The following is a 69,088-nucleotide window of genomic DNA, read 5'->3' as shown; positions in this document are numbered from 1 at the left end:
AGGCCCCAGATGTCAAAGCATCAGAAATACAGAAAATGAAAAGGCATGATGAATTCAACCTCCAAAACATGATATGCTGAGCAAAAGAAGCCGGCCACACAACAGGCGTGTTTTATAGGATCCCACCCGTAGGAAATGTCCAAAGTAGGTAGACCCATAGAGATAGAAAGTGGTTACCAGGAGTGGGGGCGGGGGAAGGAAGGGGGAACGACCGCCAGTGGGTACAGGGCAATGAAGATGTTTTGGAGCCACACGGAGTAATGCCCAACACTGTGAGTGTATGAAAAGCCACTGAATCTTACACTTTAAGACGGTTAACTTCATGTGCTATAAAGTTCCCTTCAATGAAAAAGAATTAGAACTCAGGTCTTCGATCCACATCGGGTCCCTTCAAGGCTGTGTGTGTCAACGCAACGATCTGCTCCCAAGGCAAGGAAGGTGGGCACATCCGGGCATTTTGCCCCCTGGGCAGTGAGGGGGAGAGAGGTGGCCACAGTCCAGGCCTTGGGAGATTCAAACCAGGGCGCCTGGCGCCTTGCAGCCCTGGGCACACGGACCCGTCCCCGCGGGGCCCCTGACTCCCCGATTCTCTGTCCTCCCAGGGAAGCGACAGTGAGTACGAGGCCGACCCGACCCACCAGAAGGCCCACTCTTTCGTCAACCACTACATCAGCGACCCCACCTACTACAACTCATGGCGGAGGCAGCAGAAGGGGATCTCGCGGGCCCAGGCGTACAGCTACACGGAGAGCGACTCGGGCGAGCCGGACCACACCACCATCGCCAACAGCAGCAGCGCCCAGCAGGGCGGCCTCTTCCGGCCCAAGGCCAGTCGGACCCCAACGCCCCAAAACCCCCCGAACCCCCCGAGTCAGCAGAGCACCCTCTACCGCCCCCCCAGCAGCCTCACCCCCGGCCCCCGGGCTCCTATAGCAGGATTTTCATCGTTTGTTTGACATCGGAAGGGGGAAAAGAAAGAAAGAAAAACAAAACAAAACAAAACAGCACCAAACTCCCCATCCGCCCCTCCCCGCACTGCCTGCCAGAAAACAAAAACACCGAGAAACCAAGTCAACTTTTCACCTCCTGAGTTTATTTTTCCAGAGATTCCAGGGCCAGCAAAGACGGTGTTGAGAAGGAGGAGAAGAAAACCACTGGAGGAGGACGTGTGTGGGTGTGGGTGTGTGTGTGTGTGTGTGTGTGCGTGTGTGTGTGTGCGTGTGTGTGTGGCCCACAGTTGGTCAGCTCCAGATTGTAGGGTTCCCTGGGCCTTTACAGACTTCGCAGAGTCGGGCTGCAGGGGCCCAGCCTGGGCTGAGGCGGGACAGAGGGAGAGAGAGAAAGCTAAGGCCCAGAGAGCTGTAAGGCAGTGTGCTCAGGGGGCGAGAAGCTTCTGGAAGTCCTGACAGCTGCCTCTTCCGCCAGTGCGGGGGCCCTGGGCCCACTGCTAGATGATGATGTGCAAGGCTGGGCGCCCCTGAGGGCAAAGCTCACCTTCTCTCCCCCTACCACACACACACCCCTCCCAGCCCTCCCCCTGCATCGCTGACAGGCCTCTGGGGGTTCAATCCGTCCCCCTGGCCTGCTCCTCACGCTCCCCTCCCTTGTTCAACTTCTCCACCAAGCGTTTGGTTTATTTAGAAAAAGGAAAACAACTGAGGGGTGAGAGTCTGCCTAGCTAGTTCCTTGTTTCTTACATACGCTTTTTACTGTGACTCCAAGGAAGAGGGCCCCAGGGGTGGGGAGAGGCCCCCACACCACCACTGAACCCGGCCGTTGCTTGACTTGAATTCACTTTCCTGAGCATAGACCAGGAGAGCTGAACCCGGGGAACAGAGTACAGGGCACTGACCGGGCATCACTGGGATAATTGGGCATAACGCCGGAAGTCAAGAATGTAAGAAGGAGGCTTAACTTCCCTCTTCCTTCCAATTTAGGTACCACCAGCACCCTCCTTAAAGCAAGAGGGAAAGGAAGGCGCTTAGATAAGGAAGTTCAGCATGCACCAGCTGGGGAGCTAGGCAGGGGTGAGGGATGGCCATCTAGGCAGACACACCCCTGTCCCTGGACACACCCCTTCCTCCTGAGACGGGCACATACACACAAGTCCCCCATGCACTTGCAAGGAGAAGGGTCTAAGGATCTTCTCCCAAGAGAAATCCCTTTGGGTCCTAGCCAGTCGGGACACTCACTTCCAGAGGTGTGTCCCTGTCGCTCTCGACCCAGAGTGATCCCCATCTAAAGCACCCCCAGTCCCAAGCACAGGGGCACAGAAGCCCAGAGGAGTGGGCCAAGCCCCTGGTCTAGAGGCCAGAGCTCCCAGAATGTACCCTGTCTGCCCAGCACCTGGTTTACAAAGAGTCAAAGACCCAACCCCTGGGTATGTGTTCCAGGCCGGCCTCGGCCTAGCCGGGGCTTGGAGCAAGGAGGGGCCCCATCCAAACTTCACACAGCTCCCAAGATGCACAGCCAGGCCGGCCAGGAGGAGCAGGTCAGATGGGACCAAGGACAAGAATAGCTGACAGGAAGCAAAGCTTTTACACACACACAATCTGCTCTAAGGAATGTTCTTTTAAAAAGCCACTTCTAGTGGCCTGAATCTTCCTTTCAGCCCCAGGATGAAGGGATTGAGGGAGGAACCATTCTGTCGAATTCCCCGAGTGCCCCCAGCTGGCCCAGCCGCGTGCTTTTGGGTGGGCAGCAGCCTCTGGGAGAGGAGGTGGTCCGGCAGGAAGACACCGGGTGCGGCGTGGGGCCCCTTAGTGGGGCAGGGCTCGCTGGGAGTGCCGAATGCAGGCCCCATCTTGGGGGTGAGGAAAACAGAGGAGGTCTGAAAGGAGGATTTGGGAAGCAAGCCAAGGAAAGCGAGGCTCTCCACCTGGCCCCACGGGCCCCCCACTCAGGTGAGGGGGATGGGAGCAGGGCCAGGGGCCTGAGGGAAGGACATACCTCCCAGACCCTCGGGAGCGCTGGCAGGTGTCTCCGCAGACGGGGCCCAGACGCCGGCTTCTCCACCGGGGTGTCTTGGGAGGGAAGCACCCCCACGAGGACACAGGCCTGTGGTCTGCCCTGTACACATCTGGTGTCTCCATGGCAACGCATCCGCAGCCACCCGCCTGTGATCTCCCCGCGCTGCCTCCTTTTCATCTCATCTTTTTTTAACAACCTCATCCCTTTCCTTATCTGCTGTGCGTTTAGCCATTTGCGGAAGTTCCCAGTTTGCAGTAGGGAATTCATGTAGCCCAGCCCAGTGAGGAATCTGGGAGTGGGGTAGGGTGGGGGGGGAAGCAGGACGCGTGAAGCCGTGTGTGTGTGTGTGCGTGTGTGCGCGTGCATGTGGGTGCGTGTACTGTGCACGAGGCCAGATTTCCTTTGCCTTTCACAGACTGCCTAGTGCACCGAGATGTGCGCCCTCCCCCTCCCCACGCGCTCACTCACCCCCACGCCAACACACCCACGCACACTTAGCACAGGGCGGTGCACGCCTGGGCTCACGCACATGCACACACAGATATGCACGGATGTGTGTTCGCAAACAGGCTTGCGATTCCTTCTGGTGGCTCGTCTGTCCTTTGTGAGGCACAGGCAGCCGGGGTGACTCCCGCTCGAACGTGGGAGTCTGAGAGGGCACTGGCGAGGACGCTGTGTGAGCCGGAAGGCAGGCTGTGCCCAACGTGAAAATCCAGCCCTGAGTTCATATCCACCCACCCAAAATGTTGCCCCACTGCCCCATCCACATCTGGAAGCCCAGGTCTCCACGACAGAGCTCTAGATTTCTAAGAGGACACCTCTGCCCTCATTTACATATCTGCCGGGGCAGTGGAGGCTCCCGACCCCTGACCAGACACCCGGTCGCATTAGGATGTGCCGGGCACTGCCCGTAGGTAACAGGGAACCTCCCCGACCTCTGGGCACCTGGGCCGACGATGCCAGGGCCCCTCTGTGACCACCTGAAGCAGGTTGACACAAGGACACCTCTGTGTCCTCTGGCTCTGCCTCGTCATGCCCTCGGGAAATCTGGTGTTGCACCCAGCAGCCCACGCTGGGCACACCAGCACTGCCCTTCCCCCTCGTGGCCACGCCCCCTGCGTGCACACCAGCTCCTCGCCCAGACTGCCAAGATGAACCAAAAAGCTGCTCGGCTTCCAGAGCGCCTTTCTCCCAGGGCCCCAGGGGGTTTGCAAACCCAGGCCGCCCGTCTTGTCCCCTCACCTGACACTGCCCCAATTCAGAGGAAGCACGGACACTTCCAGCTGCCCCGCCCAGAGCACGCTGTCTCGAGGCCTTCTGTCTCTGCCCACACCTCCCTGGGCAGAGCGTTCAAAGGTGCCAGAGCCTCCCAGAGCCCACTCTGGGCAGGGGCTTCCTTCCCCTCCCCGTGGTGCACATGGTGTGAGGGGCTGGAGGACAGGAGCGGGGAGGGGGACCCGCCCCCAGCAGCAGCCACCTGATCTGAGTGCCTCTGTATGGTCCTGCCCAGTGGCAACCTTGGCCGCCACCCGGAGCACAGATGCCCTCCTGGGACCACCCCCCTTCTCTTTGTTTCCGTAAGAATAACCAAAAGCATTTAAACGTGTTACCTTTCTTTACACATACAGACTCCAAAAACAAAAACCAACACAAATCTTTATTTTTTTGATTTAAAAGATATAATGAAGAATTGTGGGGAGAATATTCATCGTGGCAGGTGTCTATCTGTAAGAAAAAATATATATCTATATGTCATATAGCTTGTTAGCAGGTTTATTTTTTAAATGAAAGGTAAAAAAAGAAATTGATTTGAAATATATACCACAAGATGTCCCATGGCCTGTCAAACTTGTCGGTATTTTATAAATAAACTTTTTTTTTTGGAGTTCTGAAGCAACATTTATTCTTCTCCTTCTGGGAAAGTAACTGGGGACCCCTACCTTCATATCATGCTCAAATAATAGTGCGGGATCTTGTTTCTTTTACACCTTTAGGATAATAGCCACTCGGATTACACCGGATTAGAGGCCAAATGATAATGATTGATAATACTGGCAATGACAATAGCTAACATTTGTGTGGCGTTTGCGCCCTGCCAGACACTGCTGTTACCACTTTCCACTGATGAACTCAGGGAATGCTCATGACAACACCTTCAGCAGAGAAGCCGGATCAGGGAGAATTTAAGGGGCTTGCTTGCCCTTGAGAATTGGAAACGCCAGAGTTTGTACGAAAGCAGTCTGGCTCTAGAGACACGTGCTGCCTCTGTGTTATTTTAAGGCAAGTTCCTTACCCGTGTTCATTTATTTTTATTTATGTGTTTTTTACTGTCTATTTAGAGCGAGAGTGTGTGTGTGAGACGGGGGAGGGACGGAGAGAGAGGGAGGCAGAGGATCCGAAGTGGGCTCCATACGGACAGGCAGAGAGCCCCATGCAGGGCTCGAACTCATGAACCTCAAGATCATGATGATCGTGACCTGAGTGGAAGTCAGACGCTTAACCACCGGAGCCACCCAGGTGCCTGCCCCCCACGCCCACCCCGTGTTCATTTTAATTCCTACCCAGCCACACCCCAGACGCTAAGGTTGGTATAGTAAGAACCACTGTGGTGCTTGTTGTAACTAACCTAGTCAATGCACCCAGGTCTTAAGTGAGGGCTTGAATCGATGCATTTATGCGTGTGGTGGTATTGACATGATACCACATTTCTCTCACATCCATTGAGTCAAACAGGAGAAAGAGAACGAAGGAAAAATGATTTTAATTGTGTAATGCCACCAGATGAATACACTTACTTAAATAGTCTACGTTGCTGTATAACGTACATCAGACATTTGTACAAGAGGCTGCTCAGCACAATTAAAGCAGGGAACTTAAAATATACAAAAATATACTCTTAGACACTTCATTTTTACTTAAAATACAAATGCAAATTCATTCACCAATCTGTTAATGTTGGGCCATAGCGTTTTGCTTTTTCTCAGCATGGTCTCCGTGTATACAGCTCCCTGTTGTCTTTCTTACATGAATCACAGCCATCGTGCATGGGCAGCAAATTCTAGTCTGTTTCTTTAAAATAAAGCAAAAGGGGGCACCTGGGTGGCTCAGTCGATTAAGCGTCCAACCCTTGATTTCAGCTTGGGTCAAGATCTTGCGGTTGGTGAGTTTGAGCCCCACACGGGGCTCTGCACTGACAGTGTGGAGCCTGCCTGAGATTCTCATTCTCTGTCTCTCTCTCTCTCTCTCTCTCTCTCTCTCTCTCTCTCTCTGCTGTAACACACCCTTTTATTTTTGCCACTTTTCTTTTATCAAAGCATTCGGTACAATTTTCAAAGAAATAACTGTTCTTTTGCACTCTTAGCCATTGCATCATATTTAATTAAATTGTGGAATTACGGGGCGCCTGGATGGCTCAGCTGGTTAAGCGTCCGACTTCGGCTCAGGTCATGATCTTACGGTTCGTGAGTTTGAGCCCCACATCGGGCTTGTGCTGACAGCTCAGAGTCTGGAGCCTCCTTCGGATTCTGTGTCTCCCTCTCTTTCTGTCCCTCCCCTACTCACACCCTGTCTCTCTCTGTCTCTCAAAAATTAATAAATGAAAAAAAAATTGAATTAAAAAAAAATTTTAAATAGATTATGGAATGACTATAAAAAGTACAACTAGCACAAACAAGTCTGGGAACAGTGACAACTGATTCGTTATACAACTTGATTCGGTAGCAGCAGAAACATATGGGCATCACAGAGAGCAGCCCCTTATTAGCCTTCAGAACCCTGGGGACTGTGGGCACCTTCATGTTTTGCAGAGAAAATATATGGAATCCATTAACATGGCTAGTTGGTTAAGTGGAAGTCAAGTGAGAGCTTCCGTGTATAGGACAGCACAAACCATGCACACTGAACCTTATGACCAATTTTCAGGGTGATTAAGGGATTTTCAAAGGTAATTTGGACTACGTATAACCTTTACCTTAATAAATGTGGACCCCCGCCCCCACATTAGATACAACTCCACTAATGAGGATGTTTGGGTAGAGGGTGATAATATGGAAGGCAGTCTACAAACTGGAGTCAGATTTGAAAGGAAGGGCTTTGAACCACAAAAGTCATGTCCTTCCTGGTGGCATGTTTATTCTAGACCCAGGAGATGTCTCATTGTAATCTTTAATTCCAAAATTCTTCCTCATTCATTTCTTTTTTTTTATGATTTTTTTCCTTTTTTTTTTTAATGTTTATTTTTGAGAGAGACAGAGTGTGAGTGGGGAAGGGGCAGAGAGAGAGAGGGAGACACAGTATCTGAAGCAGGCTCCAGGCTCCGAGCTGTGAGCTGTCAGCACAGACATGGGGCTTGAACCCATGAGCCGGGAAATCATGACCTGACCCAAAGTCGGCCACTTAACCAACTGAGTCACCCAGGTGCCCCATTCCTCATTCATTTCTAATCCCAGACTAGCTTCTCCCCAGCCGTAGCTGGTGAGTGAGGAATTTGGCTGTCTCCAGCCCCTTTATCAAAAACAATGCCTCCCCCCCTACCCCCACTCAAAAAATGAGAGAGGCAAATCTGGTAAGAAGAAAGGAAGGAGGGGAAGGGAAGGTGTTTTCCAAAGCCAAGGAGACATGGTGTGAGGCCACATACTGGCTCAGATTATACATAGTTCTCCTTTCTCCTGAGAAAAGATCATCTCACCTGGAAAACGTCAGAACTCAGTGGAGTTTCTTTTCTTGAAGCTCCCAGAGTGACTAAATGGGAAAAGCACTTGGGTTGGGGAGGTTAGCTAAAGAGAGCACGGGGTTGGCAGACCTGGGTTCCCAGAAATTTCAGCTTAAACTTGAACTTGAGCTCAACATTTACCAGCTTCCACGACCTCATCCATGGACTTCTGCCTCTTCCAACATCAGACTCCTCGAATGAAGTGTAGGGAAATGACCCTTCGGACAGAGGTGCTCTCCGGAGATGTCCCCCACCCCCAGCCAGCCCCCTATCCCAACTTCTCTCTCCGGAACTCTCAGAGCTACAAGTTTTTCTTTCTTTCTTTTTTTTTTTTTTTAATGTTTATTTATTTTTGAGAGACACAGAGACAGAATGAGAGTGGGTTAGGGGCAGAGAGAGAGGGAGACAGAATGGGAAGCAGGCTCCAGGCTCTGAGCTGTCAGCACAGAGCCTGACACGAGGCTTGAACCCACGAGCTGTGAGATCATGACCTGAGCCGAAGTCGGACGCTCAACCGACTGAGCCACCCAGGTGCCCCAGAGCTACAAGTTTTTCGACTTCCTGACCTGACTGACGACGAACTTTGGCAATGGGGCTTGGCTGCAGTCAACAGGTGCAGAATGCAGCTGATCTCTTTCTTCTCGGCACCCTAGTTTCTGGAAGGGAAGAAGGCACTGAAGCAGCAGGCTCCGGAGGCTATGGGTTGTGAAGGGTGTTCTGTTAAGGTGCGGTGCAGGAAGTTAAGGGGGAGATGAGACTCGGGTGGCCTGGGGAATCCGCTCTGGGTCGACTCCAGCACACCCAAGACGGGCTGCCCCCACCAGTACCTCGTGGTTCCCAGCACCTACTGCACCCACCCTTCTCGAATGCCGGCCCCGATGGGCTCAAGGAAATCCAGGAGACCCTGTCACTTCCCACTAAGGGGCTGTTGGGGCTCAGAAGCCAAAAGTGACACAGGGATGGAAACAGAAATAGCTGGTGTTTGGCTCCCTCCCCTCCCAACATTGACCATCCAAGCCAACCAGGCTCTTTGGGTTGGGGTTTTATTGCCACTCAGGCAGAGCTTCAGCCAGGGCGGGGTGACCCCAGATGACACTGGGGTCAAAGCCCAAAGAACACCAGCCGTTGCCCTGGAGGGATGCAGTGACGCCCCCAGCTTGATCCCTCTGGAATCTGCTGCCCCGGAGCTGGGCTGCGTGGATATGGGCCCTGTCTAGTGCCAGCCCGACTCTGCACTGAACAGGAAGGTTCCTCCTCTTGACCTTCGTTACACATGGGGCTGCAGGGCTCTGGGGGAGGGCTGGCTGCACCTCCCCTCTGCTCCAACTGCCCTCAGCAGCATGGCTTTGAGGGGTTGGGAGCAGCTCCTATGGGGCCCAGATGCAGTGGCTGATGAACAGGGTCCTGCTTTACACCTATCGTCCCTGATGTGATTATTAGCAATGCTCCCTCTCGTTTTGTTTCTTTTTTTTTAATGTTTCTTTATTTTGACAGAGAGAGAGAGAGCAAGAATCCGAAGCAGGCTCCTCACTGTCAGTGCAGAGCCCCACGAACGGTGAGATCGTGACCTGAGCCAAAATCAAGAGTCAGACACTTAACCGACTTCCCTCTCACTTTGTTTCCTAATCATCTGGTCCCCGCACTCCTACTGATGAGTCATAACCTGACAGCCAGGCAGGGCCCAGCCTTCAGTCCCTCCTACACTTGGGGCCTTAGACCGCCGTGCTGAAGGTCTGGGAGAATGGAAGGGACCATCTCCTGGACACGAGCTGTGATTGGGGACTAGGGGGTTGGCATGGAAGAACCAGCGAGTCCGGTTCCGTGACCACAGATTCAGAGGGAAGCTCTCCCCGAGTCTGTCTCAGACTCGGTGTCCTGACACTTGAGGGTCTGTGCTGTCTTCAGTCCGGTCCTCCCTACCATGGGCTCTGGGACACACACATTAATGTCTGCAGGACACTGCTCTGCCTGGACTGTTCTGATGGAGCAGTTGCCTGAAAGAACAAGAAACACATACTCCTCGTATAGGGCCTTCCTTATACAAGGGAAGATCCTATACAGAGGATCTTCCCCTATACGGAGATCCTACCCCATCTCAACTCTTACTCCCCCAGACTGACCGATAGTTCGTGACACTGGGTAGAAACTTGGGGGAAATCCGTGCCGGTTCTAGGCTGTCTTCAGGAATCTTGCCGGTCAGCATAGTTGATGTAGCAGAAAACCCAGGCCTTGGACATGGGAACAAAGGAAACCGGGTTCAAGTTAGGGTCGCCGGATAAAGCACAAACCAAAATTTGCACGGGATATGTTTATCCCACACCACATAATTTGTTGTGATCTGAACTTCAAAGTGAACTGGGCATCCTCTATTTTTATTTGCTGCCGCAAATCCTAACTCCACACCAGATGTGGGTGCTCCTCCAAAACTTCTGGAACCTGGGTGTCCTTTTTGAGAAAATGGGGGATGCCGAAAGCGGCTCTGTACGCCTCCCCCCACCCCCACCGAAAGGTGTGTGGGTGTCAGAAGGGAGATTACATGAGGACTGAATTTGTAAACCGTAACACCGCTCGACACATGCAAGGGATTAGTCCTGCTATTGTCCAAGGATAAAGTGACACTTCGGTGGGATCCACTAAGAGCTTCTGGGTTCAGGCACAGTTCGGGCTCAATCCGTCCCGATTTCCAATCCCTTGATAAAAACGTGCTCTACCTGCCTCAGGACTCATCCTAGCTGGAAATCGCATCAGTAGAAAACTTCTGAATCGTAGAGATTTGGTGGGGGTGGAGGGGTCATCCCGGGCCCTTCAGAGCCTGTCATTCACCCTGGAAAACACTCAGATTAGGACCCGTTGAGCAAAGTTTTGTAGGGTTGTGGTAAAGTGCTGAAGAGCTACAAGGAACACCACAGGACCCAAAGCGAAGAGCAGCCATGACCACCCGAGGCCTGAACGGGCAAGAGGAGAGGAGGAAGTTACTGGAACCCGCAGAGAAGGCTGGATGGAGAGGGAGATGTCACACGGGGCCAGTCGGGAGTCGGAGAAGCACCATCTCCCACACCGGGCCTGGCTCGCCTTCCGTCCTCGGGTCCCCTGTCTGGGCTCCTGATGGTCCAGATTCAGCGGGAAGTCAGAGGGCACCGGGGTGCAGCCCATGAGGGCCAACCTCCCCCGGGGGCCAGGAAGGTCACGTGGGTGCCGGCAGGCCCACAGCAGTGCTTACGTGTGTGTCTTCTGATGTTGACGTCCCCATAGAGTTCCACTCTTACTCTCTTCTGGATGTTGAGAGTGAAATTAGGCCCCGAGAGGCTCGCTGGGAGCCTCCACCAGAATAGGTGGGATTTTCTGGTGTATTCGAGAATTTGAAAGGTCTTTGACTTTCTGTTGCCTGCAATCTCCTGTGCCATCTAGAGCCGCAGGACAATGACAGCAGCTGACCTTTGTTGTCGACCACATACCACACCCAGCGCTGTGCGGAAGGCCTTTGCTGCACCTAGTTAATCCTCAGGGCGGCCCCGTGATCAGGAATTTCACCTCCTCCCATTTACCAGAGAAGGACTCATAGACACAGAAAGGTGAGAGGACCTGCCGGGTAAGTGCCAGAGCCAGAAGTGGACCCCAGGCCTGCCTGGCCTCACTGCCCCCCCTTCCCTTTTAACCACCAAGCAACCTGCTGGAGTTCAGATAATGCTGGGTGTCTGGGGAGGCCTCCACATTCTGGGCGGGCGCAGGCCAGGCGGGAAACATTGTTTCCGGATAACGATGGTCGCAGGGGTGGATGAACGTTTTCCCTAAAGGGCCAGATGGTAAATATTTCGGGCTTTTCGGGGTACATGGAGCCTGTTCTAGTAAGGAAGCGGCCCAAGATGATACATGAATGAATGTGAGGCTGTGTTCCAATCAAGTTTTCTTTATGGACACTGAAATTTGAATTTTATAAATTTTTTAAATTTATTTTTGAGAGAGAGAGACAGCGAGACAGAGTGCGAGTTGGGGGAGGATAATAGAGAGAGAGGGAGACACAGAATCCGAAGCGGGATCGAGGCTCTGAGCTGTCAGCACAGAGCCCAACGTGGGGCTTGAATGCACGAACTGCGAGATCATGACCTGAGACGAAGTCGGATGGCCAATCGACTGAGCCACCCAGGCGCCCCTGAAATTCAAATTTTATATAATTTTCACATGTAATGCGATATCATTCTGGTTTTTAGTCTTTCTGAATCATTTAAATATGTAAAAATCCGGGGCGCCTGGGTGGCTCAGTCTAACTTCCTGAGTTTGAGCCCCGCGTCGGGCTCTTGGCTTCTGTGTCTCCCTCTCTCTCTCTGCCCCTCCCCCTCCCTCTCAAAAATAAATAAACACACCTGGAGCCTCAGAATGTAACCTTATTTGGAAGTAGGGTCTTTGCAGATATAATTAGTTAAGATGAGGTCATACTGGAATAGGGCGGGCCCTAAACCCAATGACTGATGTCCTTTAAGAAGAGGAGAGGACACGGGGAGACACAGAGAGAAGACCATGTGAACACAGACGCAGAGTTCAGAGTGGTGCATCTGTTAGCCAAGGGACACCACGGACTACAGGGGCCACCAGAAGCTGAAAGAGGGAAGGAACGAGCCTCCCCTAGAGCCTTCAGAGGGAGTGTGGTCCTGCGACACGTTGATTTTGGACTTCCAGCCACCAGAACGGGAGAGAATTAAATTTTGTTGGTCTCTGCCACCCAGTCTGCTGCAGTCTGTTATGACAGCCCTGGGGAACGAATAATAAGCCCTCCTGGGAGCTCCAGTGTGTGTGTGTGTGTGTGTGTGTGTGTGTGTTAATTTTTTTAAGGTTTATTTATTATTGAGAGAGAGAGAGACAGAGCATGAGCATGGGACGGGCAGAGACAGGAGGAGATGCAGAATCCAAAGCAGGCTCCAGGCTCTGAGCTGTCAGCACACAGCCCGACGCAAGGCTCGAACTCACCAACTGCAAGATCATGACCTGAGCTGAGTTTGGACGCTCCACCGACTGAACCGCCCAGGCGCCCTCCAGTGTGTGTGTTTTATCTTGGAGGGTTTAGATTGAGTAGACTCGCACAGGCTGACAGTGTCCCAGGACCAGGCACCTCCCGGACCTCGGGCCTCCCTTCTGCTGCCGCCCCCAGCTGCCTTAGCTTTCTGCAGAAAAGTGCCAGCCAGCCCCGAATTAAATTGGCAACCCTGGGATGCTCGTTTTCCTGTTTCTCCCCAACCTCCCCACTTCTTAAATTGTTTCCACCTCTCAGTAAGAGCCAAATAACAGTCATTCCCTGAGGTCAGGAAAAACCCTCACCCACCACCAACCTGAAAGATATTAATCACGGATGCCGATGACCAGTACTCCGGGGGCCTCTTACCCTCTGGCCATTGCTGGGTAAGGGCAGAGGGAGCGGCAGGACCTGCCTGCTTTTTGGGGCCTGGCACGGTGCCTGGTATGTAGGGAGACCGCACACCCTCACAAGGCAAGGCGCCACTGTCCCCAACTTCTGCTGGGACACAGCAGTACATCCCTAGATGGAAGAAACCCACACGCAGTCTGGGACACGGGTACATATGAAAGACAGTTCACACTTAGCCCAACACTTTCCCAGGCGCTTTGCATAAATTAACAAATTCTTACAAAGGCAGGAGCTGAAACACAGAGAGGCCAGGTAACCTGCCCAAAGTGACAGGGCCGGGGCCCCCAGTGGTATCCCCAATGCCTAGGACTGCACCAGCCAAAACACCATGTGCTCCAGCATGAAGAGAGCTCCTCGGGGTGAAAGGAGCTGCCCACACTCCTGCATGAGACCCAGAGCTGGAGTCTGTTCCCCGACTCCCAGGCCTGGACGACTTCCATTCCACTGGCTCTTCCTCAGAGAAAATGATTGCTCTGGTTCAAGGCTCCTGGGATGACACTGAAATACAGCTGGCAAACTTGTCATTGTTTACTCTAGTGGCATGTATTGTAAAGGGATTTGGTCAATAGCAGGGAAGATCCGGAAGGCTCTAGAAAAAGGATGGAAATGGTAGGAAGTCAGAGAAGCCACCTCAGAAGTAGCCCCTGGTTGTCATTTCTTGGAAGGAAACCGGTGGGGGCGGGGCCGACGGAAAGTGACCACATCTGTTTGTGGTTTTCCAGCTCGCCTCTCTCCACCTCTCCTCACCCAGCCCTCTGTAATCAGCCAGCTGTCTGTGCTTGTTCGACCTCATCCTCCTGCCTAGACCCGTCCTGCAGACACCGGGCCCTGAATCACAGGCGGGCTCCTTTCTGTGGCCTCTTGTCAGCTCTTGGGGTGAGGAGTGAGTGGAGTTATTTCTCTCATGACACCATGACTTCACCTGGGGGTAGGGGGAGTTGCTGGGGTCCTGCCCCAGGGAGCTTCCTCTGCACTGCCTGGACTTGGGGGAGGGGGAGGGAACACCCTCGGCGGCCCCTGGAGCGGGTAGCAAGGACATACAGGAGAGAAGCAGGCTGAGTGTTAAGGGACACACAACTATGCACAGTGACAAGATGACAACCGACACTCGACCTCTCAGGAGAGAGACTCAGGAAGTGGGTCAGCTCAGAGTCTGCTGCCTCCCAAAAGGGGCAGCTCTCCCTGACTGCTACGACTGGACTGGAAAGGGGTGAGGTGGGGAGAGAGACCTGTACTCCAGGCTCTTTGGATTCTTCAAGAACCAGAAATCCCAATTTTATGTGAATCTCCTTATGCTTAAATACTCTAGATATAGTAAGCATCGTTGTGGTGTTGTGGCCAGTCATACCTTCCCAAAATGATTGCAACAGAGCTCCCATCTCACGCACTCCCCTTATAATGTAACTTCGGCATCCCTCCACCAACGGTGGAGCCAGTGTTCCCTCCCCTTAATCCTGGGTGGGAAGGAAATGTGATTCTAGCAGAAGGGAGGCGAAGTGACTTTCAAGATCATTGTTACAGGATGAACCGCGCCACCCCAAAAGGTATCCCCAGGGCCTACCCTCCAGGACCTGTGGATATGACCTTTAAAAAATAGAGTCTTCACAGATGATCAGGTTAAGATGACGTGGGTTCTAATCCAAGATGATCGGCATCCTTATAAAAGGGGGAAACGGACAGATGTGCATGGAAGGAACATGGCGTAGAGATGTAGGAAGAGGGCCAGGGAAAGACAGAGGATTAGGGTGATGGATCTACAAGCCGAGGGATGCCCGAGTCCACCAGAAGCTAAGAGACAACATGGAACAGCTTCTCCCTTACAGCCTCAGAAGGAACCAGCCCTGCTGATGGCTTGATTTTGAACTTCTAGCCTCCAGAAATATGAGAGTGAATTTCTATTGTCATCACTCTGCAGTAGTTTGTTATGACAGCCCTCGGAGACCAATACAGTCATAAAAGATCATATGGTTTCTGTCTGGTTCTCTTGGGATACATGATCTTGGCACTTGGCCGCCATCTTGTGAGGAAGCCCAAACCATCCCACGTGGAGAAGCCATACATAGGTGCTCTCGCTGATAGCCAGCATTAACCACCAGGGTGAAGGTGGTCCAGTCTGATGCCAGCCCCCAGCCACTGAGTCACACCGCCCATACCCCCTTCCTACCCTGCCTTCAATCTTCCCAGCTTCGACCTCTTACATCATGAAACAGAAACTAGCCATTCCTTCTGTGCTGGTTCTAAATTCTCGAGACCCACAGAATCCAGAAGCATAACGAATGGCTGCTTACAAGGACTCTGTTTTGCAGTAGAAGGAACTGGAACAGCTGTGCATGCCAAACAGAATATATCTTCAGGCTGCATCCAACCCACAGGCCACCAGGTTGCCTTTGGATAAGATCACAAGGCTGCCTGTGGGCTCTACGAGGCTAACAAGCTGCCTAACCTGGAGCCATGCCTTCTCCACACCCTTGGGGAAAGGGGCAGTGACATGACATGAAAAGGGTAGGAAAGAATGGGGATGAGCTGGGCTGCTGGGACAGTACCACTCAGGCAGGGATGGGGTATGTGTGCAAGAAGTCACCCTCCACTAGCAAAGATCCCGCATCAAGATCCCAGGTTCCAAGAGACACTGCTTGTCAGAATGTGTAGACAAGAGATCTCTGGGAAATGCCTGCAGCCCCCCAGATGTATAGTCTTATAGGGCTTTCTGGAGATCCAACGAGTTAATATATGCAAACCCCCCAGAAGGAGTGCCTGGAATCTTACAGAAACTGACCCGTCCTGAGGTCTACCTGTCGTTATGATTGCTGGTGTAATTTTTCAGTATCCTGAAGCCTCAAGCAGTAGAGCAGGTGGGGCGCTGGGAGGCTCATCCCACTTCAAGTTCAGTAGGACCACCCTGATCTGCTTTGTATCTTGCCCGGTTTCACTTGAGGGGTAGAGAGGAGACTTCCTGCTTACAAAAAATAACATCGTTGAAAACCACCCAAGCAGCAAAACCAGCGCTGGCCCGGTTCTGGTAGTAGCAAGCTGTGTGACCTTGGAAAATCACTCCACCTCTCTGGATTTTATTTCCCGCCCTGTAAAGTGAGTGGCCTGGGTGACGGCCAACATCCTGTCATCCGCCCTAAAGCAGCCAAACCACGTGCTCAGGCAGAAAGGGAAAATACTCTCTTGTGCAAATTTCCACGCGATTAATTTATTTAATTACAAGGCCCGTATGCCTTCTCACGCAGCTCTTTCTTTTACCCTCTGATGGCCTTGCCGGAGCGAAGTTTGCTTGGCCGGAGGAATCCCTGGATGTCGCTCAGCCAGGATTTCATTTGCTACCCAGAAACGCCTCTGGTCCAGGCCTGGGGCAGCCTGCTGCCTGAAGCCGAGTCCCCACTGCTGGCTTACCCTAACAGGTTCCACTGTCTTCAACCACAACTGGCTTGTGAAGGTGACAGAGGGCTTGGGGAGAGGAGAAAGCTAGCGTCCTGCATCATCAAGCCATCAAGCTGGGAAGTGTAAATTAGCCTTGACATCAGGCTGGGACGAATTATTGTTATGACTCGAAGGCTTTGCCGACCTGAGGAAGGACACACATGGACGCCCACATGGACACACGTGCACGCAGACACGACAACACTTACGGGAAACAATACTCTGGAGAAAACCAACGCTGTGGCCACAGCGAGGGGCTTTGATAATTACGGTGTGCCATAAACACGTTTTCTGGCACCTCTGCCTCGTTCTCCCCACAAGGAGAAGAGACGCAGTGATTCCAGACCCTTTTCCACTCTTGCCAGCTCCTTGGCAGCCATTGGCCCAAGACACAATCACACTGGCTTGAATGTGGGGACAGATTCAAGAGGGCAAGACAGAGGTCCCTTAAAGCCTGTTTCTTCCAGAGGATCTTCCTTCTGTGTGTCCTGGGCCGGTGGGCGCGGGAGTGGGGGGAGGGCGGCTAGGAGAGTGTAGGGAAAGCCTGGAGTCAGACAGAAGTACACAAACATCAGGTCAACCCAGGGACCTGGGATCTGGGGGGCTCAGTGCAGAGGGAGGGAAGGAAGTAGAGTGCTCCAATGAAAGGTACAGGCACAAGGACCTCCTGCTTTGAGGGAGCTGTCCCTTTAAGGGCTTCGAACATGTGGGGTGATGTGTCACATCACATTGGGTCAGTGAGGATCTAAGTGATGCCTCTGGCTCTCCTCATCTTTTCTTCAGCCCTGGGCCAGGCACTGAGCTCCAGGAAGGGATTTAATTGGGGTCTTTGGTGTGGATGTGGGCTGGTGGTGACAGAAAAGGCGGATACAGCAGGGGCCTCCCAAGAACTGTCTTGAGTCAGTCCTTGAGACAAGGAAGAACCTTCCGGGGGGGGGGGGGGGAAAGGAGCGTGCCTCCTTGGTGAACATGGCACCCATTCCCCTTCCCTTGCCTGCTGTGGCCGAGTACAGTCGGTGAGCTCACTCACACTTCGGCTGGAATCTGCTTCCTTTCCTGCTGTCTTGTGGTTTTGCGGCTGGAACCGTGGGTTTCAGAGCTCGACTGCTTGGGGTCCTTTTCAGTCTAGGATCTGGACTCACTAGCAATGGAATCTCGGGCCGGTTACTTAGCCTTCTCTGATTTTAATCTCGAAAATGGAAGTACGGGCAGCCACTTCTTGGACCGAGATCTAGAATTCTTAACTCAAAGTGCTCAACAGGTGACAGCGACCTTGCCTTTTCTAAGGGCCTCTTTTAGGCCACATTTGCCTCTGATTTGGGCTGTTGGGGAGCAGACAAGCCTTTTCTGAGCGCAGACGAAAGCTCTTTTCTCACCCCAGTTGCTTTTCTTTCCATCTTTTCAGGGGCCCAGGAGGGTTTCTGGTTATCAGGGGCTGCCCTCCAGCAGAGCTGGGTCTCTGTCCACCCCTCCCCAGAGAGGATGACAGAGAGCCCTGGGCGAACCCCTCCGCCCCCACCCAAGCCTGAGAGACTCCTTTATCAGAAGTCTAGGACTGCCTCTTGCAGATAATGCTAATTCTTTTTTTTTTTTTCTTTCTTTCTTTTTTTTCTGTTAGCTCAATTCTGGGAAACACTAACAAGAATGGGCCCACTCTGTGCCCAAGGGGGGGGACGCTCAGGAACAGACTTGTTCCACAAAGTCTAACTCGAGCCCTTTATTTTGAGACCGGCCAGCGTCCACATCATGGGCCCTTGTGTGGCCCCAGCCTGACGGTGAACTCTGGCTTGAAGTTTCTACCAGCCTCACGTTAACTCCTTGAGGTGGGTCACCACGTGCCTCCACTTACAGATGAGCAAACTGAGCCCAAGTGACTTCTTTCCGGTCATACAGTGACAGTGGGGATCTGAACCCAGATAGTCTGGCCTCAGGGATCTGCGTTCCCAATCCGGACCTGCAGGGCCTTACAGCACCAAGAGGAGGCCTCTGCGGACAGGCAAGGCTGGGCTTTCTTGACCATCCTGGGGGTCACTGGTAGTCGAGGCTCTGGACTTCAGAAATCTGGGGACCACACAAAACATTCTTTCCAGGGTCCCCGTTTCTGAGACTCGCTATCTTTAGCTGAAGTCTATGCTGATTTTCTGAGGAACCCAGAACCCTGACTGTATCTTTCTTGCCCATCCTTTTCTCCCTCCCAGATAAACAAGATATTCAGTATCATCAACCCCCTTCATGGAAATGTTCCAGCTCAGTGGTCAGGGGAAGTGTGTTAATAACACGATGATGCACAGTGACAGACAGGACCCCTAAGTGGGGTGGGGCAGGGGGGCCTGTGCTGTCTTTTTCCCTGGCAGAAGGATAGAGGAGGGGACCACGGTGCCCAGAAGCCTAAAGTCTGATTTAGCAACAATAATAGAAACCAGGGTCCCTTACGTTGGACTTGACAGTTCACAAAGCAAGGTCACATGTTTGTCTCCTGATTGTTACCGTGCCCTCCCTACAGATGGGACTCAAAGAGACTAAGTGACCCCTCCGAGGTCACACAACCCAGATGTTCTGACCCCACATCTGGACTCATTTCCAGTAAATTCCATGGCCCCTCTGCTCTGTCTCCACCCCTTGACCCACCTCATCACCTTCTTCAGGTCCAGCTCAACCCTGCTGTCGCCTCCTGCTTCTGGGCTCACCTAGCCTGGTGAGCAGTACATCTCCCTCGCCAAGGAAGGCCAGGGCACCTCTGAGACACAGCGTCTCCCTCAGCCCCTGAGCCCTGGGAACTACTGTCCTGGGAGGACGCCTGACCCTGTGGATGGCCCAGCAAGGGCCCACTGAGGGGCTCACCGAACAGAGCTCGGTTTGAGGCTGGGGTTGCAAGCGGGGGAAGGGAGGGGTACAGGGCTCTGGACTCTCTTCATTCATTTATGGCCAATGTACTGCATGCCAACCCACGTGGGAGATCCACCACCAGTCGGACACCAGCCCGCCCCCAGGAGCCTGTGGGAATGAACTGCTGTTTTACTCTCTGGGATTCCTGGCTGCTCCAAAGCCCTGATGTGGGTTAAATCCCTCAGAAGGGGGTTCATGCACCTGGAGCGTGGGGCAAAAGAGCCCCCACCCCAAAGGCAGACTCTTCCCCACAGTGGTAGAGGGCCTGACCCTGACTGCAGGCTCTCTGCCAATAGCCTGGTATCCTGGGGATTTTCCCAGGCTGCACAGCAGAGGTTCCCCGGGGCCCTGTGAAAGGGCTCCAGGTGGTTCCCTAGAGCAGGGAACCAAGGCAAGAAAGAGCCCCTGCCTAGCAGGGTGGGCATGAATAGCCAAGGGTGGGCAGGGCCTCAGATCACCAAGGCTCCATCCCAAGCTGTACTGACATCAGGTCCTGGTGACACCCAGAGGTGCCCACCCGGACCATCTTGGCTAACCTCAGTGGGGGGAAAATGGTGAGGGGACTCAGGATAGAGCTGGGAAACCATCAATCATTCTGGAAAGTTAAATGACCGGCCCAGAGTCATACTTTATGGCAAAGCTGACTAGGTGACCTCTCTACAAGGAACTAGGATTAACCCACCTAATGTAACGAAGCCTCAAGGCCGGGGCAAAATAATATGAACTAAGATGCCCAGAGCCCAGCGTCAACAAAGCAGGGAGATGTGAGTTTGGGATGGGTAGGCACACTGGGGAGCAGGGGTAGGGCAGGCCCACGCAGCTTAAGGATCACATATGCCCAACCCCCAGGGCAGGCCCCAGCAGTTCCCACAGGCAGAAACACGCGCCCGGGGCCTAAAGGCTTATAGGTCAAGTTATAGCAAAGGTGCAGTTAAGACCTCAAATCCCTCTCCAAAGTCAGGGGCTTAGAGCTCGCCAGAAATGTCAAGGTAGATGTTCAAGCTTCAAGTTTCTCATTTTGCTAATTTCCTCTGGTTATCCATAGGCCGCCATAGTCTGAAAGGTTAGAGCAAAATTTAGCCTCAGTAGATACTTAGGAGGTAAAGGTCCCTAGAAATTCACAGGGAAAATTAACACGGTCTTTCAATCAAGCCTCCCGACCAGGTAGGGTTCTAGCAAGGCAATTGAGATCACAGTCTAGAAGCACTCAGCTTCTTCCAGGGACCGCCTACATCCGCTGTGGGCATCCTGAAGGCAGGGTTGGGTTTTACATATCTTTGCCCCCAAGGCAAACCGCTGGATTGTTCAAAGTTCGAGGAAGGAGCCTCCCTTGCAGAGCACTGAATTTGGATAAGGAGGGGCAGAATTACAAAAGGGTGAGGACTTTGTCCTAGAGGTATGCTTAATTGATGTGTAATCTAACTGGGAAGGCCAAACCCCCAGACACCTGTAAAAAGGAGAACGAATTACTAAACAGCTAGCCCTAAAAGACAAAATAATGTGTTAAAATTGCAGGGAAGAAGGGGGCAGGGTGCCGGGACTCAGCGAACCAGGTTAAGTTTTCTCTGGACAGATAAGGTTAAGCTGTGGTTTACATCACCTTTGCCTGACTCGCTTTAATTTTTCTATCTTTACTTTTTTTTTTTTTTTTTTTGAGATTTTTATTTGTAAGTAATCTCTTCACCCACCTTGGGTCTCAAACTTACAACCCCGAGATCAAGAGTGGCAGGTTCCACCGAATGAGCCAGCCAGGCGCCCCTCGCCTGACTTCCTTTAAAACCCAGGGAGCTGCTAACAGCAAGGGAATTCTCAGTTTGTGCCCCGTCCCCTTTCCTGTGGAATATCTCACCATTGGCGTTTATTACTTTGGTAAGGATCATTTACAAACGGGAGCCGTTTCTCAAAGAAGGAGCCCAAGGCCTGCTTCTCTGGGACTCTGGTCGTCCTCGAGGTCCATCTGCAGCAGAACTTAGCCTCCGCGGATACCCAGGAGGCAAAGGGCACAAACCTTGGGAAAGCGAGCCGATCGAAGCCAGGTCACCCCGCCCAAACCCCTCTGACACCCTCTACGGGGCTGGCGGGCCGGCTCCTTCCCGCCCCTCTCGTTTCCAGTTAGGGTCGGGGACGAATCCACGGCCCGGGGGACGCAGACCCCGGGTTCCCTTCTCCCGTCGGGGCCGGGCCCGGGAGGTTGGGGGCGGGGTGGGGGTGGGTACTGGTTCCTGGTCACCGCTGGGGCCCTCGGGACCCCACCGGCCCGGGCCGCCCCACCTGGAGGAGCCCCGACAGCCTCAGACTCGCAGATTTGAACCGAGGAGGCCGAGCGGCCGGGCGAGAGTTCCCAGCCGCCATTGGTTGAGGCGGCGCCGTGACTTCAGCGCCGAGGGCGCGGGAGGGAGGGCGCGGGAGGAGCCTGGAAGGGGAGTGTCCGAGCGGCTCACCGCCCAGCGAGCCCGAGGGCCGGAGGGAAACGGACGCCGGCGCTGACATGGGCCTCCAGCCCCGGCGCCGCGCAGAGCCCACGGAGGGGACAGCGCAGCCGCGCCGGTCCGGCGCTCGCGTCTCTGGGGACCCAGGTAGGCGACCAGCAGCCCGCGCCCTGCGAGGCCTGGGTGGGTTCGGTCTGGGGGCGGGGGGTGGCTCGAGGCCCCCGGTGGGGGCGGGAGAGCGTGGAAGACGCCACGACAGGGGGCCGAGGGGCGGGGAGGAGGGCTCAGAGACCCCCACTCCTGCGCCCGGCCCCGGGTGGAAGGGCCGGGCCGGGGCGCGCGCGGGGCGGCCCGGGTGCTTGGGACCCGGAGCCGCGCACCCCGTGTCCGAGCCGAGCGGGCTTTGGGGAGGAGGGGGTGGCCGAGAGCCGGGAAAACCGCGTTCTGCCTCGATTTTCTCTCTCCAGACCGGGATTCGGCGTCCGGCCCAGGGCGCTGCTGGGGCGGGTGGGACCGGGGCGGGTGGGACCGGGGCGGGGGTCGTCCCCGGCTTTAAAGGTCCGCCCGCTGGCCCGGGAATGGGGCGTGCGCCGGGATGGGCAGGGGCACAACAATCGCGGCGAGCCGCCCGGCGTCTCCGCGAGGGGGGCGTGTGTGCTCACGGAGTTCTCCGTGAATAGAAACCGAATTCTTCGCGTGTAGTGGCGGAGGCGTGCACACACGCGCTCGCTCTCGTACACACGCTGCAGCACACGCCACCCAGTGTCACCCGGCGAGGGAGGAAAGAAGGAAGGAGCTGCCTGGAAGGGAACGGCCGAGGAAACAAATACAACCTCCTTCCAGCCGCCGCCGCCCCCGCCCCCCCAAGCCGGGCTCCGGCCCCGCCCGCCTCCTCGGGAGACCTGGAGGCAGAGGCGGGAGAGGCCGAGGCGGGAGCGGACGCGGTGCCTCCCGGCGGGGTGGGGCGCAGCAGCCGAGCTGGCGGCCCTGGGAGGGGGCCACGCGCGGGATCGGCGCGCCGGGTGCGCCTGGGGCAGAGCGCTCCTGGCGTGGCCGCCGGCCGCGAGCGGTCGGTTAATGATTTAATCGCCCGCTTGGGGCGGTGGAGCTGCGGTCGGCCGTCTCTGGCTCCGCCCCCTCCCTGGAGCGCCCCCAGCCGGGGGTACAAAACTGCCCCTGCCCCGGGTGCGTCCTCCACCAGCTGCCCTGCGGGCCGGGCCGTCGCCGGTGAGTGTCCGACGGGGAGAGCCGGATGGGAACCGGGAGCCGGGGCTGGAGGGCTGCGGCTGGGCGGGCTTCCTGGGAGAGGACTGAGCCGTGTGTGTGTGTGTGTGTGTGTGTGTGTGTGTGTGTGTGTGTCTGTCTGTCTGGGGGAGGGGTGCTCTCTGTTAACTCAAACCAGATTCCTGGTGTTTCCCGTAGAGATACTGCAGCCTGGGCTTTGGAAGTTTTCTTTCTCTCCCTGAGAGAATGGAGGGGAAATACAATGCTTTTTCTTTTCTGTTCACCCTTTGCAATCTGACTGGCTCCCACGCCCTCAGCTGCATCCTCGGCGCCTATTCTTTGCTCGTGTGTATCCGAGCAGTTGAATGGGGACAGGGTCCCCTAGCTGCTGAAGCCTGCTGGCTCTTCTCTAGAGGGTGCGTGGTGCTGGAGGGATGATCTCCGTCTTCCTTACCCCAGCAGCCATCTGGACCAGAGAAAGCTTTCCCCGTGCAGCCGGCGTAAACAATGAGGGGCCCAGTTACAGGAGGGCCTCCTGCAATGCAACTTCTTCGAACAGTCTGGGTTTCTAATAACTCCCCGCCGCCTCCGCCCCCTTTCTGAGGCTGGGGTGGAGGAGGGGACCACCAGCAGGATGGACTGAATTTTAAGAGAACAAAGGGCACAAAGGAAGGGGGAACTGAGCTGTGGATTTTCCCCAGGAATGGGGAGTTTTCTGGACCCAGGCTGGGCCCATCCAGGCCTCTAGGTGGCTCCAAGGCTCCCAGAGCAATAATGGGGTGTCCTGGGGAGTGTGGTGAGGCTCCGGCCCTGTGTGGTAGCTAGGAGCCTGCCAGGAGTGGGGGGGTGCCATGTGGGCTCCACCTTTTATCAGCTGCCCTGTGTGAGCTGCCCATGTGACTACTGGTTAGTGTGGTTCATCTCCTCCAAATGTGGACTTTGGCCCACCACTCCTGGAGGACAGCTGCTCCTTCCCACAATTGGGGCTTCAGTGAACCTTGGGAGATATCCCAGTGGGTTCTGGTCTTCCCAGGGGTTCTGGTGACCCACACAGGGACAGGGAGAGGGCTGGTGTGATCAAGGGAGTCTGCACCCAAGACGTGATGGTTTGGGGTGAATCTCAACCCCTCTGATGTCCCCCTGAGCTCACAGACCCCCGTTAAACTGCTTCGCTCAGGCCTCTACTTGGAACATTCCGTCCTTTATTGGGGTCCTTTATCTGCCTTTTCCTCTCTCGACCCTTCTTTTTTTCCCTTCCTTTCTCCCTTACACATGCCCACCCACTGATGCTTATCCCAAGTGGATGTGCAAACCCGGATCTACTTCTGTCCTCCTGCCTCTTGGAGGCTGAATGTCCAGCCCTCACAAGACGGGAGCCCAGGGAGCCCCAAGCAAATGAGAGCCTTATCTACAAAGTGGGGTGGGAGGATTTCTCCGCCCCAACAGATGTCCTGGGAGAGGAATCTTAGACCCTTCTTGACAAGTCAGGCGCTTTCCCAGCAGGGCCTCAGATTGGCTCTGGTTCAGGGATTCCAACCCCCTCCGCCTTTGGAGTGGTTGATTGATTTCTGTGGCCAGGACAGGCCGTGCCCAGGTGTGGCCAGCAAGGTGTTTGATATTGGCCAGGCTTGCTTGTTTTCTGTCTCCTCTCTTTCCCTCTCTCTCCCTCTCACCCCCTCTCTCGCAGTCACTCTCCCCTTCTCTGGGGTGGGAATAGAGAGCTGAGAATTTCTGCCTGTCTCCAGCTTCCTTTGCCCTAGGTGGGGAGGGTGGAGTCTGTCCCTTGGAGGAACAGGATCCGGGTTGATGCCAGAGATAAGGCTTGGGGGCGGAGGAACAGGGGTTGTGCAATCTTGCCCTGGAAGCTGAGAGAGGGCTGACCCCAGCTTAGGTCTTCTGACCTAAGTACTGAAGGCTTTTCCTCAACCTTGGGAAAAGGAACCAAACCTTGGAGCCAGCTGGCAGAGGGTCCTGCAGGGCTTGCTCTGGGGAGACTTCTGGAATGTTCCGGAGGAGACAGACCCATGCCAGCCCTCTCTGGAGGAACTGGATGGTCACACCTGGAGGGACGTGTGGGTGTGTGTGGGTGCGGGTGTGTGGCTGGATGTGGTCCTTCCTCGCTCGCTCGCAGAGTATCGCGAAGGAAGTCTAAGCTATTAGTTTCCCACATTCCCACTCAGTGTGTCCTCGAAGCTCCGGCTGAAAATACGCCTCTTGTGGAGCCTTGGGCTTCCTTCCAGAAACGTACATCAGAGTCTCCCCCAGGCACTGCCGGCTTGCAGCTCGGGGCTCCATGCCAGGGTGGCAAGCGCTGGCATCCAGACCCCTCCTTTTCCAGGAACAGGGCCACCGGAAGTCTCCACTCCGCCTCCCGAGCTGGGGAAGGGTCTCCCTTCGGGGTCAGGCAAGGGCAGTGTGGGGCACATTCGTGAAGGAAGGCTTCCACAGAGACTGAGCTGCCCTGCTGGCATTTCCCCCTCTTTCCTTCAGCCCAGGAGCGGGGGCCTCTGAAAGGCAGCAGTTCCAGGGCAAGAAACACCCCTGAGTGTATACTCAGGGACAGCGGCTCGCCCGGCCAGGTCTGCTCAGAACCATGCCATTTTTGCAGTGGCCAAATGTGGGCTGCAGACCCCAGCTTCCAGATCTTCCCAGGGTGACCACGGAAGCTCTGTGTCCCGGCTTCTGTTCCCTGCCCCTCCTTTGTCTGTTCCCCCAGGGGCCCACTCCCTGCAAGCCTTCTTTATGCCTTAGAATATCGCCCTTGAGCATCAAAGGGGGACTAGCGCCCCTGGCTGGGAGAACACAAAAGGAGGCTTCTCTGGGCTCCACTATAGCTTCTATACCTTAGTGAGAGTTGGATTAGGTCCGGAGAACCAGGGAGCATTTTATTGGGGGGTGGAGCGTGTGGAGGTTTTGTGCATTATTTGTCGCTGGCACCCACAGTGCCCCAGATTCCTCAGTTATCCGGCCCTCATCCTAGAGAGGAGCGGCAGGCGTTTCTTTTATCCCACCTTCGCCTCACACCCCCACCCCCGTATCAGGCTGAAATCAGCAAGAGTTTAAGTCTGGTCCCAGAGAAGCCAGACTCTTCATCCTGGATCGTGAAAGGTCAGGAAGGGAGGAAGCCAGAGGGCGAGCGGAGCCAAGTCTTGGATGGCTCGATCCACGGCCTGTGGGGACTGCAGTCTATCTCTGGGCTTCAGAAGCTGGGAGGACCCCTCCCCCTCCAACACTTCATCCTGGGGACGCCCCCCCCCCCCCCAGGACTTGAAAAGGGTCAGCTCTGGAGCCTTTTGGATTGGGTATCATCAGGTGGCTCCGGAGGTGGATGTCTTTGAACTTGGCCAGAGTGTCACTGGGGATGCTGGAATTTTCCTGCTACCTTTCGAGGCATGGGCATAGGGCATCCACTGAGAGAGCACATTACAGCATCTTCACAGCAAATACGTGAGTGCTCGCCTCTTGTTGCGCTGAGGGCCTTGCTTACACGAGCTTATTTAATCCTTATGGCAATGCTAGGAAGTACATAATGGCACCAATCCCTTTGAAAGCGTGCGGGGAAACTGAGGCACGTGTAACGTGTCCAGTGTGGCCGGGCCGCGGTGGGGAGTCTGGCTCCAGGGTGCCAGCTCGCTCTGGAGTGGGTCCAGATCCACCCTCTGGAGAGCCTCGAGTGTCTTTCGATCCCCACTCCTCGGCTGAGCAGTGGACTCTCAGCAGAAGGGAAGTGAAACCAAACAGGGCCTGGCAGATCTGATTTCAAGCCCAGCCGCTTCTTTGTGAGGCGCCTGGGCTGGAGGGCGGAGCATTAGGGCCGCTCCCAGGTTCGGGGAGACCTGCCCTGGGTGCTCAGGCAGAGGGGGGGGTCCCCACCAGGCACCTCTTCCTTCTCTCCTGGCTCTTCCCCCTGTGATGGCAGCCGCTGCTTGTGTCCCGAGGCAGGCTGGGGGGAAACACAAGCTTCCAGGAAGAGTCCCGTAAACAAGCAAAGTTGCTGATATCCTGGAGTCACTGGCTCTTGACTCCTTCAACTCCTGAGCGGCTTTGCAGCTTCCTGGCTTCCCGTCGTCGTTGGGTCACAGGGCACGCCTTCCCTTTCTTACCCCGGAGCTGTTTTCACCCCCAGGTTGGGGGCGGGTGGGGGGGCCTTCTCCTTCCTCCTCCCACTTGCCTTCGCTGCCTCCCTCTCCTGGCCCAGAGCACACGGTTCTGGGATCGGGAAGGAGGTGGATGCAGAGACCAAGGTGAAGGAGCCCGGTGGAGAGGATGGCCGGTTGCCAGCAGGATGGAGCTGCCCCTGTATTTCCCAGGATTTATCTGTACTTGTCGCTGGGGTGGTGGAGAATGGAGTGGCCAGGCTGGGAATATTTTAACCTGGAATTCTATGTAAAACTGTGTATCCTGTGCGTGTGCATGCATCCAGAACCTTCAGATCTCAGAGGCCGGGGCCCCAGCAATACTTAGGACCCTCCCCTGCACACCTTACGGTGGAGTGGGAAGAACCACAGTGGGAAGAACCTCAGAACCAGGCGGATCCTGAGACTCTTCTCTCAGCCCTGTTCTTCGCAAGTACGTGACTTGGTGGAGCATTGGTGTCTCTTAGCCTCAGCTTTCTTATCTGTAAGATGGGGATGATAAGTCCCTTGGATGGTGGGAAAGAACACAGGACAGTGGTAGTACTTGTTTTGTTGTTAAAAAAAAAAAAACAGGGGCGCCTGGGTGGCTCAGTCAGTTAAATGTCCAACTTCAGCTGAGGTCACGATCTCACGGCTCGTGAGTTCAAGCACCGCGTCCTGCTCTGTGCTGACAGCTCAGAGCCTGAAGCCTGTCTTCGGATTCTGTGTCTCCCTCTCTCTCTGCCCCTTCCCTGCTCGCACTCTCTTTCTCTCAAAAATAAAGAAAACATTTAAAAAAGTGGGGGGAAAAAAGCAGTTTAGCCAAGATAGAGCAGCTGCTTGGTGCAGAGGAAGAGCTCAGTGAATGTGAGTTCCCTTTCTCATACTTCCGGTGACACATGGGCCACCTGAGATCCACAGGTGGGACCTGGGATAGCACTTCCCAGAGTGGGGTCCTCAGCCCCAGCCTTAGAGCCCAGGCTCTGCTACAGTTCTGTCACAAGCCTAGACAGCTGCTTCTGTGTTTTCCAGCAGTCAAAGGGTAGATTTTCTAAGCTGTAGTGTGTTTTCCCTACTGCACCTTCGCCTGGCTAAGTTACTGGCTTCATTTTCTTATAAACTGTAAGAAACTATCAATTCTCTGAAATGAACGAGAATGTCTGAATCCAGTGGTGAGCCTAATGCATGATCAGTGGAGATCCCTCTAGATCAGCACTGCCAATAGAGAGAGGTACCGTGCCAGCCACATACGTAATTTTCAGTTTTCCAGTAGGCACAGTTTAAAAAACTAAAGACAGGCATCTGGGTGGCTCAATCGGTTAAGCGTCCGACTTCAGCTCAAGGCATGATCTCATGGTTCAAGGGTTCAAGCCCCGCATCAGGCTCTGTGCTGACAGCTCAGAGCCTGGAGCCTGCTTCGGATTCTGTGTCTCCCTCTCTCTCTGCTCCTGTCCCACTCATGCTCTATCTCTGTCTCCCAAAAAATAAATAAATGTTAAAAAAAATTTTTTTTTTTTACTAAAGACAGGTGGAATTAATTTTAATGTTTTGTTTAACCTGAGTGTACACATCAAAAAGATATCATTTCACCACATAATCATAAAAAATTAAGACATTTTACATTACTTAATCACACAAAGTCTTTGAAATCCAGTGTGTTTTTAACACCTATGGCACATCTTTATTTGGATGTGAAATTGTAGAAATTCTTCATTCGAATTTGAATTTCCTACAACTTAGGGTTGAAAAGGTGGGTTCGTATATAGTCAAGTGTGTTTAGCAGCGTGGACATTAAATATATATAAATTAAAAAAGAAAAGACTAGCGTCCCCATTTAGCAGCTATAATAGTCAGAAAATACAGCTAGGTAAAGGGGGGAGGAGCATAATCCACTCACAATGACAAGAGGGCACAGAATGACCTGGGATAAACACCACAAGGAATGTGTATGACTTAGAACATTTAATAAAGGAGATTATCCAAAAGATTTGAATAAATGGCTATGAAGCTTTGATGTTGTGATAAAGTCCATTCTTCCCAGGTTCATTTCTTCTGTCCTTTCAATTCCAACATAATCCCAGTAGGATTTCTTTTGGGATTTACCGTTTTTAAAGTCCATCTGGAAGAGGAACAACGTTAGAAACAAAAAATGCAAGGAAATTTTAGGGAAAAAATTAAAGTAGGGATATTCCCCTATTAGATGCTCAAAATGTTTTACAAAGTGGCAGTGTAGACCTGGTTTAGAAATCAGCAGACCAGCAAACAAAAAGGGGAGTCCCGGGGCACCTGGGTGGCTCAGTCGGTTAAGCGTCCGACTTAAGCTCAGGTCATGATCTCGCGGTCCGTGAGTTCGAGCCCCGCGTCGGGCTCTGTGCTGACGGCTCAGAGCCCGGAGCCTGTTTCAGATTCTGTGTCTCCCTCTCTCTCTGCCCCTCCCCCATTCATGCTCTGTCTCTCTCTGTCTCAAAAATAAATAAACGTTAAAAAAAATTAAAAAAAAAAAAAAAAAAGACAAAAAGGGGAGTCCTAAGATAGATTCATGAGTGGAAGGGTATCTGTAAATAAAGAATTTAATATCTGGTGAAGGTAACTTTTAATGCCTTACCCACATTTTATAACAATCCTATAAGGAATCAGTAACGTGCATACGACATTGTTGTATTTTAATCGTTTTTCTATTTTAAACAACCCACAATTTTATAAGCCACAGGCAGCTTTACTTTGTTGTATTTCCTTCCAGTATTTTTCTCTCTGAGTAGTTGCTCATTATTATACTACCTGGTATTGTAGAGGAAGTGGATATTTTCATAAACTGAAAAGTGGAGAAGGTCTTTGCTTCATAGTGTTAAAGCCAGAAACCACGCAACAAATTTGACTATATAAAAATGAATGAGCACTCTGTGGAAAAGAAGACAAAATCACCCAGCTGCAAACAGGTGCGTGATAAACTTACAGAAATATGTAGGATGGTAAGAACATTTTAACTGCTTTAATATTTTAAAAAGTCCTACAAATCCATTGGAAAGGTGAAGCCCCTTCCCCAGAGAATTGGGCGAAAGGCTTCGACAAGCAATTCCCAAGAGAAAGATACAGAGGCCGATGACGCACTTTTTAAATGCTCATCCTCCCTTATAATTAAGGAGATACAAATGACAAGTTTGTGAGTGTGCTGATTGTCGTGTTTTTGTTGTTTCCAACTAAAGAAGACACAGCACCTGGTCTCAGACACTATATTCCTGTGTTGCTGGAACTGCAACTTGGTGTGTAGAACCTTCTGGAGAATGAGTTCCCAACAAGACACAGAAGTAATTTAACTTACTTTTCGACCGGAAATAAAGATTGGCGCAAACTTAGCCAGAGGATTTTTGTTACAGAGTTGGGATAAAATGGAAACAACCTAGCATTCGTTAGCGGCCCACTGGATGTAAAATTTTGGAATTTAGTACTTAAATTAAAATAACGCAGACGTTATTTATGAACATGTAAATATTTTCCCCCAAAGGTGAACAGTGGTTGGCTTTATTTATCTACCTACAGTGGAAGGTACTGCCCTTGTCCTAAAGGGGAAAATGCCTCAATCAGCACTAGCCAGTAGGAGCGGTTTGCGAGTTTCAGATTTCATTTCCATTTTGAATAACTGTATTTTATTATCTTTTTATTTTTTTTTAATGTTTGTTTTTGAGACAGAGCATGAGCAAGGGAGGGGCAGAGAGAGGGGGAGACACAGAATCCGAAGCAGGCTCCAGGCTCTGAGCTGTCAGCACAGAGTCCGATGCGGGGCTGGAACCCACAAACCCTGAGATCACGACCTGAGCCACCGTTGGGGACGCTTAACCCACTGAGCCACCCAGGTGCCCCAATAACTATATTTTAAAAAGTGAAAAGAGATAGGTGATATTAATATATTATTTAACCCAATATATTCAGAATAGTCTCGTTTTAACATGTAACCAATAGAAAAATAGGATGAGCTATTTTGCATCTTGAAGTCCATTGTCTGCTTTACCCCTTAGCACGTGTGAATTCGGACTCCCCGCGTTTCAGGTGCTCTGTAGCCACGTGAGGCTGGTGCTGCCACACCGAACGGTATAGCTGTAAATAATTTAATAGCCCTAGAGAGGCAGCAGAAGGCAGGAGTCACTGAGAAGTTCTGGTGTGGAGTACGTGGGGTTCGCCTTGTGAGCCCTGCTCCGGCCGAGAGCCTCGCATCCTCATTAGCTGGGCCGGGCTCACCTAGCAGGGAAAGCTGGGAAAGTGCACAGGTAACTTGCATCTCTGGGAAGCAGGTATTGAAACTGGGCCCTTGTTCACTTTCCCTTTCTTCTAGGAAGCAGGAAGTGGGATCTGCCCACATGGGGCTGGGCAGTGGCATCCATGGGCCAGTGAGCCTGGTCTGGATGGGCAGGCAGGCAGGGGTGATGGAGCAAATACAGGGCCCCCAGCCTGGGAGGTTTTAGGAAGGGAGCTTGGTTCTGGTCTTCCTTCTTGGCAGCTGGGACTACCAGGAGACACGAGGGGGACTAGAGCAGAGCGGGAGGGAGGGACGTTGGAGGCGGGGCCTTGTGCTGAGCTGCTAAACACGCCAGGGGAGTCCTGGCTCGGGCTTCAGGTTGGTCTCTTCCCCCACCCACCCCTTCCCAGGGAATCAGAACACGGGGAGGTTCCTCTGAGCAGGGAGCAGGAATGAGATCCTGAGTAGGGAAGACCGCATCTGAGCCAGCCCTGAGAGCAGATCTCTGACAGAGAGTCCGTCCCAATGAGTCTTGGTTCCAAGGGTCTTGGATAAGCAGCCTCCCGATGCCGTCCTACCCACCCACCCCTGTCTTCCAGGGGCACATTCTCAGCTGGGAACATCTGAATAGGCCAGGAGGCATCACCTCGTACAGAAAACCATGGGTCCAACGCCCATCAGAAGTGGGCTGAAGTCACCATTTAAGTAGATGTGAGAGTGACCTGTTGGGTGAGGCTCACGCTGTCTGAGCCTCAGTTTCCCTTTCTGTAAAACGGGGGGCAATCTTGATACCCTCCTTGCAGGGCGAGGGGCACAAGTGGCCCATGGTTTAGGACAATGCCTGGCATGCGTCAGACACCAGACTCTGTCATTTAGACAGTGTTGCTGTTTCCACACGTGGCTTGGTGGTCCACCGTTTGGGGGGGAGCACTGGGGTGCTGGTTGCCCGGTGTGACCCCAGCCTTTTCTCTGCTCCCGTGCAGCCACCGGAAGAGCTGAGCTTAGGGCTGTAGGAGCAGCAGAAGCAGAACTTTCACCTGCCCCGGGCATCTCGGATAGCGTCCCACTGTGGGATCACCTGTGTGGGAGGCTGGCCTCCAACTTGGAGCTTTAGTGACACTGGAAATTGGCCAGTCTCCGGTGACGGTGACGGTGGGGGGGTGGCGATTGTTACCTTTCATCTCCTGCTCAGTTGAAGAGGCTCAGGCATCAGGAAGCAGCTGTTGGGGAGCGAGCTCTTTCGGGGGAGTCCTAATCTCCGTGTCTCCCCTGACACCGGGCTGCTGGAGGTCGCCCACTTACTCCTCCATGACTTTGAATACAACCTGTCTAGCTTGGGGGAGGGGGAGGAGGAAAAAAGAACAGACATCCGCAGGGGATTTTGGCGCAGAGAGAGTGGACCCGAGACCCACCTCACCCAGCCCCAGCTCGGTGCCTTGTATTGGGCCCTGAGAACCAGACAGTTTTAAGCTGGTTTTGAAGTTGTCTTTTCCTTAATCAGCCGTTGATGCTTTGGGATTTTTATGACTATTATTTTTTCTTACCTTTTTTTTGTTTGTTTATTTTTCACAGACAGAGAGAGACAGAGACAGAGCATGGGCACGGGAGGGGCGGAGAGAGGGAGACGCAGAATCCAAAGCAGGCTCCAGGCTCCGAGCTGTCAGCACAGAGCCTGATGCGGGGTTCGAACTCACGAGCCTTGAGATCATGACCTGAGCCCAGGACGGAAGCTCAACCAACTGAGCCACCCAGGCGCCCCTATTATTATTATTATTATTATTATTATTATTAAAACAGCATACCACATCAAAGGAAACAAAAAAAATTGCCTGTTTTCCACTCAAGCCTAACTTAATTCCTCAGTTTCCCTGTGTGCCCTTTAAGCCTTTCTCCGTGTAGACGTGTGAATGCTGTGTATGAACAAGCCTGAGCTCTGCCTGCTTTCTCCTTCCCCTTAATGCCTTTTGGGAAGCAGCTGCCCGTGTGGCAGCGTGGTTTTCTCAGGTTAATCGTTTGAGTTAATAGGACCTACTCCTCACACCCCTTTCCTTATTCCTGGCTGTTAGGTTGTTTCCAGCCTTTCGTGATTCTAAATAAGGCTTCTATGCATATCTGCGTGTGTGGTTTTTTTTCCTGCTTTGAAATCGTTCCACAGGGCAGTTGCTAAATCATAATCATTTTATTTTTTAAATTTTTTTTAAATTTTTTTTAATATTTATTTATTTTTGAGACAGAGAGAGACACAGCATGAATGGGGGAGGGGCAGAGAGAGAGGGAGACACAGAAGCGGAAGCAGGCTCCAGGCTCTGAGCCATCAGCCCAGAGCCCGACGCGGGGCTCAAACTCGCGGACCGCGAGATCATGACCTGAGCTGAAGTCGGATGCTTAACCTACTGAGCCACCCAGGCGCCCCAGTCATAATCATTTTAGAGCCATTATTTAAAGAAACTGCCATAGTTGCCCCTGCCCCAAGACCACACTTGGGGGCAGTCCCTTCATGTGTCCTTTCATGTGTCCCTTAAGTCCCTTAATGTGGCTTCACCATCTCTGAGAGTATGGTCACTCCATACCCAGGGATTTTAAGGAGATATTTGACACGGATAGGCAAGTGGTACAGGAGTGGGTAACGGTGGTATTTCACGTTTCCATCCCGGGCTTTTTTTTTTTTTTGGTCGCTGTTCAGGCCCAGATTATTTTAAGACCGTGCTTCTTCATTTCCTGGTGCAAACAGCACACTTACAAATACGAGGGCTTTTCGCAGTGCGCGTGAAGCAGGTAAAAGATTCCAAATAGTACTAGAGTCGGCTAAAATAACAACATCGCCCCCACCACTGTTCCTCCTGCATTATGTAAGAATGTGGATCAAAGCGTCCACGGTTCTGTTCATTCACCGAGCAGCCCATCAGCCCCGTCCCACTGTTGGGAGTTAAACCGTCTCGTGCCTTCGCTGGGATTCCTTATCTTTGCAGGAGAAGGCTGCCGAATGTTCCAGAGGGCACCGAGTCTCTCTCTGGCCTCAAAAGCCAGAGCCTCTAGCCTCTCAGGGAGGGAGAGGAGTGGCCCGTGTTACGAGGAACTTGCACAAGGCCCTTCCATGTGTTGCTCCGGCTGGCAGGGGCTGTGTGGCAGAAGGCCTCCCCTGTTCGGGCAAAGTTAAGTTCTTCCTAGTGGTGGAGTGTTGGCTGCACCCTGGGAGAAAGGTCCGCAGCCCAGCAGGTGAGACCTGCCGGGGGAAAAGGCCTCTGGGGCTTGGCCGGGGCCTGGAGTCTTTTGATTCTGCCCTTCCTCTCTTCCCCCATCTGGGCCCTCAGCGACTCCTGGTGTCACTGCCTCCAAACCCTGCCCCGCTTATGCCCTCCTCCGTCCATCTCCGTAGCCGCATCCGTCTCCTGGCCCCCATCCTCTGTCCCGGGCTCTGCAGCGCCGGCCGTCTTGTGCACCAACCATGTGCTGCTTGGGAACCAAGCCATCTGTTTCCTTTCCTACCAAGAATGCCATCCAGACTCCTACCTGGTCCTCAGGGGGCGGGCCTGTGTGACCTGGCCCTTGGCCCCTGGGTTTCCGTTCTGTTCCTCAAGCTCCGCAAGCTTCTTCCCATCCCTGGGGATGTGCTCGTGCTGTTCCCTCCCTGGATTGCTCTTGACCTGCCTGGGTCCTTTCCACCATTCAGTTCTCAGCTCACAGAGCCCCTTCCTCAGAGGGGCCTCCCCCAGGCCCGTGACACCCACACTTGCTCCCCTTTCTTGACGCCAAGCACTTGAGAGACTGACTGTCTTACTTGCGTGTATACAGCGCTGTTCCCCACCCACCCATATTCACTACAGACTTGCCCCCGGGAAGGCGGGGCCTTATCCACCTTGAGATTTCCACTGTCCTGTCTTCGGAGCCTAGACAGGTATGGGAAAATGGGTGGATATGAATGAATGAATGAATGAATGAATGAAATGAACACAGCCTCCTGTCGCCATCCCAAGCCATGACTGAGGTTGTCTTTCACCAAATATCCCCTTGCTGTCCACCGTGTCGCTTGGGGCTGGCCCTGGATGGGCGTTAGAACAACTCAGGGGAGTTGATGGAGAGGCGCCTCCGGTGGCAATGGCAGTACGGTGGGCGTAGAAGCATGCGTGCCGTGAAGCAGGGTGAGCTGCGGGTCAGCTGCGAGAGTGGGAGGCCGGCCTTGCCGCCCCAGGAGAACTTGGGTCTCTCGCCTGCCTTGGCCCAGCTGCCAGGAGCCAGCCACCGCTTGGGTGTTTGGAGCGCACTGATCCGGCCTGTCCTTCTGTCTGTCTGATTGCTGCTTGACTGGCTGATCTGGGAGGCCAGTGCTCTGTGTGCAACATGCCAGGAAGGATGGGTGAGGGGTCCAGGCAGGCGCTGTCCTCCGGGGTCCCAGAAGCAGAGCTGAGCTGGGAGCGTGATTGGTGTAAACCAACCAGGGGCCTGGCCTTCCAGGGAGGGTCCGTTGCTCCTGCCTTGAAGGAATGTTCTGGGGATGGTGGGGCCAAAGGGTAGAGGCATCTAGATCCATCAGAGGCTGGGGAGAGTGAGGGACAGCCGTGAGTCCCTGCTCCCTTTTCCTTTGCTCTGGCAGGAGAGTGGAATTGTGGCTTCGGGGCAGGGTGGTGGTGCCCCCGCCCCGGGCAGGCAGGCTGTGGGGAGTGGCCGCCTTGTCATCAGGCAGCCTATTTAGCCACATCCCCAGAGCTGAGTCATGGCACTTAGCAACACCCCCTGCCAAAGGCACAGCTCTCTTTGGCAGGATCCCCTTCCGGGTGGGAGCGCAGGCCTCCTGACCTGCCGCCCCCAGGACTGGCCCAGGCCACCTGCTTGCCCCTAACCTCAGTGTTCCATCTCCTCACCCCCGCATCGCTCTCTGTTCAGAGCTTAGGGTTCTCACCAGCCCTGAAGCCTGGCCCATCGAGTCTGAGCTCTAGATCCCAGAGACCCAGACCTTGGCCCCGTCCCAGGATTGCTAGGCAGTGGGATGGCAGGTGACTCCACAGAGACCCCAGCTGTCTCCAGACTCTTTCATGCTGGGTACTGGAGGGATGGTTTGGTGTTTTATAAGCCGGAAAGCCTCATTCCCACCCCCAGGGAGCGCGGCTATGAGTAGCACACAGCACCGGCCAGACTTACTTTCTTTCTGGGGGTGTAGGGCCCAGCAGGATGCTGGGGCCCCGGGCCTGGCCTGTGGATTTCCCCGCTGGCCGCTCTTACCTGGTTTTTTTGTTTTACCCTCCAGGATAGAAGGGGGGCTGATGGCATGATGGGACCCTCCTGTCCTGTAGTCTTGGTGGCCAGAATGCCAGGTCCCTGTGAGTGGCCACAAGCCACTCCACGGGTTCTGCTGAGCCCTTGGCGGTTGAGTGTGTGGTTCCCCTTTCTCTGTCAGGAGCACTTCCCATCGGGAAACCACAGCGCTTAAAGTTGCCTACTGGGTCTGGGGATTCCTACTGTTACAATGAAACCCTGAACTCTGGAAGTGCGTGTCTTGTGTTCCCACAGTTCTGACCCTTTGTGCCCCCTATCCTGTCTCCCACCCGCCCACCCCCACTTTTTTTGTTGTTGTTGTTTATCTGGTAAGTAGTATAAGCTTTAGTTTCCTAGCTGTGTTCTCAACCTGGGGCAATTTTGCACCCCCCCCAGGGGACACTTGGTATGTCTGGAGACATTTTGGTTGTCACGCCTGGGGAGGGATGCTGCTGGGATTTAGTGGGTAGAGGCAAGGGTGCTGTGAAACATCCTACCATGTGCAGGATGGCCCCCACCACAAAGAATTATCTGGTTCAAAGTGTTGACACTCTCGGATCGTTCAGAAACTTTCTTGAGGAAGCAGCTAGGCTTCTCCTTTTTCTGGACTCTCCTGGCCCAGACGCAAGGAGAGGTGTCCAATTGGTAAAGGTGAAGGATGCTACCCACCAAAGGCCAGAGAAAGGTCTGGAGCAGAGCACTGGACCAGGAGGCCAGCTTCTCGCCCAGCTCTGCCGTTTGGGGCAGAAACCTGGATGAGTGACTTTGCTTCAGTGACACCTGTTTTCTGGAGCTGCTCTGGGTGTCCCTTCCCTCCCAGCTCTTTGAGATCCCAAGATTCTGTGACTAGAGGCAGGAGTTCGAATGCAGGCCGTTTGAACACGTGAGCCTTTCCCATTGTTGCCTCAGTGTCCTGGGGGCAGCAGAAGCTGAGGGATTCTCTGGTACCAAGCGTTCATTAGAAACCTGGTTTTATGTCCTTCTGTTCCTAACTCGTCTGAGACCAACCCCAACCTCCCTTTCTCTTTTTTAGCCAAAGAGAGCTTTTCCCCCAAAGGTTTGCCTTGGGAGCCCATGGCTCCCAGAGGGTCACATATGCTGACCCTCTCCTGGGCAGTGTGGCGAGGGGAAAACCCTGAGGCCAGTGCTTCTCATGTAGTTGGAGTCAGAAAACCGGGACCCATGGGCCAAATCTGGCCCACAACTTGTCTTTATATATAAAGTTTTATTGGGACACAGCCATACCCTTTGTTTCCATGCAGTATGTTGCTGCTCTCCTACTGGAAAGACAGTATCTTCCCCAAAGCCAGAGATCTTTAGTCTGTGGTCCTTTATAGAAAATGCTGGCCAATCCTTGGCCTAGCTGGTCCGTGTCTGATTGTTTAGAGGTTAGGTCCCAAGGCGTGGGCAGGAGAAGAGGGTTCAGGTTAGGGATGGGGAGAGCTAACTCGCCTGAGGGTTGGTGGGAAGAAGGGGCAGGAGGAGGGAGAGCTGACTGGCGGTAGTGAGAGTCCTCACCTGGCTCTGAGCCCAGCCCAGGTCACCTGTGCCCCGGTGCCTGGCTCCTGCCTCCCGTCCTAGAGAACTTTGTTTGCTGGAGTGACAGTCGCATGACTGCCTGGGGCGGGGTTTGGGGGGTGGCACTTGATGGTTGGGGAGTCGTCAGACTGGGCGTCAGCAGCTGGACAAAGACTGAGAATGCTGTGGGGGGTGTTTGGAGGACATAGGGGTCAGGCCGGCTGGGAACCCTGGAGCCGGCTAGAGGCTGAAGGGAAGCCAGCGCGGCCCCTGGACTGGGAAGCAGAAAGGGAGATGGGGGAGGGCAGGACGGAGGTGTTGCCTTTCAACAGGTCTTTGAAGACCCATTGCTAGATGGGATTCAGTGGTGAGTCAGCCCCGTTGGAACCCTCTGGAAGCTCAGGGTCCAGTGGGCACATTACAGCCCAGCTGGCAGGAATAGAACGATGTAGCCGGTGCCTGCCGGGAGAGGGGACATCCAGAGTGCCGGGAGGCTGGAGGTGAGGTGGCCGAGAGGGTTCACCCTGGCTAAGGACGGTTTCCCGGAAGAAGCGACGTCTCAGCCGGGCCCGGAAGGACGTTGAGTGAGCCAGGTGACAGGGTGTGCCAGCAGGGACCTGCATGTGTCCAGTCCTGGAGTCCAGGAGGCAGAAGCTGAGAGAGGGCTAGGACAGAGAGCAAAGGTAGGGGAGCCGCAAGCAGTGGCGTGGAGGAAGGAGGGAGGCAGGGACGGGTCGCCAGATCGAGGGGTCTGCACCGGTGAGTCCTGGATGGCTTTTGTTTTAGAGAAAAGGTGAAGAATGGTCTGGAGAGGGACAGAAGGGGAAACAGGGATCTGCTGGGCTGGCATCGGGGGCCAGGTGGGATGTGGTGGCCTAGCTGGGGGTGAGGAAGAAACCGGCGGGACACCCACGGGTCGTGCTTCGCAGTGGGAAGAGTGGTCCCGCCATGAAGTCTTGTTGGCAAGACTACGGCCACCATCACCCCTTACCCACCCGCCTTGTCGGATCCCGTCCGTCTTCCTGCCCTGCTCAGCCCTGCATTGCTGGGTTTAGCCTTTGGGGCAGGTCCCTCCAGAGGGAAAAGGACTGGTTTGTCTCCAACAGTCGACCTCAACTTGGTGTTGCCAGGAGCTATATGGGTGGTACCTGGAGCTTTCAGATGCCCCAGGCTCTCCGGGGCCCCCCTCGCTGATCTTCAGTTCCGGTTAACTGTCCCCCCGGGGTCGGCAGATCTCGGGTGCCGGGCCGTCTAGTCCCTGCCCTCCTCCTGCACCCCTAATGATTCAAGAGACCAGAATTTTCTAGTCTTCATCCCTAGGAGACACAGGGTGAGTGTCCAGCAAAGAGCTTGGCCCCACGGTGGAGAGGTCGCAGGCGGGGTCCTCATTTGTGGGACACCCAGTAAGGACTGGAAGGCTGGAGAGCTGGTTTTGTGGGTCCCAGCGGCCCCGCCCCAGTTCTGATTCAGAAAGCGAGTCTGGCCGCCCACAGACGTGGAGGTGCCGGGCAGCGTCTCTCTGGAGCCCATCCTGTTCTCTCCCTCGTCAGAGGACCATGACTCAGGTTGAGGTGTCCACTGCCTCCACGGGGACTGAGGTCAGACCGCAGGAAGAACCTAGAGCGTGTCTCCAGCCCGGCTGTCCGCGGGAGTCCTGTCCTGGCCCCAGGCTCTTTCCCAGAATGCCACACGGAACCGCCTGTGCATCTCTACCGCCTTAAACGTGGTTGTGTTCACGCTGGTGGCATCCTGGTCGGGGGAGATGCTGTCCTTCGGAAGAAGGATCGTCCTTCTCTCTGGCTCGGGGAAAGCGTGTCTGTGGCTACCTGAACTCTACACGGCTACCTAACCCGAGTGCCTGCGCGTGAAGAATCAGGCAGGCTTAGGCCACCCACCGGTGGCTTCTTTCACAGGATTTCATTCTGGTGGGAGAGCTGAGGTTTGGGCAGCAGCCCCTCCCTGCGGTCAGCCCGGGTTAACCCTTTGCCTGCTGTTCTCTTCTTGCAGCCCTATGATCTCCCCCTTGGCACCTATGCCCGCCGGACTTCACATCTAACCCCCGACCCGCCTGCCGCCTTGGGAGGCCCGCCCCCCGCCCCCCTCCCCCCACCGGCAAGATGCCCATCCTCAAGCAGCTGGTGTCGAGCTCGGTTCACTCCAAGCGCCGCTCCCGCGTGGACCTCACGGCCGAGATGATCAGCGCCCCCCTGGGCGACTTCCGGCACACCATGCACGTGGGCCGGGCGGGGGACGCCTTCGGGGACACGTCCTTCCTCAACAGCAAGGCCGGCGAGCTGGACGGCGAGTCCCTGGAGGAGCAGGCCGCCTCCTCGTCCTCCAAACGCGGCCTCCTGTCCCGGAAGTTCCGGGGCAGCAAGCGGTCGCAGTCGGTGACCAGGGGGGACCGGGAGCAGAGGGACATGCTGGGCTCCCTGCGGGACTCGGCTCTGTTCGTCAAGAACGCCATGTCCCTGCCGCAGCTGAACGAGAAGGAGGCCGCCGAGAAGGGCTCCGGCAAGCTGCCCAAGAGCCTGTCGTCCAGCCCCGTGAAGAAGGCGAGCGCCGGGGAGGGCGGCCAGGAGGAGGCGGGCGAGGGGGAGCTGGTGCCCCGGCGGAACGGGGCCACCGCGCCCCACTCCCCCGACCCCCTCCTCGACGAGCAGGCCTTCGGGGACCTGACGGAGCTGCCCGTGGTGCCCAAGGCCAGCCTGGGGCTCAAGCACGCCGAGTCGGTCATGTCGTTCCACATTGACCTGGGCCCCTCCATGCTGGGCGACGTCCTCAGCATCATGGACAAGGAGGAGTGGGACCCCGAGGAGGAGGGCGGCGGTTACCGTGACGGGGACCCCACAGGCAGCACCCTCCGGGCTCCCCCGGCCCTGGCATCGGTGGCCCCTCCACGGGCAAGGCAGCAAGAAGGCGCGTCGGGCCGGGACCTGCCCCAGGACGAGGGCTGGGCGGCGGCCCCCAGCCCCGGCTCGGCCCGCAGCGAGGGCAGCCACACCACGCGGGACAGCAGCTCCCTATCCAGCTGCACCTCGGGCATCCTGGAGGAGCGCAGCCCCGCCTCGCGGGGGCCCGACAGGGCCCGGGCTGCGCTGCCCCGGCAGCAGGACAAGGAGTTCTCCTTCATGGACGAGGAGGAGGAGGATGAGATCCGGGTGTGAGGGGCACCAGGCGGGAGGGGGGCTCCGTCTCCTCCCTGCCCCCTCCCCCCCTCCAGGCCACCACCCCCTTCCCTTCCCTGTCCCGTCCCATCCTGTGCAAGGCAGCCGGGAGCCTGGCTTCCACCGCAGACCCTGGACGTCCCCCGTCCTGGACGTGGGGCGCTGGTGAGGCCAGGGCCCCAATGGGGACACAGGGAGGTGGCGTGGGCACCCAGCTGCCTGGCGCACCCAGCCCTCCCGTGTGCTGCGGGCTGGACCGGGTGCTTGCGGCAGGAACCGGTTCTCCCTTCCCTCCAGCCCGGCCTCAGACGGTGACGCATGTCAGCCAAGTCCCCGCCTCGTGGGGCAGCAGCGGCGGGTCAGTCCGGGAGCGGCCCCGGTGCCTCGGCCAAGGACGCTCGGCTCGCCTTTCCTCTCCTGGCGTTTCTGCTGTGACTGGTGGCCGTGTGGCAGGAGGAAAGGTGGTCCCACGCCCCGGCCCCCCGCTCCCGGCTCCTGCACCGCGAGCCTGGAGCCCCTTGGAGCAAAGCCGGACCGAATGTGTGCACTAACGCGGCCCCTTCCAGGGGGGAGAACAGGATGGGGAATGAAAGAAAGGAGGCCCCAGGCTTCCTGAATTTTCTAAAAGGGGCCTTTCCAGGATGACACTAGGAACAGGCTGGGCACTCGCTCGGCCCCTATCGATCTGTTTGTTCTCCTGTCCTGTTTAAATCCTTCCAGAGCATATCTGGAACAGTGTTAACAGCTCTGCTACCAGATGGAAGATCAAATCCTTTTAGAAAACCTTTATACTAAGTGCTTCCAGACTTTATTTAGAACTGTATGGGGTGGGTGTCCGTGCGTGTGTGTCCTTCCCCTCCCGCCCCACTCCATGGCTATTAACAGTTGAAGGCAGCCAGTGTAGAAATTTTCTGGAAAAGGATTTTTTAAAAAATTAATATATCATTTCTTGGAGGGCTAGAAGCTTTTTTGACTGAGTTACTCCCCCCCCCATACACACACACACACACACACACACACACACACACACACTGACCACTTCCCCTTCCTTTAGGCCTTTTCTGCCAGCAGAACCCTCTCCCCCACTTCTGAGTCCCCTAAGGATAGAGGGTTGCCAGATTTAGCAATAAAACAAAACAAAACCAGAACACGGAGATAAATTAGGATGTCAGGCATACAAAGGATAATTTTTGTAGTATAAGTATGCCCCACACCATGTTTGGGACATACTTATGCTAAAAAAACTATTTGTTGTTCTTCTGAGATTCCAGCGTTTCACTTTGGTCCTGTAACCCTGCCCAAGGAGGTCGAGTGGGAGCTTGGGCATGTGCCCCAGGGTGAACTGATGATTATTTTCCTGTCCTGGGAGCAAGCTGGCCCACCTTCTCCTGTCCCCTCGTACGCGGCAGAGGGAGGGGACAGGCCAGGGTTAGCGGGCGTCACTGCTGCAGCCTCTCCCGCTTGTTGCCAGATCCTGATCCAGACAGTTCCTGATTCCGGTGCCCTGTCGGTACTGTTTTCAGTAGTGTGGCTCCCACATAGGGGAGGAGTCACAAGGGGCCCTACAGCCCCCACCAGCTGCCCTTGAAACCCATGCGAACAGTGGTCAGTTCCAGATTCTAAACTGTATATATTTTTTCATGGTATTGTTAAAACAGTGAGGAAACATTAAAAAAAAAAACAAAAAAAACCGCTGTGGAACTCCCGGTGTCCGTCTCTGCTTCTGGGGAGGGTTATCGCAGGATGTGGGTGGGTACGGGTGCCGACTGGGGGCCCTGGGGCTGCCTGTGCCCCTGAGGCACTCGGGATCTGGGGTGGCTGCTCTCCCTGTCCTTTTGGGGCCCCTCCCCTCCTGCGCTGCTCTCCGGCCCCTGGAGGGACGAGGCTCGTGTGCCCATCTGCTGGGCAGGTCTTGGGGGCTCTGGGATTTTGGTGGCCCACCCGCCACTTGCCAGTTGGGGGCCTGTGGCCACTAAGGCACTTAGCTGCTCCGTGCCTCCTTCTGCTCCTCTGTGATAAGGGAACCCTGCTGCTCTTACAGGGCCGGGTGCAGACACAGTCCCTAGAAAGGAGCCGCCCTCCTTTCTTTCCCGGCTTTTCCCCATCTGACCCGGAGAATGTTACAGGCGGCGTGCCCTTCGTCCAGACTCACGGCCTGAGAGCCCATAAGAAACGGGTCCAGACGCCACCTGGCCACCTTCCCCAAGTCACTAAGCAGTAGACTCAGGACAACATGGACCTAAAGCCCTTTCACCTGGCTGCTCACGGCCTCCCGGGAGCTTCGTTCCTTCAGGAAGTGAGGTTGCGGGTGTGTCTGTCCTGGTTGGGGACCTGGAGACCCGTCCGCCCTGTCAGCCCAGGCAAGGCAGGGTTTGCTAGCTGAAGTCCCTCACACATCCTCCTTTCCACATGGGGGCCAGTGGGGCTGAGTTCCTGGAAACCCTGCCCCTCGCCTCGAGCATCCGCAGAGAAATTTGGACTTGAGCTCATCCTCCCTGGGAAGCAATTAGAAGCATAATAAAAATGTTGCACCGGCCCCTCTGTCCCTAGAGGGGCTCATTCTCAGCTAATGAGGGATGTGGCTGAGGCTGGGAGTGAGAAGCAGGGTGTGGTGGCCCCAAAAGAGGGAGGGGAGAAGACTCTCTCCCCTTTGGTCCCCGAGGCTCGCCTGAGAAGCCCACGGCCCCTGCAGGGCACATCTCGCCTTAACAGATGCCCTGTAGGGCCCCTTCTACCTCCAGCAACCCAAAGCAGGAGCCAGGGGCTGCATCTGGGCAGTAATGTAGTCATGCTAATTCAGGTCAAGGCCAACACTTAACAAAAATGTGCTGCAGAGCTTGCTGCTCTGGGCAGGGCTGTGGCTCTAGCCTAAAGATGCGAGTCAGCACCAGCCCGCCCCGGTCCAGCCTTCGTGTCCCGTCCGTGACCACCGCTGCAGGCCGGGGCTCTGCTCATGCTTCCCCGGGCACATGCTGTCCTGCACCATTACTGTGGTGAAGGCTGGGTGCCAGCCCTTAGGACCGCCATATGCCAGGCACTGCCCTTGGTGCTGGCCTCTTTTATCGTCATGACAACTCTGTGAGGCCCTCGCTATTCATATTACCCCCATTCTACGGATGAGGACGCCGCGGCAACGGAAGGCCAAGGAACCTGCCCAGCCACACACAGCTGGCAAATGGAGGAGCTGGGGCACGGACCCGGGCACGGCCTCCAAGGCCTTCCTCTCCACCGCTGTCCCAACCTGATGATTTATACTTCGGGACCGGCAGTGGCCAGCAGGGCCAGTGACCCGACTGAGCAGGCCAGTGCAGAGAGAGGCCAAGTTGGGTGGGGCGTCCCCAGCTCACCTGGGCTGTGCGCCCAAGGGGAAGGGGGTACTGCTCGCTGCCAGGTGAGGGGCTGGCGGCTGCTGATTCACGCCTTCCAAAGGGCGTGCGAAGGCCCTTCTCGGGGTCACTCAGGGCTGGCCTCTGTCCCTGCCGGGTAGGCCCCTTGCTTGCCTCACAAGCCTGCAGCCTCGGGCCCGTGTTCCTGCTGGTGTCCAGGCTGGTCCCGCAAAGGGCTCACCTCCGACTCCGTTCTGTCACGCACACAAGCCGTTCTCCCGCTTCACCACGTTCCCAGAAGAAAGTGGACAAAAGGAATAGAGGGGGTCAGGACGCATGAAGGAGGGGTTCTTAGCATCTCCAAGTTTTAGGATCCGGTCCACCTCTCCCGGTCCCCCATTTTACAGATGGGCAGACAGAGGCTGGGGGAAGGAAGCCCTGGCCGGGTCGCGTGAGCAGAACAGAGCAGAGGAGACAGGCGGACTGGACTGGCTCTGGCTCCGGCCTGGTGGACGAGGGGCAAGCCCTGCCTGTGGGACGTGTGGGGCACGGGTGCTTGCTTGAGCTGGGAGTGTTAGTTGGGCTGACGGGTGGGGGGCGGGGTTGACCTTTCCAGGTGTATGTAGCTCCCCCTACCCACCCCTGGCCCACCCCCGCCCTCACACAACAGCCTTCCAAAGGTCCCCGCCTCTGCATACAGGTCCCCACCCCACCCCACCCCCAACACCGCCCTGGTTGCAGTGACAGTCTACACAGCCTAACCCTGGAGGCCCCGACTGAAAATGTGGGCAAGGCAACTTAGGAATAGCAAAGGGAGAGCTTGTCTAGCCCCTTGGCAGCTTGGCAGGAGCCAGATGGGAGACTGGAAAGAATGTTTGGGGGAGGGAGAGGTATTTGCAGGCAGATGGGTGTCGGTGGCTTTGCCTCTAAAACCTGTTGCTGCAATCCACGGAACTGCTGTTCTCCAAGAAGGGAGACTCCCAGGAGAGGACAGGAGGAGCCAAGGGTAGCTGCCTTCCCCCGGCAGGACTCTAGCCTTGAAATGACACTTGGCATGTTAAAAAATACCCGCCGAGGCCACGGGGCTCTGCTGAATCTTGTTTGGTTTTTATGGCCTGCTTCGTTGCCAAAGGATTGGAGGCAGCTTAACACACACACACACACACAAAAAGTAAACTACAATAGGATAAAAATAGATCAAAGCAAAAACAGGGCTGGAACACACAGTACAATGAACCAAGAGGGTGGCACAGCAGAAATGTTCTCCGAGTGGGCCTCCGCAGTTCTCAAAGATGGGCTGCAACTTGGACTCTGAGCTTCCCGTTAGTTGAAGTGAAAAGGGAAATCCACCTGTTAGGAAACTCATGAAGTCCACAAGGTTAAAAGGATCCCAGAAGCAACTGTGCACGTTCTGAGGTCTGGGAGGTACTCTTGTGAGATCTTTGAAGGAGCCAGGGGTGGGGTCTCAGACAATGTCCTCAACCACAGTCTCCTAACAGAGCCACACAAACCCCATCTTTGCTCAATGTAAATCCAGGGCTCGATGCCAAAGTGCAGATCAATAAAATCAGGTCTATGGAAAAGGCCAGACCTAAGTGATCCAAGTCATTTACCCAAGACATAGAATTTAGATTCTTCCAAAGCAGGGGTTCTCAACCTCAGCACTTTGACAAGTGGACCCCCATCATTCTTTGTTATTGGGAACTGTTCTGGAGGAGGTTAAGCGACATCCCTGGTCTCTACCCACTAGATGCCAATACCATCCCCCGCAACTGGCTAGGTCAATCCAAAACGTCCCCAGAAGGCATTGCCAGATGTCCCATCCGGGGCTGAAAACCACTGCTCCTGTTCTCCTGTTTCAGGAACACCATTTTCCTCCCTCAAACCCCGCCCCCCCATAAGGGCCAATTTAAGACAAAATGGTTTTCAAGTCACATGTTTTTTATTCAAAGCAAAAAAAAAAAAAAAAAAAAAGTCTATGGAGTCCCGCGGGGGGAAATGTGTATCTTAAATTTGCATCTTAAATTTTACCTACTTTACTGAGAAAGCTGGCACTTCTCTTTAGCCATCAGCATGTTTCTCTGAAGGTGTAATATGAGAAGCACCATAGAGACACAGATTTCTAGTCTCTGCCCCTGGAGCCACACTGAGGAATGCACTGAGAAGGTGGCTGGGGCCGGGCTGCCCTCCGCAGACCTAGGGTGGCGAGTGGACTGTGTCATTTCCCAGGTGACTTGGAAGATGCTGCTTCAGTATCGTTTCTCCCAACCAGGGCTCCCCCCCTGCCCCCGGCGAGTCAAATCATAGCCACCTGCAAGTTTGAGGCTGTGTTCTCCGAAGACAGAAATGGGCAGCACAGACTCGTTCGTGTGTCCCCGGCAGGTGTTTATTAAGCATCTGCTGTGTGCCCGGCGCTGTGAGAGGCACAGGAACGGTGAGAGAATGTAAGAGAGTGGACAATCGGGCACTTTTTACCGTGTTAGGAAAAGGATGCGTGCTTTAATATTAAATATTAAAACGTTTTCTTTGGCCTAAACGCTCCCATATCGTCTTCTGATTTTAAGGAAATTAAAACATTTTCGTGGGCCTGCAAAAGTGCTGAGGGCCCGGCCCGGGCACTGCACCTGCTGGGCCTGATGGAGAAGCCTCACAGTGGGAACATGGGCTAGGGGTGAGGTGGGCTAGGGGTGAGGTGGGCTGGGGGAGCAAACAGAGCACCAGCAAGATAGGAAATATGTGAAACACTGGGCATGGCACTAAGGGCTTCTCAGGGATACACTGGTGAGTGTTGGGACAGGAAATGACCTGGGTCTCACTTTAATTTTTTTTTTAATGTTTATTCATTTTGAGAGGGAGAGAGAGAGAAAGAGAGAGAGCAGGGGAGGGGCAGAGAGAGAGAGAGAGAGAGAATCCCAACCAGGCTCTGCACTGTCAGCACAAAGCCTGATGTGGAGCTCGAACTCACAAACCATGAGATCATGACCTGGCTGACATTAAGAGTCAGACGCTTAACCGACCGAGCCACCCAGGTGCCCCTGGGTCTTACTTTAGAGAAGGTAATAGGGAAATGTCCCTGAGAGAGGAGAGTTGGAATCAGACCCACGAATGAGAGAAATCTATGATGCGAAGAGCAGGACCGGCCCATTCGAGGAATCAAGGACATCCCTCGCTTTGGCCCGAGCATCTGGGGTGGTGACATTCCTGAGAGGAGATGGCAGGAGGCACCAACTTCAGGGGAGCTAGGGTGGGTCTCAGACATTTCAAGTAGATACGGCCAGAAGGCAGCTGTGTGGGAAGCGGGTGCCTCGGACTGGACGTCTGTGATCCCCTAAGTTAATACGTTGATGTCCTCCGTCCCTACCCACCCCCCTAGTGTGATGGTATTAGGAGGGGGCCTCACCTCGGGGAGGTGAACAGGTTTAGGTAAGTTCACAAACATGGGACCCCCCACAATGGGATTAATGTCCTGTTGGGAGGAGGAAGAGAGACTGGAGGGTCTCTCTCCACCACGGGAGGACACAGCGAGACAGGAAGTGGACTCTCACAGGAACCGAATCTGCCGGCACCCTGATCTTGGACTCCCAGGCTCCAGAAACTGTGAGGAACTAAAACCTACTGTTCAAGCCCCCATCTGTGGTATTGTGTCCCGGCAGCCAGCACTGACTGAGACGGGGGCAACTCCCCATGTGTCTCTAGCTGCTCATCTCCCTGGAGTCATGGCCCAGAGATGCAATTCAAGCCAAGAAGTAAGACCAAGGACAGCTCCATGGCTGTGATAACCCTCCTCCCTCCCCCCACCCCCACCGCCTACCGGAGGGAAGGTCAGCATTGGTGAGCCTCTCCCCTCTAGCCCCACTAGCTCCCAGAAGCCTGCACATGCAGGCGGGATGGGTTGGGGGGTCGTCCAGGCTGGGAGCCAGGCAGGGCTGCCCTCTGCTTGTCGGCTTCTGCCACTCACACCCACTGGGCTTGGACACAAAATGGGCACAATTGACTTCCCATCAATAGTTGGGGCCTGGAGGGTTTTTCCATCCGTACTCTGTCTGTCCGCCTTGTGACCCGAGAATCATTTAGAAGTAACAGACTGGAGGGCAGTCTGCTGTGATGGAAATGGAGTTTTTCTTCCAGACTCAATTGACCCAAAGGCAGATCAAACTCGTGACCTTGGCCCCCAATCCATCAAAATGAGTGCCCCAGGCCGTGGCTGGGAGAATCAATCCATCACACTGTCAACAGCCAGCTGGCGGTTCTGTGTCCTACAGAAACCTTTCGCCCCCCTCCTGCAAGTGGGAGGAAAGGGGTGCGTGTACCCCAGGAGGTGCACAAAGCCATCTCCTGGGATGCAGGAATAGATACAGATATGAGAACCCGGCTAATAATTACTGTGGATCCTGACATTGAATGTTTCTCTCCTTTACAAAGCATAGACAGCTTCAAGGCTGTAGGGAAGACAACCCCCTTTCCTGGGACTGCTGGATTCTGGCTAACGGGCTGCTCCAAGTCCTTCTCGGGGGGGCCTTCCTTGGAGAGCAGCCCCAGGGCTTTGCAGCCGCAGGTTCTTTCTAAAATGCAGGCCGGGGACATCTGGCTGGCTCCCGTTGGTAGAGCATGAGACTCTTGTCTCCGGGTTGTGAGTTTCAAGGCCCACATTGGGAGTAGAGCTTACTGAATGAATGAATGAATGAATGAATATGAAGGCGTCAGCAAGTCTGCATTTCTTCTGGAGGTACTAGGGGAGAATCTTGCCTCCTCACTTTTTACAGCTCCCGGAGACCTCCTGCCTTCCTTGGTTTATGGCCTTTCCTCCATTTTCAAAACCAGCAGAGTAACGTCTTCAAACCTCTCTCTCTCTCTCTCTCCTTTCCTGCCTCCCTCTGGCTCTCCTGCCTCCCACTTTTAAGTCCCCTTGTGATGACGTTGGGCCCACCCAGACAATCCAGGGTAACCTCCCCCATCTCAAGATCCTTAACCACACCCACAAAGTCCCCTTTGCCACGTAAGGTAACTTATTCACAGGTTTCAGAGATTAGGACGTGGGCATCTTTGGGGGCCAGTATTCTGCTCCCTAGAACACTGATAAAAGCTGCTTTGTTCGTTCTGTATCCTTCAGCATGAAGAGAAGTTCAACAGTATTTTTGAGTGAGTGCTGAGTGAATAAACGAAAGACTAGCTCCCTAGAGGCTGGGTGGGGGCAGAACCATCGAGGGGACGCCAGAAGGGCTCTGGATAAGGAGGAAGAAACCAGAGTGTCACCTGAGCTGGCCCCATCACGCCTCTTCTGCTAACTCATTTTTGCTGGCGGTCTGGGCCTGTGGCATCCCCCCCAGAGCTGCCGGTGGCAGGGCATAGGAACCCCAGGAGGCTCCAAGCAGCCTCTGCTCCCCCTGGAAGGGCTCTGGGCACAGAAGCTGAGGAGAGGACGGCCTGAGGACCAAGATGCACGGAGGTGGCAACAGTGGGGGAGAAAAGCTATCAGGACCCCCTGAGCCCCACAATGTCCTGTCTCCTTGACTCTTAGACCCAAAGTGTGTGTCACATGACCTCTCAGTGGCCTCAGCACGCTCTCGAGCCTGAGAGGTCAGGCTCCTGCAGACGGAGCCTATGGTCTTTGGGAAGCTCATCTAAGTGCGACACCTACTGGTTCAGGCAGCCCTTCTCACCTCTCAGCCCTGGTTTCTTTGTCTGCAAAATGGGTACAAGCAACTTGAACAGTTGCAAGTCAGGACAGGAGGAGGCCCAGATGAGAAGTGTGGGTGGCTCATTAGTGCCATTACTGAGCCCGCGCCCCTGGGGGAGACGGATGCCTTTCCTAGAGTAGACTTCCTAGAACCACCGGACTCCCAGAGACCAAGCTCTTGGGCAAAGGCAGAGCAGGCCCATCCCAGCTGCTGGACCTCCCTGCCCTGCACTCCAAATGGCTATTGTGAGGCCAACAGCTGTCCCCGCCAAGTGGCATCTCTGGGGCACAGAGCAGTGGAGAGGGCAGGGCACACTGGCTCATTGTCCTTGGGGCTGAGCTGAACAGCAGCAGCTGTGGGTCACTGGGGGTTCCTCTGACCTCCACTCCATCCCAACACCATGGCTATCCAGCCACCGGGCCCGTCCCTGCTGGACTTAGAGCGGCCCCTCCAGCAGCGCCTGAACAGCATGGAGCCCCCTGTCTCCTAGGGGGGCCCCTGTCTCCTCCTTTATCAGGGGTCCTTAGGAACAGTAAGCTTGAGGAAGGTGGCACCTTGGGCCTGGGGGCAGGACACCGTTCCTCACTCCTTATGGCACATACCTTCTGGGAGGGACGGCTCCCACCCAGCTACTCCCTGATGTCAGGCACCCACATGCCCATATGTACTTCTCACACAGCACCCTGGGTATGGCCACGCCGTGGGTCCCATTTCACAGATGCAGAATCTGGGGTTCAGGGAGGTGATTAAATGACTGGCCCACAATCACGGGCTGGGGCCCCGCAGAGCCCGGATTTGAACCCTGGCCTGCCCAATGCCACAGTCTATACCCGTGGCATGAACTCAGGGTGCCCAAGGTGGGAGGTAGGCAGATAGATGCATAGACACCAGGGAGGAGGGCCTGGCCACACTCGGCCCGGAAAAGCACTGGCTGAGATTGATCCAAGGCCAGGGGGGACGGGCTCGAGGACCTCCCCCAGTTCCTGACAAGAGAACTCTAGAGCTCCCTGCACGCCTGCTTTTCAGAACAGTGCATCTATAGAGGGAAAGGGGCAGGGTGATGCTGATTCAGGAAATCTGCAGCCGGAGTTAAGTGGGTGCCTCATAATGATGGTGATTAAAAATTAACACCACTGTTTGCAGAACGATTTGGGTGTCCACTTTGCAGCCATGAATTAATTAATCGACGAAAACACCAGTGCTGGGGACAGGCTCCGGGGCACAGAGGGAGGACTATGAGGTTCCAGAGGGGGCACCCGGCTCCCCACTCCGGCGCCTTCTCTGGCCTGGGGCTTGCTTTGTGTCTCTGCACAATGGGGTTGCTGGTGCACTTGGGGAGCCTTGACGTGGTAGTATACACGGGGGGCAGCCTCCTGGTTTGAGTGACAAGAGTGCAAAAGGCTTTAGGAGGTGGGAGACCCAGACCTGCCCCCAGTTGACTCCAATTAGCTGTGGGACCTCGGTAGTCACCTACTTCCCTGTGTGTCTATTTGCTCATCTGTAAAAGGGGTGAGGTCTCCTGCAGCTGAATTTCCGAGCGGGCGGATGAATTAGTTTGCTGGGGCCACCATAACAAATTATCACAGAGGCGATGGCTTAAGACAACAGACGTGTCCTCCCATCACAGAGGCCACAGGTCCGAGAGGGCGGTGCAGGCAGGGCGGGCTCCTTGGGGAGAACCGTTGCCGCCTCCGTCGGGGTCTCTGGGGGTAGCCGGCCACCCTGGGTGCTCCCCAGCAGCCGCCAGAATCCCGTCTCCTCCTCCGTCTTCATAGGGCTCCTCTGCGTCTCTTCCGTCGCTGCGTGTCCCAAACTCTCCTCTTGTAAGGCCCCCAGCCATGGAGTTTAGGGCCCACACGAATTCCAGGAGGACCTCACTGAGATCCTTAGTTACATGTGCAAAGATCCAATTTCCAAATCAGGTCACATTCACAGGCACCAGGGGTTAGGACTGGGTCTCCCTCTTTGGGGGAGACCATTCAACCCACCCTAGAAGGCATTTGGGGTAAGCAAAGGCTGCGAATGCCAGCTGCTGTCATTCTGAGGCCAAATCAGTGACTGTGCTCTGGGAGTGGGGAAGTCATCTAGGCAGCATCCTGGGCACGCCCTCGGCCTGGCCAGGCACTCAGAGGTGCGACCGGGAGTCCGGGTCGTGGGCGGGGCCTTGACCGAAAGAGGAGGGGCCGCTGGGGTGGATGGAGGGAGGAGTCTGCACGGGGGCAGGCGGGGCGGGGGGGGGGGCCTCCTCCAAGCTCGGCTCTTGCCAATGAACCCTTTCCGGCCACCAGAGTGCAGGGAAGCATCCCTGGAGATATTTCCAGGCTCTAATTATTATTTTTATCATCCCTTAAATAGCTGCCTGTCCTCTCCTCCTCCATCTACTCTCCAGGGTGCCTACCCCTTCCGGGACGCTCCGCTGGCTTCATGATAGAAAACTAAGCTCTAAGAGACACTCGAGTTTCAAATGCCAATCTTGTCACCCCCACCCCTCTAACAGGAGGACTAACTAAACCCTGACCAACCCCCTCCCCACCACCATGTTGCTTCATTCTCTATGCCTTCATATGGCTGGCCTCCCTTCTGGAACATGCCCATCGCTACCAGACGCTCTTCGGCCGCCCCTCCCTGCCCGTGCTTAGCGCCCCCCCCCTTACCGTTCATACCCCTGTTAACCTCCCCCTGTTAGCCATTATCGTCCCCCGGGACCAGCGTGTACCTCCCCACTTGGCTGGGCTGTTCCTGGGGGCAGGAACGCAGCACTCTGTTTTGGGGCCCCAGTCCCTTGTACGTAGATGCTCTGTGGATGTTTATGGAAAGAAACCATCGAGAGATCAGGATTTGAATTCCGTGTCACCATCTTCCCAGCTGTGTGCCCTGGGCCTCGCTGAGTCGTGATGTCCTCATTTGCCTGCCTGCCTGCCTGCCTGCCCTGCCGGGTTGGTGTGTTGACAGATTAATGTGTTCTCGGGACTACTAATCAATGCACGGGAATAGGGTTCCTGCCCCAGGGGCGCCCCTGTGCCCCAGCCTCCCACAGGTCTCGGCTCGGCCCCCTGCCTCCCTGGGAATGAAGTCAGAGGGAGGCCCGGGCTTTTGGAAACTCTTGGATCCCTTCCCCGCCCCTCCCAGCCCCGCCTCAGCTCCAGGTGTCTCTCTCCCCAGCTATTTTCTTTTCTGATCCCGAGTTCAAAAGAACACCACCAAATCGAGGAGGAGCGCGGCGACAGCCACGGGAAAACAAAAGCCAGCAAGCAGGCTCCTTCTTGCAGGCCCGAGCGGGCCTGCAGGGCGCTGCCCACCTCTCCCCGCTCGCTCGGTCCAGGAAGGAGGGCGTCGGGGTTCTGCGGGCTCCAGTGCGACTCTGAAAACACCAGCTCCAGTTGGAGGGAAGGCCAGTTCAGGGCCAGGGCGTGGGGGGAGGGGGGAGCCTGCCCTAGTTAGAGCCCTAAAATGCTCCTTTGAAAGCACTTTCAGATGTCCCCAGCCCTGGGGGCAGGGGTGGTGTAATAATAATAAAACAACATTTGCATAGAGATTTCGTTTACAAAGCACTTTCTCAGGGGTGGGAGGCGCTGGGGTGGCCTGTGGAATCCTGGCTGGGAGGCCTCTGGTTGGTTCCACCCCCAGCCGAGCTCGCGATTGTGTGCGCGTAAACAAAGCGCTATTCATCCAACTATTTCCGATTCCTCTGGATTTCGTTCCTTTTTCCCTCTCCCATGAAGAGCACGCTCAGGGCTTGTCACTCAGGCCAGAAAAGGGATGTCAGGAGTCCCAGAGGGAGGGGTCGGCTGGGACCCGATTGGAGGGAAGCGGGGAGGCGGGGGCGGGGGGGGGGGGGGGGGCTCCCTCCCTTTGCACCCCTGCCCCGCCCACCCCCTCACCCTTTGGCCCCCAAGCTCCTGGGAATCAGAACAGCCTCGCTGTGGTCGGTTTGTGCAACTCTGCTCAAGGCTAACCTGTGGCTTTGTCTTCATGTTGAAAGACTGAGCACAGGTTTGGTAATGTCTGCGCATACGCCGTGCGTGCGTACGTGCGGCTTTGCTAATTCTTCCCCAGCGGCGCGCATTGTGAGCGGGATGTTAGGTACACCAAGCGAGGGCGCGGGGGCCCCGGGGCGTCTGCACCTGAACCAGGTGGGAGTAAGAAGACAGCTGTGCCTGGAGAGCAGCCCAGCTGTCACCTGGCCACTGGCATCCGGGGATGAGGGGGGCAGCACCAGACCCTGCCCCCTTAAGGGCCTCTGATGAGCTATATAGGGTGCGCCTGCAGGGGCTTGAGCAGGTTTGGGCGGCCCGGCAGGAGATGGAAGATGCAAGAGATCATTGCTGGGCTAGAGCAGTTCACCTTCACCTTCGAGAAGGATGTAGAGATGCAAAAGGGCACTGGACTCCTGCCTTTCCAGGGCATGGACAGTGAGTGAGGACAGGGTGTCAGCCGTCCCCCTGGGGGACCTCGCGCCGTTCTCTGGGCTTCTCCGCTCAGCCCCTTCACTGCGGCCCGCCAGGGGGACCGAGTTGGGGACTGGGGCCTGCCACCCGTGATTCTCAGCTCAGCACCCCCCTTCTCAGGGGCTGAGGGCTCCCCTCTTACATACTCTCCAGGATTCCAGGAGAATGGAGCTGACTTCCAGGCAGCCCATTTTCCAGACGGGGAAAGCAGAGAGATACAGAAAGGGAATGGTGAGAAGCCAGGAAAGTCCACATTGGCCTCCTGAGTTGCCTTGGGCCCCTCCATCACCTGTGTTTCAGAGTTGGGGGCTTAGGTGTTGAGGTCTTGAGGCTGGTTCTGGAGGCCAGCATCCAAAGAGCCAGGCCCTAGCCCCCAGGCCCAAGCTTTGGGGAGGTTCGGGGTCGCGGGGGTGGGTGGGGGTGGGTAGGGACTTCCTGAGGAGGAAAAACCCCCTGGCAGGTGCAGCCTCTGGTGAAGCTACCTTCTCTCTTTCCTTCTTCCCCTTCTAGAGTCGGGCTCAGCTGTGTGCAACTTTTTCGCTAAAGGGCTCTGTGAGAAAGGTGGGTCAGCAGGGGAACCGGGGCCTGGGGGGCTGGGGCCGTCTACACATCTACGCCCTCTTGCAAAGAAATCCAAGTGCTCTGGTGGAAGGTCACACCCAAGCGAGTCATTGGCCGGGTGAGGGTAGGACTATTTACAAAGAACCCCTTCCCAGCAACCCTCACATTCTATCAGAGGGGTGGCCAAGCATGAGGCTGGTCCTGTTTAGGAACTTGGGAACTGGGGCATCCTTCCTGCTGATGGCAGTACCCCCGTAAGAAGGTAACAGAGTCACACAGGACATTTCTACTTCCTTCTAAGTTGTTAGTTACAAAGCCGGCTCTTAGGTCAGCACGTTAGGTCTCCGGGGTCAGGAAACACAACCTTTGAGGGGGGTTTCTGAGACTGGTTTTAACAGGCCCTTAACAAGCACTATGTGCCAGGGGCCGTGCTGGGTGGGGGTCCCGGGCTGGAGCCACGGCTCTGCTCTCTGGTAGGAGCCCCACCCTGAGCCTGGAGGAGAGGGGGGCTGTGAGGCTGCTGGGAGCTGTCCTGACCCCCTGGGGCTTCCCGGGGTTTGAGAAGCATGAGGGCAGGCCAGGCAGAGAGGAAACTTTGGGCGAAGGTGTGGCAGTGCTAAGACGACAGCCCGTCCTCCGTGTGGCCTCCACCAGGGGTCAGGTGATGGGATGGACGAGGGGCACGCTCCTCGGGAATCCCAGGCAAGCAGGGGGTGGGGGTGCTCCCAGCTGGCTGCTCTGCTGTTCCCAGGGAAGCTCTGTCCTCTCCGGCACAACCGAGGGGAGAAGATGGTGGTGTGTAAGCACTGGCTGCGGGGACTGTGTAAGAAGGGCGACCAGTGCAATTTCTTGCACCAGTACGATGTCACCAGGATGCCCGAGTGCTACTTCTACTCCAAGTTCGGTAACGCCCCTTCCTGGCTCCAGCCCTTACCTAGGGGGGTTGGCAGTGGGGACTGGGGAGACAGGAAGACGTGTGACAGGGAAGCCCAAAGGAGACTGTGTATGTCTCCGGTGGCCCACCGGGCCTCTCTGAGCCCCAGGCACCTGCTTTTCCAGCCCCCTAGGAACAGTGGAACTGTACTCTGGGATCCCTGTTTCACTGGCCCACAGGCTCGGGCACACGCTAGTAACCCCCACCCCCACCCCCACGGGAAGGGTGGGGTGAGGCTGGACTCAAAGGCTGAATTGTTTCCCTTTGCAGTCCTGGCTAATCACATACCCGGACTGACTGTCCGGAAATAAGCCTGGAATGGGCCGAGTCTCTGTCCCCGGGGTGGGTCCGGGCCAGCGTTTCCCAAACAGCAGGATTTGAAAGCCACTTTCACGATGCTTGCCAAACACAGAAAGCACCTGTGCCATTGACCTGTGTCACTGTCGATTCTTTCGACTGTCTTGTTTTGCAGAGTGTTATTATAGAAGAAAACTTTGCATTGCTTCCGTAAGTGGAAAACTAGCATCTCTTCTTGGCAATGCAGGGTCACTGTAAACATACAGTCATGAGGTTCAGAAGCACAGCCTCTAAAATTATCTTGTGTGGTCGGGTTGGGACCAGTGTCCTCCTTCTCTCTGGCTTTCAGACCTCCTTTTGTCGTGCACAGGGCTGCCCGGGGCAGGAGGCCACAACCACTTGCCACCTCATTTAAGATTGAATCGGCAAGTGTGCCTCAGATCTTGTAAAATATCTTCCCAGTGAAATTCTACAGCTCAGTGCTTTCCAGAGCTGGAAGGAGCCTTAAGGATTATCTAGTCCAGTGCTTTTCAAACTGTGTTCCAAAAGAGTGACCTGGAGGGACAGAGAGCTGCCACAGTCTTCAGGGATGTCTCTGACTGGGGCAGCTTTGGGGTAAGCTGCCCTTAGTGCCAGTTGCGGGGGGGGGGGGGGCAGTGGGGGAGGTCCCAGCTATTTGGGAAGAAGGCGAAGCATCCCCAAAGAGCTCCTCCCAGGCCAAAATTCTGTGTCCTGCCTGCTGGGAGTTGAGGTCCCGCGGCCTGCATGTGTTCTTGGAAGGGAAGCACAGTTTACCTGAAGCCCAGCTTCCCTTGGTCAGCACCTAAACCTCTTTCATTTAAAAATGCCACTTACCATTAAAAAAAAAAAAAATTATAACATTTATTTATTTTTGCTAGAAGGTGACAGAGCACCAGTGGGGGAGAGGCATAAGGGGGGGGGGGGCACAGAATCCGAAGCAGGCTCCAGGCTCTGAGCCGTCAACACAGAGCCTGATGCGGGGCTCGAACTCACGGAAACTGAGATCATGACCTGAGTGGAAGTCAGACGCTTAACCGACTGAGCCCCCTGGGGCGCCCCAAAGTAATTATCGTTCGTATTGGAAGTAAACTGTTTTATGTAGAACATTATGTTGGGAGGTGTTGGAGTGGGAAGGGGCAGCTGAGGGGGCCCAGGGTCTTGGGCCCTGCAGCTGGCTGGGCTCTTCTAACAGCTACCTGGGGGACTCCGAAAAGGCTGACTGGAGGGTGAGGCGCGGGTGCCACCTGCTGTCCGCCAGAGGAATGCAGCGAGGTGCATCCAGGCCAGGACAGAAAGGCAGCATTGCACGGGCAGATGACTTCCCGCCGCTGCCTCCTAGATCAAATGCTTGCCAGCCCTAGGGGAGGGATGTCACTTCCATTCCTCAAAAGGCGGGAGCCCAGAGGCTGCACTCTGCCCTGGGCTGCACACGGCAGTTCCCCTCTCTGAGCACTGCTGTCCTCGTTTGTGAGACGGGAAGGCCGGGAGGGAACGGTGATTTCAAACTGTTCTTAGGCATCAGCGGTGAAACCTGCTTTGCAGAAGGGCGACCTTTAAGTAGATCTCTGGAGAAGTTTGAAAACCAATGGGGCAAACACCATCAAGTCCTTTTGGCTCTGAGAAGCACCGAGTTGTAGACTTTTTTTTTTTTTTTTAACGTTTATTTATTATCGAGAGACAGACACAGAGCGTGAGCAGGGGAGGGGCAGAGAGGGGAGGAGACACAGAATCCAAAGCAGGCTCTAGGCTCCGAGCCGGCAGCACACAGCCTGACACGGGGCTCAAACCCACAGACTATGAGATCATGACCTGAGCCGAAGTCAGTCACCCAACCGACTGAGCCACCCGGGCGCACCCGTGAGTTGTAGGCTTTTAAGGAGGATGGGATTGGAAGCATCCACCAAGTCTCTACTCACATGAGGTGAAAGATGAACTGATTCCTCCCCACGCTCCTTCAGAGCCCTGGGCTCCTGCAAGAAATCTAAGAGTGTTCTTACAACAATTCTCCAGTGGTCTGTCCCACGAGGCTGGCTCCTTCTAGAGGACCCGAGTCTTGGACTATTACCCACAGCTTACAGCACAGGCATCGTGCAACCACAGGGGTCCCTGTGTAGCATCTAGCATCAGACCACCGCCAGCTTTGGAGCTGGTCTTGTTGGCCTGTCCGCCAGAAAGGACTGTACCCTGGTTCTAGAAGCACCGTAGGTCTCCGTCGCAGAGATGAAGCACAGAGGGCCTTGATTGAAAAGCATACACACTGTGTCCTCTTGGATCTTTAGGGGCTCGCTCTGGCTCTCCTCTCCTCGCCGCTTCTTCGTTCCTTCCTCTCTGGTGGCCTCCAGATGCCTTCCGTTCCAGTCCCTCCCTCTGGATATCTGGCCCTGCCTCTGCTCTTCCAGATGTGTTTATTCTTACCCAAGTCCTACTTAGCAAGTAGTATTGGGATCCATTCTTCTTAGATTGCAAGAAGGATTAGAAAATCCTTGCTGTCTTCTAAAAGCTGCTGCTGATGGAAGGAAGGCAAGTGGAGGCTAGGCAAGGCGGTCAGTCCACTTTGGGGAGGGTGGAAATGAGCGTTAAGATGAGCCCGTTTTTTTTTTTTTTTTTTTTTTAACGTTTATTTATTTTTGAGACAGAGAGAGACAGAGCATGAACAGGGGAGGGGCAGAGAGAGAGAGGGAGACACAGAATCTAAAACAGGCTCCAGACTCTGAGCTGTCAGCACAGGGCCCAATGCGGGGCTTGAACTCACAGACTGTGAGATCATGACCTGAGCTGAAGTCGGACGCTTAACCAACTGAGCCACCCAGGTGCCCCAAGATGAGCCCATTTTTAAAGAATGCTGGACTTTTCAGGTGATTGCAACAACAAGGAATGTCCCTTTCTCCACGTGAAGCCAGCTTTCAAGACCCGGGACTGTCCTTGGTATGACCAAGGTTTCTGCAAGGATGGTGAGGCCCCGATGGAAAGGGAGCACTAGGTGATCACGATGTGGGGGGTGTCCCCAGCAGGGGAAGGATGCATATTCCTGATAAGGCCCCGTGGGGGTGTGCCCCTGGGTTAAAATCCCAACGGAAGACCTTTCCATAGTTCTCCCCCAGGCTCGCCCTGATGGAAAAGAACCCTCTGTGTATGGTAACATTCAGCCTGGCATGGCTTCTCCCAGCAGGCTTACTTGGGTTCAGATCCCAGTGACTTCAGAATGTATCAGCTGCGTGACCTTGAACGAATTGCTGAACGCAGTTCCTCACTTATCGAAAGGGGAAACAGCTCCTTCATAGGGTTATTGAGCTGGCAGACATAGGACCTCACAGGAAGCCCTTGGCATCGGGTCTGGTCCAGGGGAGACCGACCACATGCATTCTCTTGTCTATTTCTTTTACCCACCTGGGGGGGGGTGCTGTCACCTAAGCGTGCTCCACCTGCCCCATTAAGAGGCAGGGTCCCCCCAATGGAGTCCCTGTGCTCTGAGTACTGTGCCCTTTACTTTCACTGGTGTTCAGGTGCACTGTTCTGAGTCCTCGGCAGTGTTCCTTTGGGGGCATTTTAGGGGAGGATTAGTAAGCTGTGGTGGGGTTAGCCTTTCCTCAGCTGTAGCTTCTGGAGCTAAGTAAAGGTGACAAATGACAGTCTACAACCACGTAAATCCTCCAAGATGCAGTGTGTCAGGGATGCCTCCGACCCCACTGCTCAGCACTGGCCAGCTGGCACCCACCCCAGCACATTCTGAGGTGGCCATTCCCCTCTCAGTCACGTGGCTAGGAAGCAGGTGCTTTGGGCAGGAAAGGACAAGGTTTATATACCCTGTTAAGTGGAGAGCTATGACTGCCATACCCTCCCGGTGAGATTTGTCATGTGTGTTTCTGGCTGTTCTCTGCCCAGCAGGTCCCCTGTGCAAACACCGCCATGTCCGTAAGATAATGTGCGCTAACTACTTCGTGGGCTTCTGCCCCGAGGGACCCAGGTGCCAATTTGCACAGTAAGTATGACACCTGGATTAGCAACTCTAGTATGGTGCCTGCTTTCTGGCTTCTGGATCTAGATCCTTCTATACCTTCACTGGTCCAAGGTGGAAAATGAAGTGTCTGGTGAGCATGCCCCCCCTCACCCCTGCAGTGATTTCCTTGCTAGCTCACCCTGCATTGCCTCCCCCCGCCCCCCCCCCCCCCCCCCAGGTGCTGTACCAAACTCTACCCCAGGTTGTTCATGTGTATTTGTGCGGGGCTGACAGGCATGTAGCTCTTCCCAAACTGTTCTAGAAATGAGCAGAAACACTTAAAACCCACCCCAACCCTCTGCAGTTCTCCGTCATCCCCCGGCTGGGGCATGGGCTCCTTCTCCAGGGGGCTCAGAAACCGGAAATCTGCAGTAGGCTGGTGAGGAGCACGCTAATGAGCAGGTGATGGAGGGCTGGAGCCAGGCTGTAACTGTCTCTCTCTCTCTCTCTCTCTCTCTCTCTCTCTCTCTCTCTGTACTTCCCTCAGTCCCAAGATGAATCTTTTATTCAACCCGAGTTTCACGAAGGTGAGTGTGCAGGCAGGGAGGGGGCAGGGGTGTTTCGTTCCCTTTACCGCACGCGCTCCCTGGAGAGCACTTACTCTGGCACCGCACTACCCAGCTGCCCTCACCCTCGCACGATCCGCTCCAAGTACCCGTCCCGGGAGAGGCACCCGCCACGGCCCAGACCCCCTCCCACCTCTGCAGCCTCTGCGGCAGGTAGCGGCCCTGCTCAGCTCATCGGCCCTCGAATTCTCCTTAGTGGGCGGCATGTGTGTGTAAGCAACCTGTGGGGTTCCAACTCACGACCCTGAGATCAAGAGTCGCATGTTCCTCCAACTTAGGACAGCCAGGCGCCCGACGTGTGTGGTTTTTTGATAAAGACCAAGGGGCCCAGCTCCGGGCTTGCATCGGGGCCATCCTGGTTGTGCCCGGTCCCTGCGGGAACACATACTCTTCCCACTGCTACCAAGCACTGACGAGCACCCGCATCAGGGGTCAGCAAACTACAGCCTGGGGGCCAGATCGGGCCACTGCCTATTTTTGTACAGCCCCGCACTTGCAGTGGGTTGTTTTTTTTTTTTTTTTTAAAGATCGTAGGGGAAAGAAACCAGAATATATTGTAACACGTGAAAATGAAAATGTCAGTGCTCGTAGTTTTATTGGAACCGGGCCACGCTCACGTACGCGTCATCTACAGCCGGTCTCGTGCTTAGGAGTGGCTGTGCCGGAGCCCAGACGGCCTGCAAGGCCGGAAATCTTTCCTCTCTGGTCTCCTACAGAAAGTCTTCGCTGACCCCTGGTCCGGAAGACTGAAAGTCGGAAGGCCAGTTAAGTCTGAAGGAGGTCAAAATAGGCGTGGGAACGGGGGGCGGGCGCTTAGCCCCTGTCAATCAGTGGCCCCACATCCGGTCCCTCAGCCAGAGGGAAGGCCGGCGCCGGCTCGGAAGGGCGCCCTCTGCCGCTTCCAGGGGGGAAGCCTCCTCAATGACTGTGGGCGATCCACAAGCCCAAGTCTAAGGCTCGTCGGGAGCCACGCGGTCGGCAATTAACGCCGCAGTAAAGCACCTTGAAACCTGCTTTGCATGTACACGCCTGGCCGGAGCCCCTGCCCTCAGTGCAAAGTCGCCACGTCTGCAGTGTTTTCTCCTGACTTTATCAGCAGCTTGTCAACTGGCCACGGGGTTCAGCCCCTCCTGCTCGTGCCTGGGAGCCTCGCAGGCCCCCTTCCCCGCCGGAGGGACCGCTTCTCCCCTCTCAGAGGCCCCAGCAGCACCTGGTCTCCTACCACCTGGGACTCAGGGCGCCGGAGCCCCGCCCGTGCTACAGGGTGAGTAGCTGCGGTGCGACTCCCTTCGGGTCAGGTAAGACCACCACACTGGGGTCTAGGGGTGTGAATGAGGGCAGTGAGCGGGCACTGGTAACCCCAATGTTACCCTAAGTCTCCACGACCTCATCTGACTTACCTCTCTGGCCAGACAAGACTTTCTTTAAAAGCTACTAAGTTAGACAGCTTTCATCACCTTCTTTGCTGCGTTACCAGTTCTGAGTTGATCTATAATGTCCTCAAGATTTAGGGGGCAGGATTTCCTAAGGGAATGTAGCACTTTGGTTTCCTTTTTTTCCCCCCTGGTTTATCAAGAAGAAAAACATCATACATACCTTCACGAGACAAACTCTACGCTGTTCTGTGCTCTTTTTATTTTAGAGATTTTATTTGTAAGTAATCTCTACACCCAATGTGAAGCTCCAACTCCCCACCCTGCGATCAGGAGTCCCACGTTCCACCAACTGAGCCAGCCAGGCGCCCTGACTGTCCTGTGCTTCTGGCCGCTCTACACTGGAAGAGCAACCTCCACCGGCAGAGGCCGGGGAACGGGGCCCTTGCCTTTCTCATACGTTTGATTTTGGGGGGCCTCTGAACATCCAGAGCCCTGTTCTCTGGGATAGTGATAATGGCTTGAATCTCAAGGTCTCTCAGGCCTGAAACGGAGCTTCATTTAAGATAAAATCCATCAAGGGTACCTGGGTGGCTCCGTCGGTTAAGCGTCCGACGCTTGGTTTCGGCTCGGGTGGGGATCTCCCGGCTTCATGGGTTCAAGCCCTGTCAGCCGTGCTGAGTGCGGAGCCTGCTTGGGAGTCTCTCTGCCCCTCCCCCACTTGTGCTGTCTCGGTTTGTCAAAATAAAGTTAAGAAAAAAAAAGCTAGTTAGGCAGCTAACTAGCTTTTATGGTTCCTTAGACAGGTTAAGATGTTTCTACTGAGATTTGAATCTATGAAAAGTTACACCCTTAATCTTTTTCTTTTAGTGTCGAAAACCGGGCCATTATGCCAGCAAATGTAGTAAGACTCCAACAGGTAGGAGTTATCAAAAAATAACCCCTGGTCTGTGGGGTAACTGAAGACCTTCTAGTGAAGACACCCAGGGGCCACGCTGTGGGGTCCTCTCTGTTCCCAGTGAACCCTACTGTCCGCCTCAACAGGGTAGGAGATGCAGGAGTAGCGTGCTGCATTCGGGCTTATTTCCTCTCATTCTGTCCGTGAAAGAGCTGCTAGAAACACAACAGGACTGGAGGCACGCAACCTGTGGCAGGACGAGTTAGCCATAAAACGGGGGAGCAGAATGTACCTAAACCCCGAACCCAAGCTAGTGGGAACAGCCGCCCCCGTCTGCGCGTTTCCTGCACCCGCTACAAGACCAGCCTGGGCTGCACGGGGCAGTTCCCGTGCACGTGGCCTCACCTGCTGCTGCAAACTGGTGATTAAACTCAATGGTTTCCTTTGGCATGACAGCTGCTTCCCTGTTACGGCTTACTTAAATTTAAGGCTAGACCCTGTGCACGCCTGATGTGAGGAATTATGGGGAGGGAGACGGTACACACCAGTCTTATCCTGGGGGGGTAGGGGCGTGACCTGGACCATTTAATGCCATTCTATTTACGCGGATGCGGGAGTCAAGGGGGTCTGACCCACTGGGAGAGGAGCGGGGAGGTTAAAGCAGAGACTTTTGGAGACATGGAGAAAACAGTAGAAGGTGTGAGTAGGACGCACCCCCCCACCCCCACCCCCACCCCCACCAGCCTGTGGCAGATGGAGACGGCCACCCGGCCGCCTGGAGCTAGAAGGTAAGGGGACAGGGTGATCGAAAAACGAGGCCCGCAGGTTCTGGGGGTCTGCACGGCAGCCCCGAGTGGGCTGCTGAGACAAATACCACACAGCCGTGTAGGCAAACTACTCAGCCTCGAGCCTCAGGCTCCTCAGTGTGACAAATAAGCGTAACGGCGCCAGCCTCCTAGGGTGGTCCTAAGGATGGGATGAGAGAATGCAGGTAAAGAACTCTGCACAGCACTTGGCTTTGACAGAGCAGGCCCCGGAGGGTAGCCACGTTTTAGCGGGGATCGTGGCGGGCTTGTTCTCGCTTGGTTCACATTTAGAATCTGAAGTAGCATGAGGCCACAGGGGGTTCAGAAGAGCCGTTAGAATTTAATTCCTACCACACGTGGGCCCTTGCTGGAATTTACCGACGCAGGGCCTCTAATCCCACCAAGGCTCTGCAAAGTAGGTATAACTGTCCGCGCTTTACAGTCCAGACCTCCAAAGAGGCTCCAGGAAGTCAGACAACTCGCCCCAGGCCACAGCCACCCATCTCAAAGGTGAGGGTCTGGAAGAGGCAAATAACCAGGTGAGAGGAAAATTTTAAAACTACTGTTATGAAGAGTGGTGGAGGAACACAGGGAGCAGGGGAATTAGGATAATCTGCAAATCGGGGTAAAGGACTAAGAACAGCGGCAGCGAGGTTTCCCGGAACAAGTAAAACACCCTGTTGCTAATACACAAATGATTATCTTTAATAACTAAATACTCTGGTATGTATTAGAAGAAAGTACTTTCCCCAGTAAACTCCGTATTTCAGATACAGTCACTCAGGCTTCCATCCCAGGAGCTAAGACCAGGGATAACCCACCCCACACAGACCACGTGGGCACAGCCATGGCCTTTGGGCCTGCCCGGAAGTATTTCCAACCTTCTGGAACGGGACCCTCCCCTGAAGTCTTCTCAAAGGTGGATACGGATCGCTCGTATGGATTCTCTGCACGCTGCTGAAGATTCGTTTGAGAATTCGTGCCACTGCCTTGGAAGCAGAACCTAACCAACACTGTTGCTCACCTGGGGGCGGGCTCATCTAGGGGGGCTCCTGCCCGTGCTGTGGGGGGGTACGAGGCATCATTTTGGGAGACGACATCAAGGAGGCCGTTTAACACGGAACATCAGGTTAGGAGCATCCCTGGCTTCTTTTTCTCGGCTTTGTGATGAGCAGCTACTCCTGACTCAACGCCTGCACGTAACAGGGCCTCACTCCTCTACGATCCCAGGTTTGAAAAGAATCTCTCCTCTTTCTGGGTGGAGCCCTGCATCTGCCAGGTCACAGACAGGATTAGGATTGGCTGCGCAAATGAACTGATCTTGCAGGGATATTTGCAGATTTGAGCACTAAATGTAGCCTCACGAGCCAAGTTTACATTGCTACTGTAAGTGGAAACTGCTCCTTTGATCAAGCACTTTGGACCGGAATCTAGGACAAGAATCAACGGCTCTCTGCTGACCTCAACAACTCAGACTGTTTGGAACATTATGAGGAAATCGTTAAAAGACCTGATGAAAGGTCTTCAAGCACCCTCTCACCCCACATGGCAGAAATGCGAGTGGCCAGAAACCAAGGAACTCCAGCATCTGGAGATACTAACGGCTTCTTCAAAGTCTCCCGGACCATTTAAGAATCCACGCTCAGTACTGGGGAGCCTGGGTGGCTGGTTAAGTATCCGACTTCGGCTCAGGTCATGATGTCACAGTTTGTGAGTTCGAGCGCCGCGGTGGGCTGTGCTCATGGCTCAGGGCCTGGAACTTGCTTCAGATTCTGTAGCTCCCTCTCTCTGCCCCTCCCCCACTCGCACTCTCTCTCAAAAATAAACATTGAAAAAAAAAAAAAAAGAGGAATCCATGCTCAGTATCAAATTCAGAGGCATCAGTTAAGCCCTTTTCTTCTTTCCTACACATGGGTCAGGATTCTTGGTGCTGGCCATGTCAAACTAAAAAATCTTTTTAGTGCAGGATCCCACCTTCATCTTCAACTTGGTAAAATGAAGCAGCTAGCTGTCCCTCTAGGACGGCTGGTTCATTTAGTTTGCTCTTCACATTAAGGAACTTATTTTCAGGGATGTAAAATACCTACTGTGACATAAATTAAGTAGAATGTTTTCACTGTTCTAGCAGTCTGATTCTGACAAATGACACTCTCTTATTTACAGTAGTGGTAATAGGTCTTGGGGCTCCAGCCCCTGGGGACCACCACTGCACCTGTGTTTGGACAGCAGGGGGTGGCACCAGGGCACTAAGGCTCTAGGTCAAGAAAGGCTTCTACTGACATGTTTCCTAACCCAAACTGTCTTAGAGCAGGGATCCCAAGTTGCCTTACACGTTCCAAACACTCCAAATGCAGGGGCTCGTGGCCTTACCTACTCCAAATGCGGGGGAGGGGGGCGGGAAGGGGGTCCCGCTCCCCCAGGGCAGGGTCAGCACACACTTCCAGCTTTGCAAACCACGTGGTCTCTGCTGTAACTACTCAGCTCTGCCACCAGAGCAGAAAAGCTGCCCCAGACCACGCTTAACAGAAGGAGCAGGGCTGTGCTCCAGGAAGACTTTATTTACAAAACAGGGAGTGGGCTGGATCAGGCCACCACGCAGCTGCTTGAGGGGTTTGGGGCAAGAGGGCATCACTGGCAGGCAGCATTCTCTTCTACCTTGACTCCCTGACAGTTCCCGACCTGGACTAAGGACAAAGGGGGAAGTGCAGGGAGCATCCCCCACCCAAGTGTCTCCCTTAAAGCACATTTGCAAAGAATGGCCACAAAGCCCTTTCGAAAGGAAAGATCCTGTTTTTGAAATTCCAATGAAGTCCTCAGTAATACAAATGCTCTTCTCAACCCTGAATTTTTTCCTTTTGGGGAATTCTAGTGTACCTTTTCCCCAACCAGGAGAAACTGATGCGGGATTAAATTACTCCCACTGGGGATAATTAGAAGGGGAGAGAGACAGGGGACTGGGAAGAGAAAAGGCAGATAAAGCAGAAGATAGAGCCAGAATTCAAGTTTTGAGAAGAGAGAAAGAAGAGACGTGCAAATAAATAAATGCTGGCCTCGGAACAGCACACTGCTTTTTCTGTAGTTTTGAAAGAGCTGGGATAAAAGAGACTCACCTCCTGTATTTGGCATGCGAACATCCCAAGCAAAGCTAAAATATACGTGTGTGTGTGTATAAAACAAGTAGATATAGACACGTCTATGATATATAATCAACCCCCATGTTGGAAAAGGGATTGGAGAAACAGCTCTCTGTACAATCTGGATTACGTTTCCTCTAAGCCTTTTCTATCTGTCAGTAACCAAGTGAGGAAGCCACCAAAGCAGAAGTCACAAACTTAGAAAGACACTGAATATTTTGATGGGGGAAGAGACCCGGAAAACCCAACAACCCTGACAAAGTAAAAGGAACGTCCGAGTGTTTCACTGAAGTTCTCAGGAAGGGATGGGGTGGGATTCTGAAGTTTCCAGAAAGAGATGATAAACAGAAACCATTTGCTGTTATACTCAAGATGTATAAAAAGTGCTTCAACAATTCTGTTTAGTGTGCGATTTCATTTTCATCAGCTTAGATATATTTAAGGATTTTCCACAGACTCACCTGCAACTCTGTATCCCCCTTACTTTGCTTTTATGTTTCTCACACCCGCCAAGGTGTCAAGGACCCCAAAAGGCCCGATGGGAGGCAGATTTCCTGCCACTTCAGATACTAACCTTTATCGGGACGTAGGTAGCCTGGTATCTCGTACAGAACAACTGTAAAATGCCAAAGCTTAGAGAATACTTTTAGGGAGAAAGATCTAAAAGTGAGATACTATTGACTGCAAATTAAGAAATAACTCTTTAAAAATTTCAGTGATGACCTCTGTCATCTTCCTGCCTCCCTGACCACCATCAGCCTTAAGGGGCCAACAGACCGAAGGCTTTCAGGAATTCTGTCACTCTGGAGAGCCAGCCGAAGACATGGCCACACAGACGCAGGGCTGTGCACAGTGAAGGGACGGGCTTCCTAATATCGTGGTTTCAGAATCCAGTAACTTTATTCTTTTCACGCCCTCTCCCTGACCCAAATACCAGTCTAAACCGCTCGATCCGCACCGCAGTGGTCTTCGCCGTGCTCCCCGAGTCTCAGAGCTTTCTTACGTGGTGTCCGGGTCACTACTCACGCCAGCGCTGCAGCTCTTTGGGTAAACAGAGAGAAGCCGTAAGAAGCCAGGAGGCCACTCCCGAGGACAGTTTCTGTCTCTTGCCTGTGCAGATCACTCCACACAGTTAGAAATAAAGTCTTAGGCGCCACCGGGAGCTTCTGCTCCGCTTTCTTCAGAGATCTGAAAAACCACCTCGGGTATCAACCAGCTGAGCCCTTTCAGACAGGTAAACCTTTCCGGGGAGGCCTTTTCCCTGGGAAAGCAGCTGAGGGCTGGGGGGTCTCCGCATGCGCAGGGCTGACCAGGAGGAACCTCCTCTTCCCTGTGAGTGTGTGACACCCCACCTACCAGCCCCCTACCAGCCCCCCACCAGCGGGCAGGCGTCCGGCTGCCGCTTGACCTGCTCTCCGGCCTCCTAGGCACCGACTGCGTGAAAACCTCCAATGAGAGTCAAGTGCTGGTATTTCAGAAGTCCTACCGACCATTTGTGAATGCTACTGGGGTTCACGGTCATCTTGTACTTTTACACCCCAAGTTTTCAGAAAGGGTCTGGGCTCTTTTTTAATTGTGGAAAACTGCTGGGCTCTTTGGATATCCTCCTATATAGAATGTCTTTAAAAAGTTTTTACTTATAAAAATGTATTTTTATAAAGCAGTACTCTAAAAAAAATGAGAGAAGTTAACCTGAACTGAAAAGA

At 54.7% G+C, this 69,088-nt stretch overlaps 4 protein-coding genes across 10 annotated transcripts in view; 3 read left to right on the top strand and 1 right to left on the bottom strand.

Moving 5' to 3' along the window:
* Positions 1 to 4,852, top strand: part of SDK2 (sidekick cell adhesion molecule 2) — a 265,790-nt gene extending 260,938 nt beyond the window's left edge. For both annotated transcript variants that reach the window (XM_049637694.1, XM_049637693.1), the window contains one exon: positions 603 to 4,852. In XM_049637694.1, the coding sequence (XP_049493651.1) occupies positions 603 to 956 (354 nt within the window). In that variant the 3' untranslated portion in view covers positions 957 to 4,852. The remainder of the gene's footprint in view (positions 1 to 602) is intronic.
* Positions 4,853 to 40,280: 35,428 nt separating this feature from the next.
* Positions 40,281 to 43,048, top strand: CDC42EP4 (CDC42 effector protein 4). The gene has a single exon (XM_049637700.1). The coding sequence runs from the start codon at positions 40,294 to 40,296 to the stop codon at positions 41,341 to 41,343; it is 1,050 nt and encodes a 349-aa protein (XP_049493657.1). The 5' UTR covers positions 40,281 to 40,293; the 3' UTR covers positions 41,344 to 43,048.
* Positions 43,049 to 54,656: 11,608 nt separating this feature from the next.
* On the top strand, positions 54,657 to 60,591 carry CPSF4L (cleavage and polyadenylation specific factor 4 like). Its single transcript, XM_049637709.1, has 5 exons — positions 54,657 to 54,759; positions 55,306 to 55,356; positions 56,108 to 56,260; positions 59,464 to 59,559; positions 60,494 to 60,591. The coding sequence occupies exons 1-5, from the start codon at positions 54,657 to 54,659 to the stop codon at positions 60,589 to 60,591; spliced, it is 501 nt and encodes a 166-aa protein (XP_049493666.1).
* Positions 60,592 to 68,257: 7,666 nt separating this feature from the next.
* CE1H17orf80 (chromosome E1 C17orf80 homolog) overlaps positions 68,258 to 69,088 on the bottom strand; it is an 11,001-nt gene continuing 10,170 nt past the window's right edge. For 4 of the 6 annotated variants that reach the window (XR_007459323.1, XR_007459325.1, XR_007459322.1 and 1 more), the window contains 2 exons: positions 69,075 to 69,088; positions 68,258 to 68,423 (listed from right to left, as the gene is read on the bottom strand). The exon at positions 69,075 to 69,088 is cut by the window's right edge and continues 289 nt beyond it. Coding sequence is in view for 2 of the 6 variants with exons in the window: in XM_049637698.1 (XP_049493655.1) it covers positions 68,401 to 68,423 (23 nt within the window). In the remaining 4 variants the exon portion in view is untranslated. The remainder of the gene's footprint in view (positions 68,424 to 69,074) is intronic. The other 2 variants (XM_049637698.1, XM_049637697.1) reach the window with 1 other exon arrangement.

The sequence above is a fragment of the Panthera uncia genome, chromosome E1 (assembly GCF_023721935.1).
Source record: "Panthera uncia isolate 11264 chromosome E1, Puncia_PCG_1.0, whole genome shotgun sequence".
Taxonomy (NCBI): domain Eukaryota; kingdom Metazoa; phylum Chordata; class Mammalia; order Carnivora; family Felidae; genus Panthera; species Panthera uncia.
The sequence above is the reverse complement of the archived record's forward strand: the minus strand, read 5'-3'. Positions and strand labels throughout refer to the sequence as shown.

What these genes read in the sequence shown, in the direction of transcription:
- CPSF4L (XM_049637709.1), top strand. Translation starts at nt 54,657, where the DNA reads ATGCAAGAGATCATTGCTGGGCTAGAGCAGTTCACCTTCACCTTCGAG. An exon ending in GCCTTTCCAGGGCATGGACA is followed by an intron (nt 54,760 to 55,305) that starts GTGAGTGAGGAC and finishes TTCCCCTTCTAG; the next exon opens with AGTCGGGCTCAGCTGTGTGC. An exon ending in CCAAGGTTTCTGCAAGGATG is followed by an intron (nt 59,560 to 60,493) that starts GTGAGGCCCCGA and finishes TCTGCCCAGCAG; the next exon opens with GTCCCCTGTGCAAACACCGC.
- CDC42EP4 (XM_049637700.1), top strand. Translation starts at nt 40,294, where the DNA reads ATGCCCATCCTCAAGCAGCTGGTGTCGAGCTCGGTTCACTCCAAGCGC.